Source organism: Centruroides sculpturatus, unplaced genomic scaffold, assembly GCF_000671375.1.
Source record: "Centruroides sculpturatus isolate CEXI.00-Female unplaced genomic scaffold, Cexi_2.0 scaffold2236, whole genome shotgun sequence".
Taxonomy (NCBI): domain Eukaryota; kingdom Metazoa; phylum Arthropoda; class Arachnida; order Scorpiones; family Buthidae; genus Centruroides; species Centruroides sculpturatus.
In genome coordinates this window covers 1-58,966 of record NW_019386391.1, presented here as the reverse complement: position 1 = coordinate 58,966, position 58,966 = coordinate 1, and the positions used below count along the sequence as shown (strand labels likewise).

At 31.3% G+C, this 58,966-nt stretch overlaps 3 protein-coding genes across 7 annotated transcripts; 1 reads left to right on the top strand and 2 right to left on the bottom strand.

The window, feature by feature from the left end:
• Nucleotides 1–2,891: 2,891 nt before the first annotated feature.
• On the bottom strand, nt 2,892–9,806 carry LOC111614804. Its single transcript, XM_023356170.1, has 7 exons — nt 9,669–9,806; nt 6,543–7,525; nt 4,605–4,796; nt 4,086–4,229; nt 3,491–3,679; nt 3,272–3,429; nt 2,892–3,208 (listed from the first exon to the last, which is right to left on the bottom strand). The coding sequence occupies exons 2-7, from the start codon at nt 7,516–7,518 to the stop codon at nt 3,056–3,058; spliced, it is 1,812 nt and encodes a 603-aa protein (XP_023211938.1). The 5' UTR covers nt 7,519–7,525; nt 9,669–9,806; the 3' UTR covers nt 2,892–3,055.
• A 7,197-nt stretch (nt 9,807–17,003) lies between these two features.
• On the top strand, nt 17,004–57,797 carry LOC111614802 (neprilysin-1-like). 5 transcript variants are annotated; one of them, XM_023356165.1, is made up of 22 exons: nt 17,004–17,042; nt 42,638–42,717; nt 45,802–45,920; nt 45,999–46,055; nt 47,741–47,902; nt 47,967–48,047; nt 48,133–48,335; nt 49,510–49,701; nt 49,767–49,856; nt 50,161–50,291; nt 51,052–51,274; nt 51,693–51,791; nt 51,896–51,973; nt 52,047–52,159; nt 53,994–54,052; nt 54,151–54,202; nt 54,280–54,347; nt 54,414–54,544; nt 55,748–55,813; nt 56,695–56,796; nt 56,873–56,949; nt 57,345–57,797. In XM_023356165.1, exons 1-22 carry the CDS (start codon nt 17,019–17,021, stop codon nt 57,442–57,444), a joined length of 2,307 nt encoding a protein of 768 aa, XP_023211933.1. In that variant the 5' UTR covers nt 17,004–17,018; the 3' UTR covers nt 57,445–57,797. The 5 variants fall into 5 exon arrangements, with proteins under 5 accessions (XP_023211933.1, XP_023211932.1, XP_023211935.1 ...); XM_023356164.1 differs by lacking the exon at nt 17,004–17,042 and adding an exon at nt 30,212–30,492; XM_023356167.1 differs by lacking the exon at nt 17,004–17,042 and adding an exon at nt 39,224–39,291.
• On the bottom strand, nt 21,110–36,580 carry LOC111614803 (tripartite motif-containing protein 2-like). The gene is made up of 8 exons (XM_023356169.1): nt 36,423–36,580; nt 29,753–29,835; nt 29,619–29,672; nt 28,309–28,497; nt 25,998–26,141; nt 23,884–24,072; nt 22,655–22,812; nt 21,110–22,591 (listed from the first exon to the last, which is right to left on the bottom strand). The coding sequence occupies exons 1-8, from the start codon at nt 36,461–36,463 to the stop codon at nt 22,436–22,438; spliced, it is 1,014 nt and encodes a 337-aa protein (XP_023211937.1). The 5' UTR covers nt 36,464–36,580; the 3' UTR covers nt 21,110–22,435.
• Nucleotides 57,798–58,966: the final 1,169 nt, after the last annotated feature.

The window sequence follows — 58,966 nt, the reverse complement described above, 5'->3', positions numbered from 1 at the left end:
TCCAACAGATGGCGCTACGAGTACGACGCCCTAAGTTTGCTTTTCTGTGAGGCATTATGCTTTTCTGTGAAAATGAACTAAAGCAGATCATTTTCTATCTAATTATATAAATAAAAATATAATGTTCGTTTGTTCCTACCGATTCCTTTGAAATTTTGAGACAACGCTGTATTCGAATACGCACGTGTTTTTATATAATATACGTGTCCAATTTCCCCCCCTGAAGGGAGATGGTTAGGATTAAGGCTTACCGTAAAGAACTCTGCTTCTATTTATACTATTTTAGATGCGGGTTTTTGCGTTTTGATTGCGTTTTAGTAGGGTACGTCAACAGAATGTACACTAAGAAGAAATTTTTCGAAAAATTCCCCCCCCCCACGGGGAAGTGTTATAAATTTATAATAGATACATTTTGAGCCACAACAACGCGTGGCGGGGTCTGCTAGTATAAAATAAATATTGAAAATTATAACGAGATAGTTACTGCTAATAGATATATTTAAATTAATAGATGTTATCAAAGCAAGGATTGGCATTTAGGGGACATGGGGAATCTATTAAATCTAACAGTGGTAATTATATTAAACTTGCTTATTTATTAAGTGCGTTAGATAATTTATTAATTAAAAATACATTTAAAGAAGTCTACGGTTTTTACTGGTTTATCGAANTAAGAAGAAATTTTTCGAAAAATTTCCCCCCCACAGGGGAAGTGTTATACATTTATAATAGATACATTTTGAGCCACAACAACGCGTGGCGGGGTCTGCTAGTATTGAATATATGCGTTACATTCAGAAGAAACAAGGAAAAATAACGAAAAGGGAAAATCTTTATTATTTAGTTCGATACGTAAATTTTTATAAGCTCTAAATGATAAAAAGTTTAAAATAACTATCGTATTAATTTTATCTTCAGAAAATATCGATTATATATCATGCTATATCGTCTCTGTAAACACTGTTTGGTTCCTGGTGATGGAAAAAGACGGAAATGAAAACATTTTAGTATTCTTCTACGTATATATATATATATTGTGTATAATACCATCTGCAATTTCTAATCGGAAAAATTGACATTGATTTTAATTTTTCCGAATTGAGTAGATCGGTAGTAAATGATATTTCATTCTTTGACATTTTGGAAATTTTGATTGTGACAGCTACCTGGACACGGAGCCACGCGAAAATGCGATTTATAAACTTAGACAATGCTGCGAATGATCCTTCGATAACCTTAAATCACTTTGTGGGGTTCGGGGACCGTAAAGATTTATTAGGTAGGGTCCTGCCACCAGGTGTGTTTTATCGGACACACCGCCGATTGAAACGAAATAAATGATTAAGGCGCGAGGGTAAGAGCCACTCTGAAGTCCAGGAATGAGCCTCTCAGGAGGAAGAATGCAGAGTCAGATATAACCAATTTAAGGAAATTTATTAACACAAAACTGAAGTTTAGAACAGAATTATAAAATCCGATTTTTTGAAATTTGCCTATCTCTAACTATATAACGAAGGGGTGCCTAACGGAGGGTATTCGAACTTATGCGACTCACAACATACCAGGTAAACAAGATGTCTTATCTCGTCTGTTCAGACAGTCGGTCAGTCTCTTGATCCTGTTTCACTCTCACTCTTAGTCTATTATTGATGCTTGCTCGTCTTCTCTTGAGCTACTCTCGCTCTGATACTCGTCTGGTCTGGTGCTCGTTTGTTCTTTCTCTTGCATTCTTTTCTATCTCTCTGTCTCGTCCCCCTTTTCTGTCTCTCCCTGTCTAACTCTCTAACTGAGCTTTCTCTGGTTCCGCTCACCTAGCAGGACCGTCTCTGATTCTACTCGTAGGGAGCTATTTGATTAAGTGGTTAAGATTTAAAAAGTAAAGAATATTTTATGTAGTTTTTATGTACGTTTCTTTACAAAGCTATATTTAATTATAATTTTCTTTAAAAGTATATTCATACAATTGAATATTTTTTACCAGGTATGTATAATAGTATATCCATCACACATTTTATTTTAACAAGTTTTTATAATTTTATTTTTAATTTTAGGCCTTTTATTATGGCTAGCGATTTAGAATGTAATTGTAATATTGAAAATTTATTTTAAAAAAGTTTTGGCTCGAGACTATATAATAAAAAAGAAAACATTATTAAAAGAGAAAGACCAATGCCTAAATTAAATATAAATACGTCAACAAAAAAATTTGTTCGACATTTTCACAATAAAATTTATGAAGATATAAAATGGTTTGTGGATGCATAGAAATGCAAAATTCGTTTTGTTGGCCTTGCCTATTAATTTCAAATGAAATTAGTGTGTGGAATAAGAACGGCTTTGACGATTTAAATAATTTTAGTAAAGCTCACAGAAGACACGAATAAACGAATACGAATGGACCCTAGACCATCACTGACTGATTGCCTCTGGAAGTCGGCTTCTTACAAAAACACAGCTTCCCTCTTATTAAATATCACGGCACGCCACTGGGGGGAAATGGTGGTCTTCACAACTTTTCGTATGCCAAATTCGAATTTTCATACATTTTCAACCGAAAAAATAGAGACGAAATATTTGATTAAGTTACAAGCCTTTTAAAAAATTTACATTCACGCTCATTTCTATAGTTTTTAACGGTGTAAATTCTTTCGAAAGACACTTTATATTACGGTTCCATGCCTGAAAAATATTTCAACTTTTTTAAAACTAGCCAGTAAAAAAAGCTTTGTGTAGATTTCAGGAAAAAAGCTGTTATCTTCATCATACTTTTAGCCATCATCCACTTGAACGAAATGTTTTGGAAATTATGTAGTTTTTAACATATATTATGTATGTTAAAAAGCCAAGGTAATTACACCAAATGAAAATCTAAAATAAAGTATTTAGATGTTTTAATTTATGAAATTAAATGCAATACATGTACATTACATTGTAAGAAACTTAAAGAATACAATATGAAAAAGAATTCAAAATCTGATAAACAGTATGAATTCAATTTAATATGTTCAATACTTAAAATTCACAATGATTAATCTGTGAAGAACAGATTTGAAAATTACTCTATTTTAAGAGCATAAATTGCTAAGTGATGATTCAAGTAATTAAGAACGTACAGACGTCCATCTTTAGTCAAAGTTATGTCAGACGGTCTTCGAATGGGATGAGAGAAAGTCACTTTACCCATATATTCACCTTCCCAATCAAAGACCTGTAATGTTAATTCGTTTAAAGTTTCTGTTGCGTTAATCGTGTTTATTTAATTATAACTTACCTGTATACGATCGTTTCTGCTATCGCCAATAAGCATGGTTCCTGTCGGATCCAAAGCGATGCCAGATGGTTCGTTCATGGTTCCCTCAATATTTCCAAAAGTGCCGAAGGTTTTGATCAATTTACCATCCACAGTAGTTTTATACATCATACTTAAACCTGAAAATTCAGTAATTTAGATAAAATCTCGATAAATATTCTCTGTATTATTTCTTCCTACCTAAATCAGATACGACGACTTCATTAGAGTAATACGCCAAAAATCGACATTTCGATTTTTCATGTCGCTTAATTAATGGTTCGTATAAATTACGGTTTTCTACACCGCCATCTTTGTTGAAAACAAAGAGATCAGATTTCCGTGTCTCGTTTAATGTTATCAACTTCTGGTCTTCTGTAATTGCAAGACCTGTAAATTAATGAATAACGAAACAAACTTAATAAAAACGTCTGTAATATTTAATAAATAAAATATTGAAACAAATCTTAGTTGACTATATAATTTCTAAAAGTTAACAATCGGCAACATTTTCGTGAAACATCTATATTTTTATAATTAATCGTAATATATTTAATATTTCGCTCGTTTCAAAAACGTTTCACTAAATGATCAAAATTCTGACAAAAAACAATCATATTCGAATACGTTTTGCCACTTTCTTGCATTTCGCCTTCATTAAAATTTATTTTTATTGCTAATATTTTTAATTAAATTTTGAAGACCTCATTTACAGGAATTTTGTTTCTTCTCTGTAACCTAAAGATACTGCGATAATGCATTATGTTTGGTAAGCATAAATAAGAAATTATTTTACCAAAAGGCCTATGGAGTACTGTTTCGCCAATACTTCTTATAAAAATGCCATCTTTATTATATAAATGAAGTCCTATACTATCCTTTATGACAAAACTATCATCTTCCATAACTACTACTGCTGAAGGCCTGAAGAAATGTTCTCCTGTAAGATAAAAAAACACGAATAAGAATTTAAAATGAATTGCATTCATAGGAACATTTACATTTTTGATTATGAATATATCAATAATTAGCTTATCATAGAACACGTTCTGATATAATATCGTAATTTATATCTGTTCTTCAAAGTTTGAAAAAAATAAATAAATTATAAACGCGAGAGTAATAATTTAGAAGTACTACAGGAAGAATTTCTACAATTACATAAATTCTACACTTCAATTTTTCAGCATCACGTTATCTAGTGTACAGATTATGGAATTAGATCTGAAACACTTTCTACATAATTTCGGAAACTACGATCCACGTAATGTGATGTTAGAAAAATAATCGCATTCAACAATAATTCATTCTTTACCTTTTTTCTTTTGCTGAATTTTCTGTTTGAGTTTTCCGTCTCCATTTACAATCCATATTATATGATGCCCAGTATCACATATAATGGTGTCGTTATTATGATTTACAGCTACTCCAATGGGAAAGTGAAGCTCGACGCCATCTCGTACTCCTACCGTAGATAGAAGATTGGCTTTAAGAATAAGATAATCATCTGGAAGAAGAAATTCATCATGAAACTCACAAAAATAAAATTTATAACAATATTTTCGCTTATTTATTAAAATACAAGTAATGTTTAATGAACAGCGATAATCACGAATTCAGTTATATGTAACTGAGGATTGTCATCAAATTTATAAAATAAAATATTTCGTCATATATTCAACGTTACCAGAACTGGTAGTGTGTGATATGAGCTGTCGTTTACATAGTATGTCGACTGATCTGAGACATATTCTCAAGATTAAGTTTTCTAACTGTAGAAATTTATTGGCCTGTTTGAACGATTAAAATAACACTATCATTTGAAAACAAAATTTCGTAACTATATACCATATTGTTCAAACATGTTTCAAAAAATTTATAGTTGAAAAATATCCTTGTGCTTGTTTACCTGTTATGTATCCTACTAAACGTTTATGATATGCGTCACGCTCGACTATTATTCAAGAATACTCTCGGCTATATCGGTCTCAATTCGGATTTTTTATTCGGATCTGTACAGTGCGTATTTTATCGAGCTATTTGTACTCTTCTCTTTTTCAGAAAATTTCTGAATTCAACAGTGATAAATTGTCATTTAAATCATTTTCATACTGTTTTTATCCAGAAATATCTTCGATGATTCTGTCAATCTCTCATAACCGTCTGAATTAAAGGAACAATTCCTTAATTCCGATGATTATAAGATTGATATCGCAATAGTTCACATTAACTATTACACAGTAAAACGTTATTCAATTTTATACAATAAAGAGAAACGTTAGGAACAACATTACGATATCAGCGGCGAATGTATGATTTACAGTAGGGTCTTGTTTTACGCAGGACTGTTACTTGCGGATTAATGTTTTCGCAGATGTCAAAGGGCAGAGCTGTCGAGAGGGAAAGACCTGAGAATTTTTCCGGCCAGGAAAAAACTTAGGAACTCGTAGTAATTCATTTCCATACAAAATTAACATTATTTTTTCAAACGGAAAATAAAATCCACGACTTTTTAAAATAAAAAAGTAAACATTCTACGTACCTTATATTATTTGTTAAAAAAGAAATGACTAAAGAAGCCCGCTAAGAGACAAAAGGGGCTCGTTCTACTCCTGAACCCATAAACTCTCGATAGCCCTGGCAAATGGTTAGGTCAACCCATTCCTAATACCAGCGAATCTCTCTTAAGTCAGCAAGTCGTGCTTATGACATTCCTAACACAGTATTACTGAAATGAAATTTACCATGGTGAATAATATCCCGTTTTGCATGAATTTTTCTCCGGTAGTATACTCGATACAGTATAATAAAATTTTCATCTGCATATTAAGAAATACCAGTTAGCATTTATTATAGCAAAAATATAAATAAAGCATTTTAAACACGTTTTAGCGTTTTCCCGTTAATCGTAAATAGTTGCATAAGAGTCGAGGCAATCTACTTTGACTACTTAAAGTACAAATTTACGTGGAGTTTCGTTTTACGTGGTATCTGCTGACATGCTATCCTGGCATCATGCAAGGGTCGCGAATGGAACCTCTTGTATACAGTATGGTCTTGTTTTAAGACCACATTCTACATGACGTCACAATGTCACATTCGAGATATTTCTAAACCTAAATCATAATAATAAGATTAAAATACGGATCTAAGCGCCAATTAGGGAAATAATTGATTGTGTGTATAATAGGAAGCACTTTCGTTCTTTCTTATACATACAACATATATTTCGATAATAACAATGTATTCTTACCGTTATCATTCAACTTCATATCCGAACATTCTGTTTTACGATTGTCTTCACGATAATCAACGGAGCAATCATCATTCTTATATTCAATAAATCTATCATTATTCATGTCAATATAAACTTTATCATTTCGACAGGATATAGTTAAGGATGTTGACGAATGAGATTGAGGACATTCTTTATTTTGGCATGTCTTGTAACTTGAATTTGGCCATGTTTCTTCTAGTAAATGTTCTTTTTTTCCAGGTAATAATGTTTCTTGCCTCACGTATCTATCATTTATTGTAACTGGTTCAGTCTCTACAATACAGGGACTATCTTTGATAGGGTGATCATAGAGTGTTACTTGAATAGTATATTTGGAATAGCTATTCAAATTAAAGTATAATATATAAGAACCATCTCTGTTGTCCACAATTTTCGGTAATATCTTGTCTCCGCTGACATCTTCGGCATATCCGGATAACGAGTTCAAAGTCATAAAATGCCATGGTTTCTTACTTTTGACCTTAGCTTCCAGATATGTTCCAATTTCAAACTTCTGCATCTCGAGCTTAAGGCTTAAATCGTCCGGTTTGGTTGGCGTAGTCCTGATGTAACCAATATGATATATGGAATTAGACACGTTTGGGACGAATTCCAAGGAAAGAAGACCTAGCATCTGAGAGTCGATAAGTTCCATTTCTTTAGTATTAAGTACAGGTTGGGAATTACCTTCTATTACACTCGAACGTAATTCTGTAACTTTCATTTCCATTTCTTCTAAATATTTGCGTTTTAAATTTAAAACTTTGAGAAGATCGTGAAATAGTTCTATTTTGATAGTTTCGATCATTTCTTCAATGCGATCCCTGACTAAGTGGTATTTATGTTCTAATAATGCTTTAATATTTCGAATTTTTTGTAATTTCTTTTGAATATCCCCTTGATAAGGCTTCATAAATAATTCTTCTACTCTAACATTAGTGCCAGCCATCATTTCAGAACTGAAAATTACGTTAAGAAATATTTTAGTTGAAATATTATTAAATATTAAAACTATCGTATATTAGGTGTTTATAATTTTGTTAAATTGATTTTTATATAGTAAATCAATAAATTATTGTTAAACTAAGCAAATTCTAGTCTCGCTAATACAAAAATACGCGCGCAAAGATATTCAACAATCAGGTAAATCTATATAATGTGATAAATGTCTTAAAATACAGTAGAGCGTCGTTTATCCGAATCAATTGGGGACTGGGGTTGTTCGGATAACTTATTTTTCGGATAACCGATTATATACGAAAAATACATTAACCTATCTCGTGTTGAAAATTTTCTCCGTTGCGTGTCGCTTTGCATCGAATTTTCTATGTTAAGCCTAATGTAAACTTTTTAAAATAATAATCGTGGCTATTGTATCGTTAAAAACTATTTTTTTTATTTTTTGCAAACAAAATAAATATATTGAAAAATATAAAAACAAAAAATTTATACTTTAGAAGTTATCTAGTATCAAAAACGTTCGATTCAGCACGACACAAGAGTCCCCAGAAAAACACCACATAAAAGTAACAGTGCTGCCAGCTAAAACATATACACAAACATAAAAAATATTGGAGTAGCCCAAGATATAGCCAAAGATTGCAGTGCCACAGTACTAGCGAAAATTTAAATTTCCCGACTGGAATTCTTTCGGATAACCGACTTTCGGATAAACGAGGCTCTACTGTAATGACTTTTCTAATTTAATGGAATACAATTTTTCCAAAGAAGAGAGATTATTTACATAAATGTCCCGCTTCGATCTTTATTCTTACACATCCTCTAACAATTGCTAAGTACAAGAATAAAACACGAGCAAATTCAGAAATAAGTTCGCACAAGAGTCCAAAATTGTTGAAATATTATTGCTTTAAATTCCATGACTTTCCCCCACCAAATTTCTATATATATCCTGACCCTTACAGAACGGCGCATTGATAAAGTAAACGAGCAATTATTTATTGTGACATCGTCACAATGCCAGCTGCAATTTTTAATAATATATTTTAAATTAAATAAATTAAACATATGTTGTCCACCTCAAATTACGGAAAAGTATGATGTACAGGGGAAAGCCACCACGGCTTGATATAATCATTCCGATCATCCAACTACTTTCGGGGAAAGATTTTTGAATTGAAATAATGTGACTTCCGGTCCAAATTATAAGTTCGAATATAGTTAATCGGGACCAACTACCCAAATTTTCCATCTCGTCTCGATTTTCATCTATCTAACACCGTTCTCAAGATTAAGACAGTGGAAATTTATAGGTATACAATTTTTTCAAATTGCAAGTCAACAATTTCTGAAAAATTGGAAGAATACTCCAATGGCATACATTAACCTAGTGTTTCTCAAACTTCACTTTCTGGGAAACCTCTAATAAAAGAAAATTTGGCAGACTCCCTAGAGTGGAATTTAATTTTAAAAAATATATTGATATATATATGATATATGATATATATATATATGAAATATGTATGNTATATGTATATATATATATATATATATATGAAATATTGATGTTTCTTAAAATAATATCTTTGTTTTAAATATTTTAATTTAGACTTTACTATGTATTTTAATAAAAGATAAATATTACAAACTTTTTTTTTCTTCTATAAACTGAATTACCCCTATCAACATATTTGAGATGAATCCATTAATCACACATTGTTGAGATATCTGATATGTGAATTATCTCAAATACTTGGATATGAAAATTTCTACTGTTCAGCACATGCTGTGCAAAATTTTCAATGTTTTCAGTTGATGCTTCAACGATATCATATAAGGAAAGCAGTTAAGTATATCAGAATGGATAAATTGATTGAAGGCAATGCAACACGTGAACAATGCTCCCAAGATGACTTTCTATAGGAAATTGACCCTATTTAGGTTTATATAGGTGAAAAAAATCCAGTAAACTGTAACAAACCTACCACCAACTACTAATGTTTAACTCACTTATCCGTTAATACAAAAATATATCATAACGAGTTAAGCCTAAAAGTAGGCTTATTAATTCGAGCTATAAATTTCGCTTTAATTATTCAAATATCTTAAATACATTTAATTTAAAATGTTAAAATATACGACCTGAAAGATACTCGTGAATATCTTCTATTTAAACTTCGCAAAATATCAAAATATTTTTAAAATGTCGCTGAAATACAATTACTACAAGCAAACGACCAGACGAAATAAAATTTTTTTTAAAATTCGATAACAGGTGGCGTTTTTTTTTTTCTAATGTAATTGTCAAATTAAAATATCAATTAATTAATTCGACTTAAATGAAGTGTCTTTGTATTTTAAAAATCATTTCGAAACTTTTTAATTATTAAAAATAAATGGTTTCACTATAAAATCGTCATGTTAGTCAATTGCATTACTTCGTAGTTCGTATCATTGATGTTTATGAATTGTTATATACACGAATAGCCCAAAAATAGACAAAAGTTTCTCACTACAGTATTCACATTTTGACCAATTATTTTTATGTAGAAACAAATTACCAAATAAAAATTTTTACGGACAGTTTACGATTTTATTTATTTAATTACATAATAATATATTTTATTAAATATTAATTTTTATCCTATGTCTCTTTTGCATTGATACTGTAATTTATATTAACACGTGGCCAAAACGAAGCGGGATGAGTTGACACTAGAGATGGCAACAAAACCGGTTTTCGGTAATCTGTGGTTTTAGCAGGATCTTTTTATCTAATGGTCTGTCAACTAATGACGTTTTCTATTCATACATTTCATCAATATCTATAAACATAAGGCCAAGACGTCAATGTTTTTATGGAGGCGCCATTTTGGTTGCTTAGTTTCATACTGTGGTGAAGTCGGTAAACAAAAAGTCCTACTCCGATTCCGGCAAATTTGAAATTTTGAATGCAATAAAATGCATTTTGAAAAATGATAAACTTTTTCGGGTACCATCATGAAATTGTCAAGATAAGAATTAGACAAAGTGTTGAAAAACGATGATATATGATGATGAAATAGGGCAACCTAAAAATACTACTGTTAAAAATCCTTAAACCTGTATTTGTTACTATGTTTTATTTATTTATGTTATTTTATTTTATTTTATTTATTTGTTCATTTATTTAATTAATTAAACATACATTGAAATTTTTTTTCGGAAATTAGAGATTTTAGTTAAGCAAAACGTATTTATATTCTACGCAACACTGTATTTGTTAGCCAATGAAATTTAATATTAAATTTTCAATATACAGGATCAATTATTTTTAAAAGGGTTTTCTCTTTAAAAGGTATTGACGAATTTTGTCTATATTATATTTGATTCTAATAAATATTCTTTTAAAGATGTTTGGACGTTTACATTCGCTTTTGTAACATATAAAATTACCAACTGCTTGTAAAATTCCAATCAAATTATTGTACATATTTGCAAGAATATCCTGTAGTATGCAAAAGAAAGAAGTTCGTTCTTCGTATGGTAACATATTTGACAGACAAGTTAAAGGATAATATATAACGCTCCAAATAATTTTGTATACAGTAAGTATCAGCTGCCGAAATAAATTAAAGATCGTATTCACAACGTAGCAAATGCAGTCACATGAAACTTGGACAACGCGACAAGATTTACAAGATTTTCTTCCAAAAGCCATCCCCATAATTATTGTTTGATTACGTTGATCCATTACAAAGTTTTTCGTTGAGTTCCTGTTTGGGTTTTCGGGAAAAACATGCAATTCACTATTTGCATATATTTGTTTGGTGAATGAATTTAAATATATTCGACTGTTGTTGGTGTATAGATTTATATGCAAATCGTTTGATGAGATATTTGGATGATGATTCAGGTATTGCAATGTTAACCCGGTTTTTATATATTCCTTATCATATATATTTCTATTTAGCATTGAGAAACTTATGCACGATTCTTTACGTGATATGTTCGATTCGTCCTTTACATGTCTGAAAACTTTTAATAAAATTTAATGAAAAATACTGTAAAAGGGAAGTCTTGATGATATTGATTTCATAAAAATGTACAGAAAATGCAATTACCTTCGAATTTCGTATCCTTTTCCAGTATTGTATTTTCTATCTGAAATAAACAGATGCACAGGAAGACTTCACGAAATCGTTTTACGAAAAACATATTCACAATTACTTTGTTTTCGCTAATTACTTGTTACTTGTATTGTTGCTTTGTGTAAAATAGACTGCTTTATTATGTAATAAAAAATTAATTTCGATATTATTAACTCAATTTTCAATGACGGTGTATGTTTGAATCGACCTACTGCTCTGGATAACTGGGATCGAATCAGAAATTTTTTCACGGAATTTTTCATGGATGGTCTGTCTCGGACATGTCAGACCTTGGACGGTCTACTTATCAACCGTATTAACTGGCACCTAGCCACCAACAATCAAATGAATAAAAATCAGTATGGCTTCCGACCTGGGGGATCCACGATAAAAGCAATAAAGAAAGTAACTGAATTTATAGAGGAAGCGTGGGAAAAAGATCAACATGCACTATTAGTAAGCATAGACTATAAAAAGGCCTTTTACAACCTATGGTGGCCATCGGTCAAATACAGGTTAAGAAAAACAAATTGTCCAGAGAATATTTATAATCTAACAGAAAGCTATCTGGCTGAAAAAAAAGTAGGATATGTTAATGGGGGAATAAATATTGTCAAAGGAGTAAACAGAGGGTGCCCACAAGGCTCACGGAGCGGTCCAGGTCTGTGGAACCTGGCCTTCGACGACCTCCTTTACTCACTGCAAGGGATGAATCCTTCCAGCTGCAAGCCTTTGCAGATGATACCCTCCTCATGGTGAGGCACCAAAACTGCGATGTCCTCCAGCAGAGGGGTAACCAAATACTGGAAAGAATCCACGAATGGAACATCCGAAATAAACTTCCTGTTAACTTTGACAAATGTGAGGCACTAGTCTGCACTAAAAGATCCCGAAGGAAACAGCTGCAGCGGCATCTTGGCATTTACTTGGAGGGACACGGGATCAAGATTACCCAGATTCTTAAGTACCTGGGGGTCATAATGGACCCAACCTTAAACTGGGGAAGCCATATCGAGACGATATGTCAAAAGTTAAGAAAAAAACAAACATGCTGTATCAGATATCCAGGAATACTTGGGGAGTAAGTGCCAAACACTCTTCACTGATATATAAGGGAGCCATTGAACCGGCCCTGCTCTATGCAGCCCAAATATGGGAAAACGGGCAAACATTGTGTATAATAAAAGAAAACTACTCTCCGTGCAAAGGGGCTCTGCGATAAGAATCTGTGGGGCGTATAGGACGGCCCCAACAGACGCCCTACTGGTCCTTGCAAATCACATGCCAATATACATTAAAATAAAAGGACTAAATTGGACATGGAACCTATCGAACATAAAGCTGGATAACATCAACGACGAAGACATCCAACAAGTAATCAATAAAGAAGGCTACCCAACTGAAAGTAAAGAAATACTAAAGGCAATCAAGAACCATGGCATTGACAACTATAATGCAGAACTGGAATGCTCATGCCACCCAGCAATAAATAATAACAATATATTCAACATCAACCATCCCCTCGATGATGACGAAAATACATGGAAGATTTACACGGATGGAGCAAAGAATGAAAAAGGCACGGGGGCCGCATTCGCAATTTATAATGGGATCACAGAGAATACCAAACACGAGGAGTACTTCAAATTGCACAACCACTGCTCAAATAATCAGTCCGAGCTGTGGGCAATGTATAGGGCACTAACATATATTACAATGAAACGGAAAAAATATAAAGGCAATATAAGCATTTACACGGATAGCCGCTACGTGCTAAACACGATAGGCAATAACACAAGGAAACCAACAGTCGGCCATAAGTGTAATTACCTAATCAACAGCATGAGTAAATACAGGAACATTAAAATAAACTGGATACCAGGACACAGTAACATCACAGGCAACGACAGGGCGGATGAGTTGGCCAAATTGGCCACCAGCTCGGAAATGCACATTGCCTTCAGCCGCATCCCAACCACCTACATACGCAACATATGCCTAGACATATGGCAAAAGGAATGGGATACCTCTACAACAGGAAGAACGACATACAAATTTCTCCCCTCGATTAGCAAGAGACAAACCTACGGCTACCTTCAACCTTCATACACCTTGACTCAGTGCTTTACCGGACACGGGAATTTTCCCAGCTACCTAAATAGGATTGGGAAAAGGGACAACGGCTTCTGCACCTGCGATGATGCCAGTCAGGGGGATGTCATCCATATCCTCACTGACTGTCCCTTATACAACAATATAAGGGATCATCTAATAGGTTACACCATACATCATGGACAGAACTGGCCACCAAGCCTAGACTTTTTCTGTAAATCAAAAGAAAACCTAAAACACTTAGAAGATTTTATTAGAAACTGCCCATTGTTCAACTTGAGCAGTCACCTTTCAACTTCTGGAAGCTAGACATTATTCGCTTTCTACGGCAGCCACCTGTGCATCCTGGACGCAATAATCATCACCATCATCGAAGGCAGGGCACCCGGCAGCAGCTACAACACAACCATCATCAACTACCGCCAAGGCTACCACCCTGGAAGCCAAGATACATCAAAACATGTCTGTAGAAATTCGCGTAAAATGAAATGTAAGAACGAAATAACGTATGTTCTAAGCACCCTGTAGGTGCATTTTTCTGTAGTTTTAGGGAGCACTCATAGCGTCCCATCATCGAAATCGTCCAAGCCTAAATGGCTAACTGTAAATAAAGTATACCTTTGTATTATATTAGAAAATAAATGAGGGCACGACGCAACCACGAGAACCCACATCCTTCCAATCTGTAAACCTATCAAATCCCAACTCCCCACTAACTCATCCTAATCTATTCCATTCCTATTCTATTCCTATTCTATCTTACTCCTACCCCTCCCACAACCCGCCAATTAATCAATCTTCTAATACACCTTTCCTCTCCCTACCTCAACCCCTCTTCTATACACAGGCTAAGTCTTCGGACAGCCAGTTATCTTTACTCTAATAGAAAACATGTCAGACCCTCCCTGCCATTCTCTTTGTGGGCCTGGCCGAATACATTATGGGCATGAGGGATAAAATTCTCTTATTTCTCACAGGACAAAGAAGAAAACTCCTTTTATTATAGGGACTTAAAAATTTCCATTTATTTCTAAGGCGATATTTTTCACTATTGACTGTTCAGGAGCATTAAGAAAGCGTTTAAGGTCATTTTAGTTATAGTTGTCGTAAATTCAGTTACAACTACAATGACGGTGGTGGTGAGGAATGAGACAGATGCCTCATAAAAATTCCTAAGGTTTTTGATGTCCTATAATTGTCTTTGGCATAATGAGTCTTTAGGCGTCAAAGGACCTTGCAGGGGCCGAATAGATAACATCATTGATAAGTTTGTCCCGAGTTTGAGTTTGACCAACTGATTGCATAAAGTTTTCTTCGCGTTTAACACCTAAATTCAGGCAAGTTTCCCATATAAAGTCCTTCCATTGACGACCCGATGACCGAGCGGTCAAGGTGGCATCCTACCGCTCTGGCGGACCCAGGATCGAACCGGACGGGTCGAAAAATCCCTAAGAATTTTTCGGGGATGGTTCGTCCGGATATGTCGGGCCTCGTCCCTCACACCCGGCCGCCCCATTGTGGGCCTGGCCGAACCCATAATGGGCTTGCTAAAACGAGGCCTTCTTAGTACCCTCAGAACCGAAAGAGTTTTAAAAAAAGTCCTTCCAGATGGCAAATGCCTTGGCAAATCATCCATGTGTTGTATTGCTTGCTCCATCAATACATAATTTTAATACAAATACAATACTAACGCCCACCAAATGCCGAGTGAATAAAACTCGCCCATTGAATACTCGTAGTTGGTCATGGGTTCGCGTCTCTCCAACGGATTGGCAACGTGGAGTTTTCCGGGTTTTCTTCGCATCAGTAACTCCTAAAGCCTGGTACTCACAAGCGAAAACGGATGACGGAAACGGTAAGGTAAAAATTGCCGTTCTGTCTTTTTTCGCGTCCTGTGTACTCATTTGCGGAAATTACCATACAATTGAAACGCGCGCCATCTGTCAGTCGTAAATATAAACTACAGTCTGTAGTAAAAAATGGCGTCGACCACGATTGCTTTGTTAAATCAATTAAGTTTTCTAAGTTTGCTAACGATCTTATCCAAAATAAAAAAGCAAAAGAAAAAAGAGCAAAAATATTTCGAAATCGTTGGAAGTTAGGAATATTGAATACTTTCGTACCCGAATTAAGATTACGCCATTCCGAATACTTCATGCAGTAAGTACAGTACAGTGCATCTATTTGACATTAATATTTAAATCGGATAGTAATATAGTATATAAATGAAATTTTAACATCAAAATAACTATAATCATAGATAACAACTAATGTAATAAGATATGGATAAATTAGTTTTTAGTAATGGTTATCAGTAAGATACCGATAAAAAATATGCTGCAGCTGGAGAACCACAAAAATGCCGTTTATCTTACAATTTTCTTTCCTGAAGCGTTAATCAGCTCCTAAATGCATATATAAACACTTGCATATACAAAATATGTACACTTTCTTAAATGCTACAAACACTTGCATTATCTTTATTTAATTTAAATAAATTATTTGCAATAACAATAAATACGATATATGAATTAATGAGCACTGGGTTTTGGCTTTACAGAGAACTTATCACACACTATTGACGTTGTCAGAGCACACAGAAATGGGTGAACACTGGTTTATTATAACGATGGTATTGAATTTCGGACAGCCTGACTGTCCCTCTTCAGCCGTGCTTGTTACAATTAGATGGGTCTACAGGAGTCTAAAATACAAATGGTTTATCATTACAAACATTGATTAATAATTTTAATACATACAACACTAACGGCCATCAGTGAAACCATTGGACGCTCGTAATTGGCCTCGCGGAGTTTTCCGAGTTTTATTTACATAAATAACACTAAAATAGAGGCCGGTTTCCCATAAATGTCATCCTGGGAGGGTTTCCCCTCGGCAGATCGCCCAAGTGTCGCATTGCTGTAACCAAATAATAGTTAATAATAATAATAATGAAGAAGTTAATAATAGTTCTTCATAAAGTAAGTTATGAACATATTTTCTATAAAAATTTTTCGTGAATTCTAAAGACGTATAGAAAACATAGACTAAGTCGAGGGAACTAACAAAGCGTTAACATATGCTATTTTGTAGATAACAGAATGATTAAAAAAACAAATATTATCATTTTTAATATATAAACATAAGTTTACTAGAACCAGTGTCCTACTTTTATCTGTAAATTATAGAATTAAATTTTTGTAATTAACATTTATTGATAATCAATAATTGGATACACTCAAATTAAACAATGTCAAGTATTGAGAGAGAAAAAGTAAGTAATTTTAAATGTGCATAATTCTTGTAGATTCAATTATTACTAGATTATTATTATTTAATGCTTTTAGTGATATTTGTACACATGTGTACATTATGGCAGTCATAACTATTTTAAAGCTTTTATCGTATAATACAAGTGATGATGTCTGCCTTTTACAATGATGCATTATACGACGAAAGCTTCAATTGCCTAATTTTGCACTGAAAAATTTTAGTAAATTTTGGCACATGGTTATTTTGAGCGTATTTTCCCCATTTATGCACAGAAAATGCGTATATCCAATTCAAAAACATTCTTTTAAGAATATTTGAATATTTGCACTCTTCTGTAACATATTAAATTATTAATTGTTTGGAAATTTCTAATTACTGTACATGTTTGCAAGAATATCGTGCAGTTAGTAAAAGAAGCATTCTTCATAAAGTAGCACATTTGTAGTTTCATAAGGTGTATATGTGTATCTGTAATGATAATGTGCATGTAATGTGATATCCAAATATATCAAATATATGTTAATATACATATGTTAATTCAAGTTACGCGATGTCATGAAAGCCTTTGATAGTTAAAAAAAAAACCTTGAAATTGAATTTATAGCGTTTATGGGCTGGTTTTACAAGGGCATCAGCAACACGATAACTTAATCGAATCATAAGATCATTATAATATACGGGATGATTCATTTATAATTGTTATCAGAAAATCCTATAAAAAATGTGTCCAGACCAAATTTGTTTAATATCAAGGTGGGACAAGATGTTATATTGGTTTTATATGTATTAGCGGCAGTAACTCAAAATCCTCAACTTAGGACCACAAAAACTGCACAAGACTCAGGAATGTCTAAACCAGAAATTTTCATGGCAATGACAAAATCATATGAACTTTTTTGTCATTAAATAAAATAAAGTAAACATAATTGTCAAAAATGTTTTATGGTGAAGCATTTACTAATCAATTAAAGACATCGACAAAATATTATACCTTCGAGAAACATGAAGCTTCAACTCCAAACTCTTAACTTCAAACACCTATAACTTCTGATTATTAAATTTAACAATAACATTTTTTTCAGGATAATTTATTACTTTTTTATATAGAATTAGAGTAATCAATAATTGGGGTTCCCATTTAAGAAAATATAGTTGACCGCATTTATCGACAGTAGCACCATTTATGACTAAACTAAATAGTGCGTTTAAACATCAAAGTTAGTCTAGAAAAACATTTCTCGAACTATGGGTCGCGAAATGATACTATTTTTCGCAGAAATACTTGTAATACTGAAATATTCTCTAAATGTTACGTTTCACACACAAGTGATTATCAATAATGCATAATTTTATTTCTTTGTATAATGTACGGTGTATGTGAAATTCAATTAAAAAAAATGCTAACGGAGAATAAAATGTCACTAGAAAATTTTTCATCAAATATATCTATACGTTATAGTAATAACTACTGTTTAAATAATTATCTGTACAATATTTAATTAACGCAAAATATATGTTGGCTTGCATTGTATACGAATAGAAAATTCATCTCTACCATTAACGACGCAATCTCAAATCCTTTGAGTTAAAAAAAAATACTAAATTAATGGAGTTATTCAGATTTTTGTTTTCTCCAAGTAATTTCTTCAGCAAATAAGAAAATACTCCTCAGTATAACACGGTAGTTAGAGTCCGAAAAAGTGCCGTGTTATGCGAATCAGTACTATACGAAACAAAGGAATAATACAAAACATATGGTTAGGTTACTATTCTTTTTCGTAATTACGAGAAACATAAATTTGTCACCACCACCACCCAATTCATCAGTAAGAAGAAAGCGCTCTTGCAGACGTACTAACTGTAATTAGGTACTGTAGAATCATCTATCTATAAGGGAAACAAGTTAGAGGTTTGGGGTGCCCAGAGGAACTCTAGAAGACAGATTTCATGGATATATCTATGAAGGCTCAAAAAAATAGACCCTCAGACAATTCTGAATGCTGAAAAAAATTTAGTGGCTTGGGTAATTTCATAACAAAATAGTTGGTAATTTCATGGCAATAGTTGGTTTTTATCTCAAGAGATCGGACCTCTTAAATACAACATAAAAACTTGTCATGTCTTTGAATAAGGCCACTCCATTTAAGGTGATATTGGGCAGAAATGGTACGTTGCTTTTTTAAAATGCTAGTCTGAACATTCAACGTTCTGCACAGAAGAAAGCTAATCAATCCGTCATAATGTCACATCTTTTTCACGACAGACCACTCTTATTAGTCCATATTTGGCTGTAAATTTTACCTGTATTCAGTTGTGAATTATCACGTTTATAACAATGCAATTTATTTGACTGTAAAGATTATGTAAATAAAACTTAGAAACTCAGAACATTATGTTATATTGAGATTTGTTTACGTCCACTTCACTCATATCTAAACTAAAAAAAAAAAACAAAAAAAAAATGCTAAACATAAACGAGCAATTATTTATTGTGACATCGTCACAATGCTAGGCTGCAATTTTTCTCCGAAAGGTTCTCAATTTTATTATAGTAGTCTCTAGCCCTTGTACATCATACTTTTCCTGTTAAGAATAGTGTCATGCTAGTCATTTGTCTTACTCCACTCAGAGGGAAATATTTGAATTGAAACGACGACATTCGGTGCTGGAAATTCATATACAAGGTATAGTTAATCGGGCCTCCCGTCTCTAAACTTTCCATATTTAGTCTCGACTTTCATCTATTTCTGTTCTCAAGATTAAGGAAGGGCAGACAGGCAGACAGAGAGAGAGATGCTAGTGGTAATTTATAGGTTTACAATTTTTGAAAATTGCAGCTCAATAAGAAACACGGCTGACTATAAGAAGGGCTGGGTACTGAATCTTTTTGGCTGATCACTGAGACTTGTTAAGCATCTGGCTTTACTCAAGATTTATTCAAAAATAATAACCACTAAAAATGTGTACATTAAAAACAATTACATATTAAATGTTTCTGTACATGATCACAATATCCTGATGCTATACGACTCGTGAACCAGAAAATTCATTATAAATGCTTGGTTAACTGACTAATAGCCATTACTGTATTAAAGCAATCAATAATTAATTAAATCAAAGCAATAAATCACAATCAAAATACTAATACTACACATTAATTTCATTGCTAAACACCGTTAAACGAGGACGTTTTCTTTTGTAACAAAGTATCATCGAGCTTTCTGGTTGATCTTAATCTAAAGTATTGGCAATATCTTGATTTTCTCTACTTTTTTCATAAAGTCTAATATTTTCATTGTCTAAGAGATCTTTAAAAATTTTAGTCTTTTATGTAATAACTTTTAATGTATAAAAAACAAAACACTGCCATCAACGACGACACTTGATTTATAGGTAAGCTAGAATATGAAGCTAGGACAAGGAAGAAAATTGTACCATCAGTTCTCATTAATTAAAGAAAACCGAGCTAAAGGATCGAAACATTGAAAATTTCAATGTTCTAAAATCCATGGCAAATGTGAGACAACAGTGTTTGCTTGAAACAAAAAATATCAAATGACGGTGTTTATACTTAAAAAATTGTAACGTTTGTACAGTACGAGGATGTCCCCAATTCTCGAACCGTTTTGTATAACACAGCATTCCTACTTGGATACCTTTATTTTAATTTCTTTTAATTTGTGTGTAGAGAACTGCCGGAAGTTCCATCAAATAGATATTTTACTTAAGTTATACAGTGTAATTCAATAGAATTTTATAATTTGTTAATTTCAAAATTAAAAAAAAAATTAATTCCAGCTGAAACAGTGTTTTTCTAGAATGAAAAGTGAATATCTAATAATATAAGCCATTGATCGCGCTGTTTGTATATCTATAATCTGTAATGAAATGCCTAGAACGCCCACTAGGGGACAAACCGGGCTACTAGGACTGGTATAATTGTGATTTTGTTCTTTCAAATGTCAGTTTATGAATTTATGAGAAAATGTACTTTGAATTTTAAAAACAAAATATAATTAGAAATATATTTAAACATACTTTTATTTCTTAGAAAATTAAAAGTTACACACTAATAAATGCTTTATCACCACACAAAGAAACAGAACATAACACAAACATTTCAAACTGTTTACAAAATATAATATCAATAGTATATGCATGAAATCAATTACCGGAATGGTCGTTTTATTTTAAAGTCCCTACTTAAAGCATATGGAATGCTGCATTTTAATTACCGATCTGATTCTGTTTCTGGTTGCTACGAATGTATAGCACTTGATATGTATTCGCTATCGTGTTACTTTACTAATAAAATGCTCCGTTGTATGACTGTTATTCTACATCTAGTGTGACTATATTATTATATATAAGAATAAGTCGTAGATATATATATATATATATACTTACAAATTTATATATACAAGACTTGTTTATATGTAAACTTCTATATACTGTACATATAGGACATTAATGGTTGTCTAATCCATGTCGTGTATAATCACAAGTAAAGCCTATACAATTATATATATACATAATCAGATTTATATAATTCATCTATTAAACAATCGCAGAATTTTAACGCTTGTATACTGTACTAATTAACGATAGCAGTTCAAGCGCAAAAATGTCAGATATCATTTCTTTATAGTTTCTTATAACAATCCACACACAAAATAGAAACGTGATGACAAAAGTATTCTATCAAAAGACATTTCATCTTATGATTGTTTTCAAAAATAATTTCTATTTTTTGTTTCGTTCTCAAGTCTACACAAGGACCTTTGAATTGATTAATAATCTTCAAGTTACTATTTATTCATATAATGTTTGCTTTGTTTTGAATTCAAAATTCAGCACCTTTCACTTACTTTTCTTTGTTCTAATCAAACCTTTTACTCTATTAAAGACTTCATACTTTGCAATATTCCAGTTTTCATAAGTTTTTATTAATTTTGCAATTATCTTTCAAATGATCAAACTGATGTAACTTCGTAATTTTTGATATACAGTATTAATCGACTTCTAAAAGATGTATAATGTAGATTATACAAAAACTTTGTTTCTGTATAATCTACATTAAATATCAATACATTACATATACATAAATTCATATGGCTACGCCATTATAAATAATTTATTTTTAACATTAACTTATGTTAGCGTGTCGTGGATATTTTATTAAATTAAAAATCAAAAGTAGACTTACTTTAATGTAAATTTCATTTTGTAAATAAAATTAACAATCAATGTACTATATTCTATGGAAGAATATTACATAAAAATTAAACTGAAAAAAAAAATCTGTATTTGACATCAAAAACAAAGAATTAAATTTCTCTTTATGTTCGATGCTTTGGCTTTTGTCATGGCAATGCGCTGAAACCATTTAAAAATTCATTCATTCATTTTAAGACGATAAATTGATAAGAAATGATCCAAATAATTGAGAACGTATAAACGGCCATCTTTGGTTAGAGTTACGTCTGATGGTCTTCGAATGAGATCAGACAATGCCACTTTACCGAGATAATCACCTTCCCAATCAAATATCTGTAATATTAAATCAGTGTTAAGTTCCGTTACATTGATTATGTTTACTTAATGTTAATTTACCTGTAAGCGATCGTTTCTGCTATCGCCTATAAGCATGGTACCTTTCGGATCCAAAGCGATACCAGATGGTTCGTTCAAGTCTCCGTCATTGTCTCCAAAAGTGCCGAATGTTTTAATCAATTTGCCATCCACAGTAGTTTTATATATCTTGCTCAGACCTGATAATCATTCGGTAATTTAGATAATTTCAGAAATATCACTCAAGAACCAATCACCCTCACTCTACACTCTCTGGTTTCTTACTCAGTTGAGAATGAATGCAACTCATTTTCACATTTAATATATAAAGTGAAAGTGGAATGAGTGCGCGTATCAGAAAATGTGTCATACTTTCGTTATTAAAATGTGATATAACTGCAGTCACCATCACGGAGTACTATTGCATCCAAACGTGATTATTTCATTAATTTTATGAGATTATCGAAAGTGTGAATTATAACATAAGAGAGAAAATCGTTTGTAACAGACGACGAAAACATTATCTGAAGAAGGAGTCTCCGAAAACAAAGATATAAACGAATACAAGAAAATTGATTGTATCAGCTTTTAAGAGGGAAAAAAATATAAGGACTACTAGTAATGAATCAAATTCAGTAGCACTGAATAATTTTTAAGTATATTGAGTATAATAAGTCCAAATTTGCATATAAAAACTGTCTGGTATATAAACGGGAAATTTTCCCCTCCCTGGAATAGAGTAAAAAAATTCCACAAATTATAATCTTAGAGGTGATTGAGATATGTAACATTATACGTTCCACCACGGAAAACTATCTTTTTTAAGAAACACCAAAAAAAGGAAATAAAATTTAATAACGTAATTATTTGTCAAGCTTTGCCCTTCTATAAAATTTTCTGTTGGGCCCATAATGCTATGCCACTCAATTGAATTCATTGCTTATAGTGATTCCATGCTTGTTCCTTTTAGAAATGCTAACACAGTCAGTTTTCTTGCATTTGATAAAGAAATACAATTTTTACAAAATATGGAAGTAAACACAATCTTTCATTTTGAGAGGGATTTTAGGTGTCCCTTAAATGTCACTCATTTTTCACTTATTTTCAACTCATTTCATTCACTTTGCGATGACTCATGCTGCTCGTTTATTTCTGAGTACCGTTTTGAGTGAGTAAAGCTGAATGAGTGTAAAGTAAATGAGAGTGGCTCGAGTGATATTTCTGAATTCCATCCAAAATCTCATAAATATTCTCTGTATATTTATTCCTACCTAAATCGGATACGACGACTTGATTAGAGTAATATGCCAAAAATCGACATTTCGATTTATCATGTCGCTTCAATAATGGTTCGTATAAATTACGGTTTTCTACGCCGCCATCTTTGTTGAAAACAAAGAGACTTGATTTCCATGTCTCGTTTAATGTTATCAATTTTTCGTCTTCTGTAATTGCAAGTCCTGTAAATTAATGAATAACGATGTAAAATTCATATGAAACCTCTACATTATATAAAAATTATAGAAAAAATATTTATAAAGTTATATTAATTATAATCAAAATTTAAGTAAAAAATTCAAATTTTATATTATTGCACTGTAAGAATTTCAATATTTTCTGATTTCAGAAAGATCGAAAGAAAGATCATTTCATATCTAATTGTGAAATTAATGATATTCTGATATATAATAATGTATGTAAATGAATATACTGATGCAAATTAGAAATAGGCGAAAGTATCCGCGAATTCTCTAATACTAGACACTATTCAATATTCGATTTCTCGTACGGCTACGATGGTAGATCAAGAAATAACCAACGGATGGCTAACTCAAAAATATTTGAATAATTAATTAATAAATAACCTACCCTTTATTAACATGTACCGATACACGACGATTATATTGCGGATGGTCCGATAAATGTATATTTGCTATCAATAACGACCGGATTTGCACGCACGAGCATGTTTCTCACCTTAAATTCTATGATGTTGAAATCTGTATAGAAACACGATTTGGGTCAAAGTGGATTAAATTAGAGTTGTCCGACAGCATATTTTATAATATATGCCTTTATAACTTTAACGGAATCTTTTCAAATAAGGCCATTTTAAAAACTAAAGTGCTTTATAAACTTCATATGATACGTGTGCTATTGGTCATTTGAAAAACTAGTCCATTTTTTCAAATTATCTTTAACTTTAACCCAAAATTTACTGCACAGATCTGTGCAGTAAATTTTTGCGAACGTACTGTACACTTTCTGTTAGGAATATCACTCTGCTATCAAATTATAGATGAGTACACAAAATTCAAATGTTTGAAATTTGAACGTTTCTTATTGTGTTTGCTTTGTCATCTTCGAATATCATATAAACAATTGTATATATAAAAATAAATTTAATAATTGATCGATTAGGATAGCAAAGGAACTTATAAAATTGTATTGAACATCTAATTTTATTCGTATTCGACTTGATTGCGCATTTTCTACCATAAAAAATTACAATATGTGTTTTGTGACGCCATTATTTTCAAACCCCTTCTGTCACCTATTGTAGTATATTTTTGTGTCTACTAATTGTAGCATATTTTTAGGTGGGAGGGGATAAAGTATGACTTAATAGACGTTAGTAAGACTTGCTGCGAGACAGAAATAAAGTACTGTACATATGCAGACTAAATTCTGAACATTTTTGAGTTCTGTTTACTTAAATAAAAATTTGCAATATGTGAGAATGAGACAATATTTGTTAATATACTGTAGTTAAGATATGAGTACCTAAAGAAGATACTTTAAAACTCGAAGACAAAATTAAAAGTTTGAGTTTCATTTCTTAAAATTTAGTAAATTGTTTTCTTTTTATTTTTTTACTTTATTAATATATTGAAATAAACAAAAGTTAGATAATAAATTAAAGAAATAAGCATGAATTCTTTTTACCTCTATTTCCTCACTGTTTTATAGGTGAAAATAAAGATATTTTGTTTTGACTTTTGACTAACAAGTAAGATCTCCTCTCTTTGCTAATCAGAAACTACACCAGTATAAGTCCTATTAATAAACAAGGTCCAAGTAGACAGTATATATACAGAAATATTAAATAAGTAACTTATATGAGGTAATTAAATTCACTAAGTAGTTAGGGTATTCAAATATTCGAGAAAAAAGTGATATTCGCCCATCTCTAAAAATAATCATTCCCCAAACACATTTTAAACATTATTTATCTCATTATTTAGCCTTCATTAATATTTATTATTAACTTTTTACTTAAATAGTGAACAATTCTCATATTCATAGAAATAGTGTTTCATCATCTATATCTAAAAAGTGTGATAATTTACGCAAAAAAGAATGCTTTTATAAAAAATTGTTTTACCGTAAGGTTTACAGAGGACCGTTTCGCCAATACTTCGAATAAAAATACCATCCTTGTTGTATAAATAAAGTCCTAAGTTATCCTTTATGACAAAATTGTTATTTTCCAATACAACTACTGCTGAAGGTCTGTAGAAGTTTGTTGCTGTAAGATTTAAAAAAGTTTATGTATTAAACAATAATTTTAACTGAATTATTATAAATTCAGAAGTAATTCACGAGTAAACAAAGCATTATTTAATTGTCACAAATTAATAACTTATAGATTTTAAATTTTCTAACTAAATTTTACAATTCAAATATTAAATTATAAATGCCTACAAAATCGAAATTCGGGTTTTAATTTTCTACTGATTACTTCACAATTTCTCTCTTAATTTTTAATTATATATGCTGTAGCCTGTTTTGTAGTATGTTGCTATTCGTTTATAGCATACATGAAAATTGAACTTTTATTAATTTCAAATGTTTACTGTGGTACTGTGACAAGAAGGCTATCAATAAAAGATCGTCATTAAGTCACGCAGTCATTTTACCACCGAAGATTTGTGCTGTTGGAGAATATGTAATACAGAATCTTATACATTTTAGGAATTAATTTTAAAAAANCACCCAATCAGTGAGCACACACCACAAAAAGGTGATTTCCGACATGAACGAAAATTTTACATACTCGGATCCATAATCTGATACGAGATAAACCGAAACAAGACATTACATTTGTTTACAATACAATTAGTGCTGTAGCACTACAAGGCAAACGAGACCGGGTGAGTTTTGAAACTAACACCCCACCTAGCACAGCAGGTTAGAACTAGCTACGGCATATGGTCATGTTGTGAAAAAATTAGTCGCATTACTTATGGAACGCACCTTGTGTGTCCATTAGAATCAGTTCCACTGGGCTTTGAGTAAGGAGAATTTAATTATAACCACTCGTAATATTGTCATAATTAAATAAAATTCTAAATAATATAAATACAGGCATCCCTCATCAACTATAAAGGTTATATCCCAAAAAACTGACATTATTGATAAAACCACAGTTGCAAAACAGACTCGATTCTTTAAGAAATAAAGAGTTAGGGAAGAAGGATAACCATGACACTAAATATATATTACACAATAAAAAATTTAATTTTACAACAAAAATAAAATAATGTAACAAAAATTTTTATAAACTAAAAAAATGAAAACAGATTATAAAAGTGTTTTGAATTGTTTGAGAAGTATCACAATTCTGTTTCAAAAAATTCTGAAAATTGAAGTTTGGTTTATTTTGCTTTTGAAATATTTTTGAATTTCTTTATAGAGCATCCACAATGCTTCCAATCCTCATTTAAAGTTCAAACTATGTTGAGTGATAGGATAAATGTTTATATAATGATCACTAAAATCATATACTGTTTGCATTACCTTGATTATTGCAGTGAGTGTAAATATTATCAGTTCAATTTTAACTTCTATTGCCTTATTAATAGAAAAAGTATTATTTTATACTGCTAATGATGAAACAGTAGAAAGCATTTCACATTATAAAGAAAAAACTTCTAAAAATCCAGGATGAAATATATATTTAAAAAATGTACAATATTGAAGACATATACAAAAAGATTCTTGTAGTCTTCTTTAATGTCCTTTTGCAATTATTGGAACACAATCAACTTTGGCAAAGTCAACCTTCCTTTATAGGCTCTTTCCTGCGTATATTTATGTGAATTGGTTAAAGAAAAAATTTATTTGTTAAAAAAATTGTAAAGAATTATTTTCATAATTGGACCCATTTGAAATAGTTGTTGTAAAATTCTTCTATAGATTCACATGCAGTCGAAGTTTAATAAGGTAAATGTGTGTTTTATGTTCTGTTTGTTAAAAAAATTGTAAAATGTAAAATCAATTTGTAATTTAAAGGCAATTAAAGAGGAGCATACACAAAGCTCCAAACGTACAGTACCTTGCATGTAAATGGATAACTCAAGTCTATTTGTTGTTCAACAAAAGACGATTTTAAAAAAGGCCTTTAATTTTCAACTTGAAGACGATACAGAATAAGGTAAAACACAGTTCTAATAAATTTGGAAAATGTTAGAATTTGGTGATACACGTTTGTGTCGAGCGATTGAACTGTAGAATTTTAATTCAATTAAAATCCCCCTGTTCAATCTCTGCACAAGAATTTTTTTCTAGTATATGTATAACTCAAACGTCTAACTTCTCTATAACTAAAGTTTGAAAAGCTATATAATCGTAAACGTAATCGTGACAGAAGTTATATTTATCCGTTATATTTAACACAATGATTTCTAACTCACCTTTCTTTTGATGAATTTTTTGTTTAGGTCTTCCAAATTCATCTACGATCCATACCATGTGATGTCCAGTGTCGCATATAATAGTGTCATTGTTGTAATTTATGCCCACTCCTATGGGAAAATAGAGACTGACGTTGTCGCTTACTCCTATTGTAGACAAAAGATCTCCTTTAACGATATCATTTTTATCTGAAAGGCAATATTTAGTATGAAAACAATATCTATAGGCAATAATTCCGAATATAACATGGAAAAATTTAAATAATTCTTTTCATTATTAGAAAAGTATTCAATGTTACAAGCGGATATGCAAAGATACTACATGTAACATATGTCATTGTCTAAATTACATCGATTCATGTAAGGAATGGAGTCTCTTTCTAAAGGAAAGGCCGACATATTCTTTTTCATTTTATCATACTCATTGATAAGATGTGAACAATTCGTTATAATTTATACATACGTGCGCGTACTATAGATTAAATTTGAGAAACAATGTATTGAGCATTCGTTAATCTGGATATTATTTTATTTAAACAAGCAATTTTTTAAAATTATCTTCACATCACTTTCACGGACCATACCTCTTATATAGCAATTGACACATCTACTGCTTGACACTAAATTTTTGTTCAAAAATATTTAAATATTTTTCTTGGTACTTAGACTACTATTAGGACACGCACAGTATAAAATTAACGAGCTGTATCTGGTGCGATTTTTTCCCAAAAGGATGATTTCCGGATTCATCAGTGATAATGTTAAATTTATGATTTTTCATATCGAATTATCCCTTAATTCAAACGCCATAATTCAGATTAATAAAGCTTTATTATATAAATTATATCATTATTACTTATAATTTTATAGAATGATGAACGTCAGAATGTGCTGCGTGTTACGACTCACGCCGCACATTAAGTTAGGTATGATATGAATAACGAATTTATACGATACATTATTACGAGGGAATGCTGTACGGTAAAGCGGCTTTAATACACCTAGACAAACAAACCAATATCATAGACAGTTTTATTTAAAACATTCTATGTCATTGGTTTGTTTATTCGGCTATATTAAAGCCGCTTTACCAGGCAGACCATCCATTGCAGTTAAAGGCTTCGTGGTTTATACAGTGAAACCGCAAAAATCAGTCAAAAACTGAAAAGATCGAAGTATTAATTTGTGAGCATAATCTTTCCAACGATATCGAATTTGTTGATAAAGCTTTCAGCAGAGAGGAAGTAATCTCTTTCCTGAGAACCCTTACACACACAGACACACACACACAAATTACATAATGTTCTTACCATTTTCATCCACTTCCATATCCGAACATTCTGTTTTACAGTTGTCGAGATTGTCTTCAAGGTAATCAATAAATCAATTTTTATTAAAGATAAGGATAATGATTATCATCACTCATATAAAATGTAAACATTACCATTTCGAACTGTTATTTTTTCTTCGAACATATCGACATCTTCGTTTTTCACTTTTATAGTTGGTAATAGTTGCATCCTGTGTCTATTATTTTTCAAAATTAGTTCAATATCAGAGGTCACACATTTTTACATTGCAATGATCATTAAATCTACTTATTTCTGAATTGATTACTTACTAAACTTATAAATAAGAATGCTCAAATTAGTAGATATCAAAATAAAGAATAAATTATTAGAAATATTTTCTTATAGCTTTCCCTATAAATTTAAGCATATAGTTAAAAGCCGTACAGATTTACGCGAATTTAACGATGTAGTTATTAAGGGGAAAAGTAATACGAATAATTCCGAAAATTTTCGTTATTTACGAAAATGCAGTTAAAAAATAGAATTTTCTGAAATTTTATTAACAATAACTTTTATTAACAAGGAAACAATATAAAATAATAACAATAATAAGTTATTTGGGCAACTGGACCTTACAAAATCATCATTTTAGAAATATTTGTCTCCCCCAAGGATCCCACTCGCCGCTAATCAAATCGATTTTGCAAATAAAACTATTCATTTGACAAAGAAAACCGTGCATACATTCGTTAAATCGCAAAAGGATCTCTCACGATTTTTCATCAGGCTCGAAATGATGTTTACTGGCGGCAATTCAAACTCCCGCCTATCGTTACTGTGTGTATTGATCACCCCTCTCGTTTTCCGTAAGCCGGGCGTTGACGCCTCAGCGGTAAGATGCAAATTATGTTATTTTACACGCTTAGTGCTTTGTTAGTAAATACAGTACTACACAAGATAAGGATAGTTAATCTATTAACAGCATTTGTTAGGTTGCAGACCTATTTTCTGTGATTGATTTACAATCACAGAAAATTTCCGTTCAACGTTTCTCGCTTCGGAAAAATTCATAACGCCTCCTGTACGATTACAACTTAAAACGATTGATTATTCGAACATTACCTTCAAAATTTCGTGAAATTAATCTGCATTCAAAACAGAGCAATTATTTATTAAAGTACTGTACAATTGTATGATGTAAAAACTGAAACGTTCGAATCCATGTCGTCGTTTCTAAAACCATTTCCAACCTCCCACAATCATTTAAACGAAAGACAACGGCCGTACACAAAGTGTTTAGCCGGCGGAAGATAGAAAGAAGAGAAAGGAAGGATTTCTCTGAGCGGTGTACGTAAAGTTACAATTCCCTCCATGTTTACGTGCAATTTTAGGCTGCAAAGCCGTGGGTCTAAAAGAAAATCTGAATTGTAGCATACATCCATAAGTAGTGCAGCTACATAAAAGCTCGACAGAGTAAAGTTTAAAGCTTAAAACTAAAGGCTTCAAAGTAATACTAAAGTAATACAGAAACTAAGCTATGACCATGTAAGAAGCAGAATAATGTAACTGAAACAACTAGGAGAAACAGCGAATTTACAGACTAACTTAAAATTAACTTATAGATATCTTAAATCTAACTTATTACTAACTTAAAACTAGTTAAACTAATCTAAAGTTAAGTCCCTCGCCTCACCCCATTAGGCGTTTTGAAGCACGCGCTTTATGTTACCAAAGCGCGTGCTTCAAAACGCCTAATGTGTACTATCTCTAAGGTCTCGGGTTTGAGTAAGAAGGGTGGAGAAGGGATCACCAATGATACTGATCAGGGAGCACCGCTGTAGGATGTGGGAGTCATGCTTCCCGCAATTAATCTCCATTCCTTTAACGGTCGTATTCTGCAGGGCGAGTAAACGTTAAATCTAGAGTTTGCGTGAAACTGGCATTCACAAAGTCGAGTAATCTTAACAGATTCAGTTAACTCTGACTCGAAATATTGGTGTTTAGAGTTGGTATATAGAGTTAAAATCGAAAGTTAACGCTTGCGCAATTGCGCTCATTTTAAAATGGCGACCTGCAGTAGCGAAGACGAGAAAATGATAAAAATTTAGAATAATTTGAAATATTTGCAATACTTTCGACGTCACTGTCGTGATTTCTGTATAGGAAAAATTAATGGTGAGATAAAAAATGATTTGGAATAATTGAATGAAGGTGAATTTATTTCTCGATCTGCATAAAAAAGGATATTTAAAAATGCTTATTAGGTCGATTTAGTGAAAAACTTCAACCACAACGTTCAAGAAAAAAATATCATGATACCTCTAGAGCAAATTCTTACAGCTTTGCTTATGCTTTCCTACTAATTCTAATAGTAACTTTTTCTTCGAAAGTGCCGAAATTACATCGTGCGTTAATATCCATGTGTTTCTGCCATTTTCTATACATACATTTTCTTGTAACCAATCATGACGCAGCTTACAAAGGATGATTTATTTAATCTCGAACGCAAGATTGTTTTAAAACATTAATTCTAGGGTTTCACTACCCTAGAATTATATTTTTATCTGAATACGGAAGATGAATAACTCATAATCTGACTTCAAGTAAGATTTAAACTGGAGTTCGTCAACTCTCTGTTTAACTCACACTACAGAATACCGCCGTAAGTGATGATAAATCGGTCCAAAATTCTAATGTGGTTTTAATCAATTATTATTATTAACATCAGTTTTTATTACGGTAGTAATTTTGAATTTTTTATTTTCTGAAACTAAATATTAAAGATTTGCTGCTTCATCCAAACAACAACAAGGTCACTGAACGTACGCTGCGCCATCACTCCATGCATCTATAATTTTACTTTCCCTTGTTACTTATTGTAGATAACAAGGGAGAGTATAGGAATCGTGCCAAGTTTTTTTTTTTTCAATTCTCCACGTTTTGAGACCTCCTGAATCCAAAAAAAAAAATCCGTAGATTGTGTGTATTGGCGTTTCATTACGCTTAATACCTTAGGATAGGGTAAAGACTAAGTATCGAAATTTAGCATGGTGGCTTGTATGTGAGGGGCATTGATGCTATTAAATTTTGGTGGTTAAAGGTCGAGGAGTAAAGAGATAAAGGGGTCGTGTGTGTCTCTAGTAGGGTCAGACCTATGACGATTTTACTTATTAAGATTTATATATACATATATATTTACAACTCATCCATAATCTCAAAATTAAGCTGTCTGCCATTTTATAATAATTAAAAATAAACTTTTTTATAACAAAATCTCATAACAGATGACGCCCCACACAATTTTATTAAGTTATATTGTAATTAAATTTATAAAAATTATTTTGTAAATAAGATCACATTATAGCCAGGAAAGTTATGCAACTCGTTGCTGAATTTTTCGTTATAGCTGAGCGAATATCACTTTTCTCGAATTCAAATATTCCCAAATTTCGAGTACTTAAAACTACTTTGTTATAATAAATAGAATAAATAGGAATTATAAATGTTATATAGAAAATAAAAAGATGATTCTACTAATCTTTACATCTAGATATATAAACATTTCAAAATCTAGATTATTATTGATTGGAATGCAATTTTAAAAAATTAGACTATAACATATAAATTTCCACTGTCATCAGTCTGTTTGTCTTGTAATCTCAGGAGCAGAGTTAGATAGATGAAAGAGATCAGCTTAGGGACAGGAGACCCCAATTATCTATATATGAACTACCGATGCAAACCGGAAGTCACGTTATTTCAATTTAAACAGTTTTTTCCCTGAAAGCAGTTAATAGATAACCGGCACGACTCTCTTGTTAAATGAAAAGTATGATGTACAGGGGCAAGCCACTAATTTGAGGTGGAGAGTATATATTTTAAATTAATTAAATTTGTTTTGAGTTTGTTTTTAATTCTAAGGAATATAATCAATCAATGACACTTCAATATTTCTAATATGAAATTATCTATTTTGCTCGATTTCGTTACAGTTTAATTTTGAAAAACAAATTTCGAAATTTTAATTAAATTTCATAATAAAAGAATGGCTGTGAAAGAATTTAATTTTTAGTTATGTATAAATAGTATAATAGTATAAATGGTAGTATAAAATGTTTGGTAATAATACCAGGTTATCGTGCAACTTTGTCGTATCGCGATTGAATTGAGGCAAAGCCGAAAAGAAAGAAGCATTTGTTATTTACAAAAGAGGCTATCCTCGTACCTACCGGCCACGGGAGAGGCTATCCTCATACCTACCGAGATGGAGAAAATCTCCATCGATTGCTTTGTTCATGTGTTTCGTTCGTTATTCGCGGCTATTTTCCGTTAGACGCATGCAAAGCTGTTTTTATTTTGACCCCTATGCTTAAATTTTGTTAGGTGCGCTCAGTTCCATCAGAGAGCTTGGACGTTGAGAAATATTTAATATGTCATTTGTCGTAATTTCAAATTACGTCAGATTTCGAAAATACACTTATTATAAAATCAGAAGAATGTAGAAATTTACAAATACAAATTCAGTTTATTGTAAATGAATTTGCAGTTCCTTTTTTTTTTGAAGCAGCTTAAATTAAAGAAGGAGCGGAAAGGGATTACGGAAAAGTGCCTTATTTAATTGTTAGCCACGTGAAGAATGAACGGAAAACTCAATTTGGCCAGACCGCGGTCAGGCGCGAACTCACGACAATCAGTGTTCAATGGTTTTATTTAGTCAGCCATCTTGGGCGAATTGAAGAAAAATACTTTTATTACTTTCTTGTCTGTTATTTATAATAGAGGAAAAGTATGGCAATCGATAAAAAATGGCCCTCCAAGATTTTTACATTTTTGGACTTCGAACACCTTGAAACGTCAATGCAAAAACATTGGGAGTGGGAACACAATTTTTTCGCCCTGTTCGAAGCTTAATAACTCCTTTGCTTTTTATTTTATTTTTCTTTTTTGAAAATTTCTGAAATTTTGCAGAGAGATTTGTTTATTAGGAGGATTGATATATTAAATTTTGGTGGTTAAATGTCGAGGGGTGGGGAGATTATGAGGATCGTGTATATCTGGAGTAGGTCGGACTTAATGACGATTTACTTGTTATTAGCGTACACTTTTTATACAACCCATCCCTACCTTCAAAATTAAGCTTTTTCCATTTTATAATAATTAAAAATATAAAAAGTGTTTTAATGAAATGGATAACAGATGATGCCACCAAAATTTTAAATATTGCCGGGAAAGTTCAGCAACTCGTTGATAGTTTATTTTTTGTCTAATTAATTTCTCATGTTGTATTTTTATTTCTTATATTCTACAGCTTAATTTGAATGTTGATACAGGAAATCCTCGTTAGTTCGAAATTCAGGGGATAAAATATTCGCGAATTCGATTTATTAAATTTCGAATTATCCGAGACTGAAATATTTCTGTATATGCTAGATGCCACTTAACTGATTAAATTTATTAAGCAAACGGAATATGGCTACTTATATATAACGATAATTTTGTCAATTAATAATATAAATAAACTGCATAATATAAATAAACACTTAGGCGATCTGTTTAGGGGAATGCCTTCCAGGAGGTCCTTTTTAAGGGTAACTGGGCCCTATTCAGGCGTTACAGACGTAAAGAAAACTTGGAAAACTCCACGTGATCAGCCAGTCCTGACGAGGCGCAAACCCACGACCGAACTTCCAGTGTTCAGGGAACGGAACCGCTTGGCCACTGTTGGGCTGTCCTGTGAGAGCCTCTAAATGTAGCCCAATCTTGCAATCCCGAAAACCAGCCATATTTTATGAAATAAAAGAAAAACGAGTATTCCATGGGTAAGGGTGCGACTATGCAGACGCGAATTAGTAGCGAGCAAGAGATTGCGAGCGATATAGTTCTCGCAAAGGAAAGCCATGCACAAGCGAGAAGCGAGAAATATCACTGGACAGAGCGAATTTCTGGTTCTCGCACATATCTGACAGGGTTCGATATTTATCGCGTCTCGTCTCTTCTCGGTAGATATTCTCGCTCGCTCGGAAAATTCGCTCGCTCGCGTCTGCATAGTCGCACCCTAAGGTGACATCCGAAAATGTGTTTCTGTAAAAGCAAAGCCCCATTGATCGGATTAGAGTTATTATTAGTCTATTGTTCTCTTATATTATGAAGACACTTACAGTAGATCTAAATCAGCGGTTCCCAAAGTGGGCGGCAAGTAAATCTAGTGGGCGGCAGGGTACTGAACGGTAACCATAGGGAAAGGTTGGGGTCACTGACAGCTTTTCCCTTTCCTCTTTTAAACGGGTAAAAAGAAACATTACGTTTAATGGTTTCCAGATGTTGAGAACAATGCGCGTTAAGGACACAAAGTGTAAGCCTGTGCGGTTCATATAAAGTCTAAGAATATTTCCAAGCCTTTCTCACACAAAAGAAAATTAGTTAGGGGCGTTGGGTATAACTTTATGGAACAAAGGGGGGCATTGGATCGAAAAAGTTTGGGAATCACTGATCTAAACGAAGAAATTAACATGTAAATCTCCATATCCCCGACCGGGACAAAGATACAATGACGAACTAACGTGATTTCGAACTATCCAATTTTCTGTTTATGTATTGCTTTACTGGATTTCAAAACATCATCACCTGTTCATTCTATACTACAAGCTTATTTAATTGTGTTTATTATTAAAATATTTTTGCAGTGGATTATATATTTATAAAAAATTCCGAAGGAGTTAAGCCTAACTTCCTACATTCGAATATGAAAGTTAGGCCTAATCTCCTTCTAGACTTCATTCATACGTATAAACGTATTTATTTAAAAATATTCAAATATACGACCTGAAATATTCGCTTGAAAACCTTCTATTTAAACTCTTCATTGAAATAAAATATATTTCTTTTCTTACTCTTTTCGGAGATTATAAAACAATATTTAAAAATCGCCGAATTCTAAACGTCAATTGCCAGACGAACAAATTGAATAGTTACGAAATTCGATAATAGGTGGCGAGTTTTTAAAATTTAATTATCAAAATAAAATATTAATTAATTAAAGTTAAATAAGTTGTTTTGTATTTTAAAATAATCTTAATACATTAGAAATAATTAATAAAATTCGTTATTGTAAATATTTTTAGCGAGAAATGATTATGGAAATAAATTACATTAAGTCATACCGCTAATGTACATGAATCGTTGCAACGTTAGGGATTTATCCTTTAACTTAGGGATTTTTAAATGTTCAACGGGTAAAAATAATCGACATGGTTCTAGGAGTAAATTTTTTTCTTAGCTTTTTTCAAATTTTAGAATGTTCGGGCACAGTAAAACTGAAAAATGTTTAAGTCTATGGCAGACGTAACTAATTAATTTTACGCAAGATTCATTTACTTGAGTCATCCGGTTATGGAAGTCCTCCGGACAATAAACAATGGATAGCAATAGATATTTATTAATCATAAATTTAGGACCGTTGACGATATGAGAATATTGGTAAATTACACTTGAGATACGAGCATATATATAATTCCAAACATTGGGAGTTTAATGCTGAAATTGCTTTCATTATGAAGTTTTGCATCTTAAATATAGGCGATTTTGTAAAAATTTTCAATGTAAAAGACTGAATTATGTACATATTTTCAGGGCCGGCGGTCGTCTCAGGCGGCACTTTCAAAAGGGCGACATTTTCGGATCACCTATCGAAATTCTTATTCATTACAATATACAAGTAAATAATTTACTTAATTGGCTTCTTTGATAAGTTATAAATGTAAATACGTCAATTGGCACTCTTGTTTTTATTTTGTACCACGTCAGGTTTCACTGGCACTAATATTTTTCAAGAAGTCAGACAAACAAATGCAATGTTTTTCTAGTTAGGTTACAATTTAAAAAAAATCTAGACCTATAAAATCCCACTGTCTTCTGTCTGTCTGTCTGTGTCTTTTCTTAATCTCGAGAACGGTATTAAATAAATGAAATTCAAGGAAAGATTAATTAAGAACGGAAGTCCCAATTAACTATATAAAGAACTTCTGTTGCAAACCGAAAGTTACATTATTTCAATTCAAGAATTTTCCCTTGAAAGGAGTTAGATGACCGGCACGACACCATTGATAACGGTAAAGTATGATGTACAGGGGCAAGACACTACAGTACAGTACAATTTGAGGTTGAGAGCATATATTTTTAAATTAAATAAATATGATTAAAAATTGCTGCCAGGCATTGTGACCATGTCACACTAAATAATTGCTCATTCTCAGTTGCATTCTGTTGATTATAGAGAATAGTTATTCGCTAGAATCTTATAACTTAAACGACAATATTAATGAGATATTCTGAAGAGGTTAATTTAATGCCTATTTGGTTGGCATTTTATTGAACCAGTTAGTTGGGTGTTGGGTTTGCAAAAGTTTATGAATGAATGACACACAAATTTGTTTTGTATACGTATATATTGTAAACTAACATTGATTTGAATATTTGGATAATGTTTACAGTTAGATTTCCTGATATTTACTGCATGAGATATTAAGCGCATCAGTTTTCTTCGTCCTCGAGGCTGAATTTTCTATCATATTTTTCTCTCCTCCCTTGAATTAGCACATGGCTTTGCAATAGCTCGGCAACTTGGCTTTCGCGTAACGACAACAATAAAATGGCAACGATGGAGAACGCCAGCAATCTGTCGAAGCTAAAGGAAATGGTCTGAGAAGCTGCAAAAAAACACTGGCAGGTCATAAATTAAAAAAAGGAATATTAATAGAGTAGTTTCGTTTTATTTTTCTTTAACTTTATTTCGTTGTAAGATTCATCAGACTTTTCCTTTTCGCTTTTAAATAAATGCAACTAGAGGAAAAGTCATTCCTCTGGCGCGCGCCTTGGGTCTCGTTTTCACAAGGGACCACAAAAACTACATAGCAAAAAGATAATATGCCTCTAAGACTTTTGTAAACGTTTAAAACGTTTATTATAAAGAAAAACTTGTTATTATTTAAGGATTTTATTTGTTAACAAAATTGCGCCTAGGGCCTCAAAAGAACATAATCCTTTACTGCCTATCAGAGTAAAAAACGTGCGCGTAGAAAGCACAATGTAGGATGTAAAGATAATGAAAATATCTAGAGGGAGGCCTCAAAATTGAATTGCGCCTGGGGCCTCTCAACTACTCAATCCGCCACTGTGGTAGCCTATCGCTCTGGGGATCCGAGATCGACCGGATGGATCGAAAAGCCCTGGGTATTTTTCGTGGATGTTCCACCCAGGTATATAGTGAAAAAAACAAATATTATTCCTACCGTGACAAACTAATTAAATATGTGTGGCCCAAAATTCAGTTAACAATTGTAAAAACTAAATTAATATCGTATTCAAATACTTTACTGCTTACATATTGTTCAGAATGAAATATTAACAGATAAATAACAATTTACGAATGTATCTGGGACAAACGAAACGAAGTTAACTGACTTTTGGCCACTCANAGATAAAAAAAAAAATAATAATAATAATAATAAAAGGAAATGAAATATACCTAAAAGTTAAAAAAATAATAATAAAAGTAATAAAATATTTTATTAATAAAATTAAATGTTAGAAATGAGGTCTAGAATTCCGAAGTGTTTGTGTAACAGGTGTAGATATATTTGTATTAAAACTAAACACCTGGTGTAGAGGTGTCATTTCCAGAATTGTTTAGTTGGTAAGTAGGTGTCTTCTACATGTTTTTTTGTATATTTATTTGCAATTAATTCGCTTTTTAATATATATTTTTCTAACATTAAAACCGATCATCTATATAGACTCTATCGAAAGACGAAATTTACTTTCCACACACTTTATTCTCTCATCACTGCATTATAGTTTTTAATATCGCTATATTAGTTATATATAAATTTTATTGATGTTTTCATATCTTTTATACATTTAAGATATTTTTTTATTTAAAAAAAATTTACGAAAATGTAGATTTAGTTCTATTCCTTTACACTTTATTGAATAGAAAATAATGCTTTGTTTCTTGTTCGCACTCTTTATTTTTATGTTGAGTTTATAATGAAATTGTCTTTTTTTTCCCTAATAAATTGACATATTTAATGTAAATTTATACGTTTATTTTTTTATATTTGAGAGGAAAATGAGAGAAGGTATTATAAAATACGCATGACTTAATATGGCTGAAAGGGGAGAGTGTAGCGAATATTTTAAACATCTCATATTTTATTATCGCTTCCATATCATAGAGAATTATTAAATTTGCTTTATTTTTAAGGGTTTTTACGTATATTTAAAATAAACTCAACGCTTTCGCAAATGCTTATATATACAATATGCTGCTTATTATTAATTTCTTCCTCTGGCTTCTTTTCTAAAAGATTTTATTTATTTTANGAGTAAGAATGATGATGTGGCATAATAAAATAACATAGAAAAATAGAAAAATTATGTAAAAAAATTTAAATTTTCGTATATAATATATAAAAATTTAAAGAAAATAAGCTGAGATTTAAGATCAAAGACTGATTTTTGGGTTATGTGAATCGTATCCTCTGTAAAATACCATATAACTTTTAACTCTTCTGAATATATATAATGTCATAAGTCATACCTTACAGGAATTTTCACTTTAAAAATAGATAATTAAAGTGTAGTAAAACCTCCATTTAACGGACTAATTCAGGCGAGGGGATGTTAAAGTTCGTTATATATAAAGTAGGTTTACCGAATTACTGTTTTTACTATGCACGTTTGTGTAATTAAAATTAAGTAGGTATGATTTCATAGTAAAGCTTTCTATATGTATCATTACTTGTGCATTCTGAGTTCTGACAATGTAATAAACAAGTATAAATCGAAACAAACATGTTTTGGATGATATACTTTATGACTGCTGACTATGAACGTCCATAGAGGGAGGGAAACGAGCACTTGCACTCTCCTGGATTTCGACCCAAGGACAAAAATTACTAGGAGAGAGCAAAAATTGTAATCCAAAAATTGAAATTTATAGAGTTGTAGTCTCTGATTCTAACATTAATAAAAATTTGTAAAGGCCTGTGAGAGCCTGAAAAGAGTAAGAGATCCCAAGAAGGCCTGAGAGATCGTGAGAAAGCTTGAGAGTCATGAAGAGACATGAAGCATCCTAGAAGGCCTGAGAGAGTCCGAGACGGGCGAGGAATCCTGAGAAGCCTTGAGAAGACATGACAGACCTCAAGAAGGATTGAGAAATCCTATGAAGGTCTGGGAGATTTGAGTAGACTTCAGAAAAATGAAATAAGGGCCCAAATCCTTCATTAAATTAGTCTAAATAAATAAATAAATGTATAAAATCAATAAAACAATTAAAAACAGAACTTTCACCGCCACCATAGCAATATGGCGGAAATTGAAAGGAAGGATGATAGACAGATCTGACATTTAAATGTCCTGATTTTATCGATAGCAGGAATTCAGAATATTGTAAATAAATGAGAAAAACGTAAATAAACTGTTTTATTAATTAAAGAAAGTGATTTTTAATTTAAAAATCTCAAAATGTCACACGTAATATAGTACAAGTTTATTCAAATGAAAAATGAGGTAAGCTAATAAGTGTAATTCAAAATTTGTAAGAAATATTTGTTAAATTCGCTCGTATTTGAGAATATTTAATACAAAATATTTAAAAACTGGCGTGTCAGGTTGCTTGAGGCCTAGGACTGCCAACTCTCCTCTATCAAATTGTATTGTCCTCCTGTCTTCCTTTTGAGTACAGGTTTTCGTTTTTGTTCTGTTCAATGACCTTTTTTATTGTACAAGAAAGGTCACTAGAGTCTTGATATTCGTAAGGCCCTTTTATATAATATACGTTAAATCCGTATCATACGATAATCAATACTTTACAGTCTAAGATCTTAACAAGTATTGGATTACAAATAAAGGGCCGAGATTGAACGTCAACAAACAACGTTTAAAGCCTTTTAAAAGAGCGAGGCCTTTGGTAAAGGCCTATGCTTTTGTGATAACGTAATTATAGACTAATTGATAATTTAACATCCTAAACTATATATTACGCTCACCTGCGAAGGTTTGGAGTTGCTCTCTAGCTTTTTGCTTCGTACTCTATGATGACTGATACTCAGGATTTTGATCTGTAATCATCCATTACTAGTGATAGAGTGTGCTTTGAAATTGAAACAAATGTAAATGTTAATTGTTCAAGATGGGATGAAAATACTGGAACACGTTTGGATTAAAATACTTTTGAGCTCCTTCATTAAGAATTTTCGGTAATCTGATGTTAATATGAAGTCGATTACCTGTATAGAACACGTAATATTGCACTTCCTAAGTTGTTAAACGTTAGAACACATCAAATATAAATCATGTCGCCAATTTGAGCTCTTTTAATTCTGAGTAACATTTTGAATAAGATTAATTTGTTTCCATGCAGTTTTATCGTTATTAGCATAAAATTAAGTCGTAAAACTGAAATACCTCTATGGGAAACAATCGTAAACTTTGACCTATCGGCTCGGAAGTTTCGCGAGCACCTCATTGATAACGAGAAATGCTTAAGTTTAAAATTTGAGCTTTATAGACTCAATAGTTTTTTTCTCTACGACCGTCTGCAATGCGGAATGAAGAAAAAATGAGAAGAAAATTCACTTTTCAATTGCTTATATTTCGGCAGCCGCTTTATAGAAAATCTTGAAATTTTGCACACCACCTAAGAAAACGATTACCTTTATAAGGAGATATTCGGAATTACTTTAGACGTTTCGGGGGCGAAGTAACGAACCCCCGAAAATCAGCAACTCTGATTCCTGTATTAGGAATTAGAATGAGTTTTAAGAATTGTTTATGTTTATGATATAAAAATGAATACCAGTCCTAAAAACGGGGGTTGTAAGAAGAGTGATCTGAAAAATGATTATTTTATCAATTTTATAGACTTTACAAGCAATTTTTTTTAATACAATTATAATGATAATTAAATTTTTTTATTGTCATACTTTGACTTTTATAGATTATGCAATTATACAGTTACTTTACTTAAATATCTTTAGTTTATCACACCCGATCGGATGTCGTACAGCAGCATAAACATGAATAATCGTAGCCAAAGTTATCTTGTATCGGAAAACGAGTAAGTATATTCGTTATTTTTAAGTTATATTAAGTAGTGTGAACACCACTTTTACGACCTATTGTAATTGATTTCGCCATTAATATATATTATACTAATGCAATCAATACATTTATTTGTTTTAAGTATAATCATTTAAAATGTAAGCCTTCAAATGAGAAATTAAAATAAGTAAAATATGCATGTATTTGTACATTATTTTTTCGCAACGTTTGCTCTTAATTTACTGTGTACAAAAACTAGAACAAGCCAAGTATTACGATTTTAATTGTTTCCACAAATAAAACTGTTTTTCCATTGCTTGTAGCGCCAAAAGTACCGCAGTGGCACGTTTTAGTATCTTTTCTTTTTCTTTTCTTTTTCTTGGAAATGTCTTTCTTGTGTTCTGAAGTGTTATTATACTAAATTTGATTACATTTGGCCTGCTAAATATTTCTTTAAAGAGTGATTAATATAGGCATTTAATAACGATCACCGGTAAATATCAGGTAAGAAAATGTTAAATCATCAGTAGACATATTGGTATGTTAATAAGGCCTATAAACCTACAATTAATGTTTGTGTCAAATTTTCTTGTTGTATAATTATTATACATCATTTTATTTCGGTTCTAAGATTAATAATTGAATTTTTCTATTAATAATTTAATTCTTGAGTAGAAAAACTAAGACTTATTTTCATATTTTATTAATGATACATACCATTCATTCATATACTTATATAACTAAATACAAGCCCTAAAGAAACTCATAAATTATCACTGGTTGAAGTTAAAAGTTAAAGATTTCTGCAACTGTAACGTTAGTAACGAGCTTAGTAATCGAGTAACGGTATGTAAAATATTGGATATCTGCCAGTAAAACGATGACGATGTTTATGAAAAGTTAAAAAATAAGCTAAAATTACAAAGGAATAGTCAAATATTTTGTTAGAAGAGGAGGAGGAGGAAGAACGAAAAGTATTTAAGATGCTTCCTTTTAATTGTTGGTAGGTATCTTGAACTTATCGCGTATATGATTTTTGAACGCATTTAAATTTAAATTTTAATTTAGAACTATTTATTTTGTGTGATTTTTTTTCAGTTTTATAAACAAAATTCAGGTTTTTATTGGTATTATTTGTATATGGCAACTGGACACACGGACGATCTGAGGATGGGGATGTCTTTAATGAAAATCTGGGTCTTTAATTTGGATCTTTCTTGAGATCTTTAATTAAAAACTGGATCTAAATAGGGGTCAGTCTTTAATAAGAAACTGGCCCCTATTTAGGTATTAATAACGTGAAAAAAGCCGGAAAATTTCACATGGTCAGTTCATTGGCGAAGCGGGAAACGGGACTAATTTCCAGTGTTCAATGGGTTTTATCCACTCGGCCATTACTGGGTGAAAAATTTAGGATTTAATGAATATAACTTCTTGAGAAATTGGTCTAGAATTATCTGGCTTATAGTTCTGAGTTGTTTAGTCTGAATATAACAGTTTTCGTTCATAATATAATTAAATTTTCACTTAAAACTTAGAAATAATAATTTTATTTAAACATTTAGAAGCGTTTCTTTCCTATGATTCTTCCAGTTTCTTGGTAAAATTCAAGCTTTTTAAGTAATAAAATCTCTTGCAATCTTGTTCCAGTTATCTAGATTGTCCGAGTTAAATTTTTTTCTTTCATAAATTATTTATTACAAGCAAATTAAAAAATTATGTTTCTAATTGCATTCAATACATTTCTTTGCTTAGAATTGCAATAGCTCTAGAGTTATGTATTACATTACATATATAAAACAGACTATTGTTGATGTAAATATTAGTAATTATTCTAAATTTTGTATAGTTTTACGTCGCAATTTTAATTTTATTAATAAATCACTCACAAAACGAAGTTATAATATTCTACATATTATTCTTGAAGGTGTTTAACCATTAAATATGTAATCGAAAAAAATGTTTTTCCTGTTTTCTAGCAATTTTTACATTACATATTTCTTCCAATATTGTAAATAATTCACTTCTAACAAATTTGTATTTATAATTATCGTTACAATCATTATCAATAATAAAAGACATTTTTCATATATTATATGTTTTTCACAATTGAATAAACACAATAACATTTTATCTATTTATAATCCGAAAGATGATATTGTACATTTTATTTTAAGTCATCATTTCTAATGACAATATTTTCGTAGAATGTAGCGTGCATCGAATGTGAATTTGTTTAAAGATTGTTTCTACTTTAAAATTACTGGAATGTACAGTTTAATTTTATAATGTACTCTAGATTTATTGAGTGGTACCTGATTGAACTATGATTTTGCTGATTTCAACAGTGTTGCAGTTCAATTGCGCACCATTTAAATTTTATAATGTCATAAAAACAAGTCAACAATGTCATTAGGTTTATAGATTAATGTTAAACATAAACAACTTAGACTTTTAGAACCTCCAACACGCATTAGTATTTGTTTGGCGGTATCTGGTCTTATCGCAGTAATCGGAATCTATTATTAATTATGATCCAATAAAGAAAATTTCTAAGCCGACCTGCCTCAAAGTTGATTGGTCTGGGGTGGTGGATTACAGTGGTGGAAACAGTGGCCGAGTGGATTAAACCATTGAAAACCGTTAACTAATCGTTGGTTTGCGCTTGACCATCGGGCTGGCTACGTTTAGTTTTCCGTGTTTTCTTCATGTTTTTAAATAGGAGCCAGTTTTCTATACAAAGTCCTCCCTGGAGGCACTCCCTCTTAACAGATCAGCCATTTTGTGTTGCGTTATTTTATCTTATCAATCCAATCCTGTAACAGTGTACAATAAATAATGTTTATAAAATTTAACATTTTCAATGAATCGATAGCACAAAACCGTTCCTTTCACGTGTTAAAAGAGAGACAAAGGTCACACTTTTGGGTCACTTTGTATATAAGTATAAACTTACTTTCTCATACTCATGATAAACACATTATTGAAAGTGTCTTTTATTAAATAAAATAATCATAGATTAATTTTAATAGTGTATTAAAGAAATTTACCTTTAACCTCTAACAATATAAATGAATTCTTGTTAAAAATTAATTTTCAGCGAATCGTGTTGGAGTAGAAAAACAAAATTAGAAAAGTCCTTGATTATCATTTGTTTATTCGCTGTTGTTCTGTCTCTTTGTCTAATTATAGCAATAGTCGTCGTACGTAACAATTCATGTAAGTGCTTATTAGAAATTATAATTAAATATTATAAAATGTGTTTAAAAAAAATTAATTGTTTTTACACCATTTCAGCTAATCTTGATAAGAAAAAATACGAAGTATGTGATAGTAAAGTTTGTCGGGATATCGGTGCGTAATTTATTAATATTTTCTTTTTATTTTAAATTGTTTACTATTCATATTGTTATGTACAGTACACCCTAATACTGTAAAATCAAAATTTCTGTGTGGTGATAGAAAATATTGGTGGTAATTACTTAATTGCTGAAGTGTCACCATGTTTTGTAAGTTACTGAAGTGTCTTATATGAACTATACGACACACTTTAGTTTATGTTAAACAAAGGCCAGTTTAGCCTATAGGGGAGATCGGGGTAAGATCGGCATGTTAAGCTTTACTTAAATTTTGTGTAATAAATACTGCTGTAAACTGAAAAAAAAGCTTTGCATATTGTCTATTGGAATGTTACCTTACTATAGAACTGGTTAAAATCAGTTTGGAAATAAAAATAATTAAAATAATTACAACTTTACAAGAAGAGAGAAATTGACGAAGTTGCCCCGGGTATAGGGGCAAGATCGGCAACTTCTCTCTTTTTGTAAAGTTGTAATTATTTTAATTATTTTTATTAAAGTTGCCCCTGGTATAGGGGCAACAGTAATGGGGCAAGATAGGCACGTATATAAAATTATGTTATTAACAATGTATAAGTTGGAATTCACTATTAAAACAAAGAAATACAAATCCAACACCCATTTAATATTATTACAACGAAATGCAAGTTCAAAGACATATATACATGAATAACAAATGCAAACATGTTTTCATTTATCATCTGTTTGATTTTTATCCTTTGCTTCTAATGTGGCTTTATGTTGCCGATCTTACCCCGCTAGTCATGATTTCGAAACATTAAGTACAACCCTGAGAACAGAATGCCAAGCCACGATCTGGCCACGTGAATAAGTTGAAGTTACATCCTTCTAACAGGAAAAGTAACTTTCGTTATCATGGAATTATAACAAAACCTGCCAATTCAATATAAATGGAAAAAAAATATTATATGGAATTGAACGAAAATGAAAATTTGCTTGATAATTCAACTACGCTTGTTGGAGAACAATAAAAACACTACACTCAACAAGCCACCAATAAAACTCAACTGCCTAACCTATAACCAAAGTCTCCTTTTAATTTGTTTTTTAAAAAAAGCGCTTGACAAACTTGCCCCGCATGCCGAAGTTGCCCCGATCTCCCCTAATAATAGAATGGCCCTTCTTTATCTGCATTAGACCAATTTGGATGAATGGTTGAGACTGCAAAGGTCACTAAGAAGAATTCAAGTTCAAATTTGAATCGTATCTTTAGAAATTGTGAAAAGTTGGGCTCTTTTCCTCATCTCCCGATTAACTTATTGAAGATTTAAGCAAATCATTATGGTTATCTTAATATGAAACTGGAAAGAAAGAGATAGAATATACTTCTTAATCTACGTCAATATGGATGAACAATGGAGAAAAAATACGTAAAAAGTAATGCTCTTTCCACTTATAACAATTCTCTTTGCATGTACTCAGGACTTATATGCTAAGGGAATTGTTATAAGTATAAAGAGAGAGCATTGCGTGAAGGAATCTATTATGAAACGCAAATTTCCTCCATTTCATCATTCGAGTGACAGTTAATTGATGAAAAATTAAACAGGACAAAACCGGATTCGTACTATTATGCTTAGAACATTAATTTTCTTTTTCTATAATTTTCATGTGCATAAATTATTGAAATTATAGTAAGTGATTGAATTTATATTTTAGAAGAAGAACTTATGTCTTCTATTAACCGTTCCATCGATCCTTGCGATGACTTCTACTCTTACGTTTGTTCGGGATGGATCAAATCCAATCCACTTCCAGCTACCGAATCGTCGTGGAACTCCTTTGATGTGGTAGAACATCGTGTAAATGATCAATTAAAGAGTAAGAATTGATTTTTGCTGAAAATTGATAAATTTTTATGTTTTAATTACTCAAAATTTTTCAGAAATATTACAAGAAATGACTACTTCCGAAAATGCAATGGACATTAAAGTGAGGGATCTCTATACAGGATGCATAAATCAAGGTTTGTTTTTTCGTTATGATAATACTATATACGATGTTATTAAAATTTGTCAATTTTTTTTTTCATATTCAATTAAATGATTTAGGAAAGAGAGATGAAATCGGAGTGAAACCATTAAAAGTTTTAGCAAACCAATTAGGAAGTTGGCCTCTTCTCGGAGGTCCATTTGACCATAATTATGACTGGACGAAAAGCTTAGCATGGTCTATTCGAGAACTTGGATACAGCGTTCTTATTTCAATTGAGGTGTCTGCTGATTCAAAAAACACCGCAAGAAACATTATACATGTAAGTTATAAGTGAATTTGAATTTAACAACGTTTTGAGGCTGCAATTTGAAAAAACTTTTAGCTCTATAAATTCTCATTGTCTGTCCTTTCTTAATATCGAGAACGACGTTAGATAGACGAAAATCGAGACCAGATATGGAAATTTTATTGACGGGAGGCCCGATTAATTATTTACAAACTTTCGGTTTGAACTCGGAAGTTACATGATTGCAATTCAAAAATTTTCTCCAAAACTGTTATATAGATGACCGGCATGACTCTGTTGTTGTCAGGAAAAGTATGATGTACAGAAGCAAGACACTTACAGTACTAATTTGAGGTGGAGAGCATATATTTTAAATGAAATAAATTAAAAATTGCAGCACGGCATGGTGACGATGTCACAATAATTTTTGTTTGTTAGATATATTTTTACGATAATGCTTTTATTTCAAATGTTTTATGTTATTTAAACACGAATAATGTACGAGGTGATTTAAAAATCTCTATACATAGGCAAAGAATTTTTAAATCACTTTTGTGACTTAGAAATAACTGCAAAATAAATATGTGAATATCATTTAACCGAATGCCATATGGATACACGATCAACACGTCTGATGTTATGTATCGCACGCACTGTAAACATCCTGTGCATTTAAAACACACATACGTATGTTTTTCATGTGCTCTTCACGTAACCGTGTGTTTTGTATATGTAACATTCAAATACAGTAGATCACCCCTATAACACGGTAGATAATTCTGTGTTATATGAATTTCATGTTGTACGAGTCACTTAGATTTTACAAATACGTGTGCCGGGCTGTGAACGGCTCACGTATTTTTAAAATCTTAGTGACTCGAACAACATGGAATTCATATAACACGGAATTATCTATCGTGTTATAGGGGGGTTCTACTGTACTCTATCAATCTTCGTGTTTTGTACAGATCCGAAACACAGATAAACTGAAGTATACTTATGTTTTGCATGGAAACTTTCAACTCATCTATACAATTAATTATTTCTTGTACAAATGGGAAAGTTAAACAAATACATTAACGTATGCTTTCCTATAAAAAATGCTTCATATAAGAGCAATTTGATTATAGTATTACATAATACTGTAATTACTGTTAAAGTAATTATTATTATGTAGTCTACTTTAGATAAAATTATATTTTAATAGCTTGACTATGCCTCTTTGGGTCTTGGAAGAAAAGAATTATTGAATGCTTCCGACGAGCAATCCTTACGAGAAATTTCTGCGTATAAAAAATTAATTGAAGAAACAGCAAATTTATTGAGTACCACCAAAGAAAATTCAACTCTTCACCGAGAAATTGATGAAATCGTCGATTTCGAAATGAAATTAGCTACAGTAAGTCATTGCAGTAAATAAATAATAAAATGTTTAGTATTCTTTTTATTTTAAAATAATTTTAGTTTACTAGACCCGAAGAAGATCGAAGAATTCCTGAAAGTCTTTATCATAAAATGAAGATATCCGAGTTTGAAAATTACACAGAAGGAAAAGTATGTAGTGTAATGTAAAATGTATCTATGTTTCTAAGTTCTTGCTGTTTTCTTATCAATTTTTAAAAAAAATTGTTCTATTAAAAAATGCTATAATTTATAATACAAGATTCAATTTTTATCATAAATTTTACATAATTTATGTCGCACTTAGAACCCATAAAAATTACTTGATTCTTTGTAAAAATAATCTAAACACGTTCATATAATTTGAATTTTTTATTGTATTTTTTGTTTATTTTAAATAATTAAAAGAGAATAATATAGAATATAATTATATAAATTAATTTACGGAATGTTATAGATGAACTTATTGACGATTTTGAGTGAAGTGTTCCAAGATATAGCAAACATAACTGAAGACACGGAAATTATTGTTGTGGAACCAGAATCTCTGAAAAATATATCGAAATTCCTTCAAACTGTAGAAAAAAGGTATCAGAAAACTATTAATTATTAAGAAAATATTTATAATAATAAAGAAAAATGTTAAGTGAACACAATTAAAGAAAACTTTCAGCATATTTCTATTCTATTTTTTACACAACTGTGTAGATAAACAGGAGGCCCAAAATCAGTTCACTTGATTAACAAAATATTTTATATTTCGGATAATTGGCTTTTGAGCCAACCTGTATATTAAAATATATATATATCGTGTTCAAAGATATTCTAGGAACCAACTCAAGATTCAATGAAACAGACTCTTAATTCTGATTTTATACTGATCTTCTGGATAATTCTATGCTTCTTACTTTTTGGAAACAACTTGAAGCATAATAATAATACTATTCCTCTCATAAAATAAGGTCTATAAAGGAATCATTTAATGAGATAAATGTGGAGAAACTTGATTGTCTTCCATAGGGCCTTGATCTGCTCCCATTGATCATTTTTGAAATGAATTGGAGTACCCATTGATACTCAGATTAATTCATTCAGTTTCAATGGATGATTTTATTAATGCTCACAGGGAGGAATGTAAACAGTTTCATCTGAAACATACCATCATCTAGTCACATGGAAAGTCTTCTAAGAAGAATGCATAACAGCAAAGCATGCACTCATTCTATTAAGACATTCGATTTCGGACAAGATGTCCGAATAATATAATATATATTAACTATTTATAAATAGTTATTGTAGTTCCTAAAAAATCTTTTATTATTCTAACATTTTACATATATTTTTCTAGAATAATAGCTAATTACATAGGATGGCGAACCATAAATAAATACAGTTCTTTTACCACGAAAATCTTTCGAGAAAAGAAATTTGAATTCTTGAAAGTCAAGAAAGGTTTAGAAAAAATGGATTCTATAGAAAATGTTTGTATAAAGGCTGTCGATTTTGAATTGAGTTATGCTCTGGGTAATATCTTTATAAACCGTACGTTTAATGAAGACACTAAAATTGAGGTGAGTCATTATTAATTTAACTATTACTTTTTTAAGTATCAACTTTAGTAAACGTTACAAGTTATTTGAGATTAAAAGTATCTAGAATTAAAGAAAAAGTATTGTTAAAAAGTATGCATCAGTCCATAATGCAACATGTCAGCACTTTTATTGAGCATCTACTGTGACAGAGGTATATAATTATACTATTGTACAATGTTATATCCCTTGCGTACAGCTGCTACGCCTAAAAGGGCCAGTTTTGTTCTTTGTCCTACCAGGAATCTATTTTCAAAGTTTATCTCCATAGTTTTAAACTACTTTGTACACGTAAATAATAACAAGAATCAACAAAATTGTTCATTCTATAAAGTGCTTTAATGCACCCAATATAATGAAAATTTAATATAGAAATTATTATTTTCGCTATTTCAATTAGATCGAAAGAATGATTGAAGATATACAAGAAGCCTTTAGTTCTTTCCTCACTCTTTCTGACTGGATGGATGTTGAAACAAAGCGAAAAGCTAAAAAAAAGGTTAAAAAATTAACATAAAATTTAATAGATTTTCATATATATAACATTCGAACTACATTTAAATATATTATAATTTGCTATTTTTCTATGTATCTTGTCTTTAGTTGCACGAAATGATACCTTTGATAGCTTATCCACCTTGGATAATGAATGAAACAGAATTAAATGAATACTACGAAAAGGTAACATGACAATAAAAAACAATTTGGAACATAATAATATTTTTTACAATAATTACATAAATGTTAAAAATAGTTAGGAGAAATCAAAGAAGAAGAATTTTTTCAAAGCATTTTAAACATCGATAAATTTGTCATGTATAAAGAACTAATTAAGATTAATGAGCCACGTCATAGAGAAAAGGATAGGTAAGTTTTTATGTTATTAATTATTATGAATTTGCGAATTTGGTAATAAAAAAATAATGATTGAGTTTAATTCGCTGCACAATTTACAAACCCATTTAACCGTTGTATGTCTTTTAGGGAAAAATCCTCTGGTCTTTACAGTAATTTCAGGATATTTTAAATTGGAATTTGCATTAGAAATTTTATGGTATATGAAAATTAAAAAAAAATAAATGATTTAATTACTTTTATCAACTTAAATAGTTTCTTGTAAAAAATAAAATTTAAAATTTCTGTAAATAATTTTAAAATTTGTGATAATTGATGAATACATAATGACGTAAATAAGTATATTTAGAAAATTTACAAAATAATAATTGCTAGAAATAAATCTTTGAGGTTATAAAAGTGCCAAAGGTCATATGGTGCATCCCTCTGTAAAATAAAATGTTTGAATTACCTTTTCTATTTCAACATTGAATTATTTAAAAGAGAATTCTTGCATATGTAATGTTTCAATCTTTAAAATAATTAAGAAATGCTTCATTATAATTAATTTTTACTCTACTCTTTCCATCCTGTGGGCACTAAGAAGACATTTTAAGTAAGCCCATCGTGGGTTCAGCTAAGAATGCATCATATGACCTCTGGCACTTTTATATTAAATATACTTATTTACGTCATTATGTATTACGAATTTTAAGTTCAGTTTGAAAATTATTCACAGAAATTTTAAATTTATTTACAAAAAACACTAATTGTCAGGGACATCAAAGTTGACTTACAAGATGGACAACTACATCGAAAGATACTCTGGATCGCAGTAATCTCAATATTATTTGAATTTATCCGATATTGGTGGGTGTTTGTAGCCAATAATGAAGAGAAAAGAAGTCGTTATTTGAGAGGCCGAAGTTTGTGTAATTAGCTGCACAAACCATACAAAAAAGAAAATGGGAAAGCGTATCGTGGCACCTGATTGCAAATATGTAAACGTCACTCGTTTATTAAGCAAACGTTGAATCTCAGATCAACAAGTATTATAAAAGTCAGTGAAGATTAAGAGGTTTTTCAAATTTGTGACACATTCTGGGCCATACAAAAATATTCTAATTAGAAGCACCAGGAACTGGATCAATGATTTGACATTACCACAAACCTTCAAAGATCCGATATCTATACAAGACAAGAAACTTGTAGACTGCCAGAAGATTTCAGCTTTCCTACAGAAGGCAAAGAATAAGAAGTTTTCTGAAAGTCTGTCAAGTGTTGCAGGTTAGAAACAATACGTGAACTTTGAAGAGGAAGGCAATAAGAGTGGCTACGAGGACTCGGATACATGCAAACTTTTTCATGCAAAAGAATGGTGGGAATACAGTTTCTCGGAAAATAGCATATGTCAGTTACCAAAAATTTAATGTTTTCAGGTCTTATCAAAGGTGATATTCTGGCAATACGCCAAAATCTAATAGTTCATTATTTTGGCAAATGGAAGCAAAAGGGGTCCACGTGCAATGCAATTTAATAGAAATGGATTTATTTTAATTTTTTTTCAATATGTTTTTAATATTTTCAATGTTTTCGCAAAAATGTCTTAATTGTTTTTCTTTGTGTTGACGTTATGAAAGAATATTCGATGATTATAAAGCATTACATATTCATATTGAAGATGTATAAGAGTATATACAACAAAGCCTTGATTATCCAAGAAATTCAGGGTAACAATTAATAAGTGAAAATTTGAATAACGAGTTTTCAGAAACTTTTTAGAATGAAAAATGCCAACATTTTAACTAAATATTTAACTCTTTTGATTATTTTAAAGGGAGTAAAACCTATTATAATTTATTTTCAGTTGGTTTGAATCACCTACAACAGTAAATGCATATTATAGCCCTGATAGCAATACCATTGGTGAGTGATACTTAAAACCTTCACGTAAAAATTAATTTAAAATCTTGAATTTAGTAAAATTAATGGTAAATTAATTTTTATACTTCGATAATTTTTAGCATTTCCTGCTGGAATTTTACAGTTTCCATTTTTCAAATTTGGCATTCCAACGTAATTATAACATACGCATTTTACAAATTTTTGAGTTATTTATTTATCGAAAATTGATACTTTTTTTCCTGTTTTAGTGCCATTAATTATGGAGCAATAGGCACAGTTATCGGTCACGAAATTACTCACGGATTTGACGATGAGGGTAAGATCTGTTAATTGAAATCAGTTTTTATTTCACTAATAATTAATGTCACGAATGTATTTTCAGGTAGTAAATACGACCAATTCGGAAATTTACGTCACTGGTGGCCTTCGAAAATCGAACAGACATTCAGCAACAAAACAGAATGCTTTGTGAATCAGTATAGCAGTTACGAAGATCCTCATACTAATATGAAGGTTAAAATTTTATTGTATAAAATTATTATTGTTATTGTATATTATGAGTCAGGTAATTGTATAAACTGATATCGTGTTTAAGTAGTTGGAAGATGAAGATGAAGAGACGGCAGTATATTTATACTGCCGTCTCTTCATCTTCTCTTTTCTCTCTCTTTCTCTCTCTTAACATGAAAAAGTATAGTGAAATATATAACTATAAATACAAAATACTTTATAATATTTTGATACAAAAATCTTTAACCAATGGCTCATCACTGGATAACACCACTGAACGTTGGTAGCGTGTTCACGCCTCACCAAAGGGCTGGCCACGTGAAGTTTTTCAGTTTTCTTCACGTGTCTAACATCTAAATATGGACCAGTTTCCTTTATTTATATATTAGACAATAATTCCCAAAGTTCTCCAGGAGAACTTTTCCTTCCGAGACTATCGAGAGGTAAATCTATCGATAGAAAGTAAAGAAGAGGACTTGATTGACTAAGGTCCATGTGCTNAAATCGTCTTGAAATTTGCTCCTGGATCTGCAAAAAGTAAAAAGGGGCCCTCCAAAAATTCTTCGGGACCCCTGGAATTTTTCATTACGGCCTTGATCCAGGCTATTTCTCTTTTTCATGATGAATTTCTTTTTTTTTCGAAAAGAGACGTTCGGCAGGTACTGAGGTATCAGGAATGCATCTTATTCTTCATAATTTGCATTAAAAGTAGCATAAAATTTTTTAATTAAAAAAAATTAAAATTTATTGATTAAATGTCGTTGGTGTCATTTATATATAGTCTAGACGTTCATTATTTATTACAGTCTGTTCAATTTTTCACCCATATTAATTGACTCTACTAAGTTTAAAATGGGCAAAATAGAGGCTTATTATTATCCCATAGTATGCAAAAGGCAATCAAAAGTATAACAAACATGTTATTGACGGATCAGTCTCTGCCATCAATGATTAAAATATGCAAATTTTGTGGTAATTATTTTCCTAAAGCGTATCCACTCCACATGAGATTTTAATGTAGATTTTATATTATGTAAACTTATATAAGAAGGATCACGGCTTGTCTAGGGGTGGCACAGCTTGAAACCCCTATTGATTTGGAACATTATAATCATGCAATTTGATACATTTTATAAGTATTAATGATTTCTGAAAAAATTTATTCCATATTTTTTCATTTATAATGGAATCTTATTTCGATTTCAGTTGAACGGAAAAAATACTTTGGGAGAGAACATTGCAGACAACGGAGGACTTCGAGCATCTTATAAGGTAAAGCTACTTTTTAAGATAAATTTCATTGAATTTATATCAAGTGTAAGAGCACATAATTATATTTCATTAGTTTGCGTAGAATTTCATACAGTTTTAATCTTTATATAAATTTTTTTAAGTTGAAATTCCTGCAAGATTACAATAGGAATTTATTTATTTATTTTCATTTACAATAGGAAAAGTTTTGTGACAATAGATTTCCTATCCCTATTAAGTAAAAAGTATAAAATTATAAAGAAATGAATTAACAATTGTATAATATGCCTTTTTACCTTGTATCTTCAGAATTATTATATCTACATTTTTTGAAATGAGGTAAAAATGACCTTTGAGAGAGTGGTAATCTAAACGAGCAATTATTTATTGTGACATCATTACAATGCCGGGCTACAATTTTTAATTTATATAATTTAAAGTAAATGCTCTCCACTTCAAATTAGTAGTGGCTTGCCCCTATAATCATACTTTTAACAATAGAGATTGAAATAACGTGACTTCCGATTTACATCGGAAGTTATTATATAGTTAATAGGATCCTCCTGTCCCTACGCTTTCTATATCTGGTCTCGTATTTCATCTATCTAACACCGTTCTTGAGATTAAGGAAAGACAGACGGACAAATGACAGTGGGAATTTATAGGTCTACAGTTTTTTCAAATTGCAGCCCAAAAAAAGGGTGTTTAGATGTTTATTTATGGTATAACAAGTAATTGAGTAAAAAAAGGACCACGTGGTTTTGTCTCCTCTGAATCTTTCTTGAGCGTCACATATGTTCGGATGGGGAGAGACTTTTATCATTGTGCTGTATAAACTAATTAACCTCTTACTGTTAATTTTACTTATTTATAATTGCCGAAATTAAATTTTTTTTCTTTAGGCATATCAGTTATATTTGACTAAATATGGAATGGACAACAACAAAATGTTACCTACATTAGGATTAACTCCGAATCAATTATTTTTCGTAGGATTCTCTTATGTAAGTAGCATAATATTAATTAATTTATTACTATTATTGTTATTTTAATAAAAAAAATTATAATATATAACTTCAGCTATGGTGTATGAATCAACGAACAGAATATCTTCGTAATTTAATTGAATATAATCCGCATAGTCCTGCCCAATTCAGGTGAGTAGTTCGCATAAACTTATTATAATATCCGTTGTTGGTCTAGATTCGACCAATCCTGTCGCGATACGAGTCGGCGATGACGTTTTACCGTATTATACGAGTCTCTTTTAGCGTGTTTATACGAATACGATCGCAATTTTTTCGCCGTGTTATACGAATCCGTATTATATGAACCCATGTTATAGGGGGTCTACTGTACTAGAACAACAATAACCGAACTGTTAATGGAACTCGAACAGATTTTATCTATTGGAAATTTATTTCTCGTCCTCGACATTACAATGAAATTTCAAACGACTTTTTTCCTGTGTTTTTTCATATTTTATCAATGAAATGACAATTATACTAATGTTAATATCATACTTAAACGTAGTTAATTTATTCTTTTTCAGAGTTTGGGGAACACTCGCTAATAACGAAGACTTTTATAAAGCATTCAAATGCAATTCGAAATCAAAAATGTTTTCGGAGAAGAGGTGTCTGCTTTGGTGATTCAACTATGCAATTTCATAGATTTAATGCGGTGGAAATAAATTAATTTATTATTATCTAGTTATTTTATGTATAAAATAAGTATTATTAAAAACATGACACATTATATCTATTACTCACGATTAAATACATTTTAATTCACTTTCAAAGTTCTATTTCTGTATTTTCATGTTAATAATTTTGTATATTGCAAACATTTAAGTTCTACTTTAATAATTCTAATGAAAGTAAATGATTTTTATATACTTTTGAAATTATTTTGATCTGTTTATAGTTTATATAGATTTTGTAATGTTGAAATAAAATTACACCGTTCTTGAAAATGTTGGGAATAAAATCACATTGAACAAAAATTGTCAATCTGTTTACTTGTTTATTAGAAAACTAGCAGGTGGGCCCGGCATTGCTCGGGCAAAAGTAACGATAACTAAGATAAAGATTATTACGTTACAGTCAACCTTACCCGTTTTCACAGAATGCAAGAATTGCGTCCCCTTAGACAATTTTTAGATGGGTCTAAAAATATGTTCGATTTCCCGCAAAAACGAAAAAAACTGCATCTGCGTATTGCACGTCGCTTTCTCTTAACAATTCCATTGTTACGTAACAATTCCATTGTTGACACTTCCATTGTTACTTAACACTTCCATTGTTACTTAACACTTCCATTGTTACTTAACACTTCCATTGTTGATGGAAGTGTTAAGCCTTAATCCTGTCCCTCTCCCCCGTGGGGAGGAATTTCGAAAAATCCCTTCTTAGTGTGCGTTTTCGTAACGTACCCTAACTGTGTACCAAATTTCAACTTTCAACTCCTAACCGTTTGGGCTGTGCGCTTATTATTATTATCATTATTATTATCAACCCGTCTCGATTATATATATAGATAAGAATTGAATAAAATATTAATAGCTTCATTAAAATTTTCATTGAAATTTTTAAGCATGAAGGAAACTACTAAATTTTAGTGAAAAGCACTGTGCCTTTACTTACTACTGTGCCTTGCGAAGGTTGTTCGTACTTCGAAAAGTTCTTGCGTATTCAAGGCAGGACTTAGGTCTCACATAAATAAGTCAAATTTTACACTTAAGTATCTACTTAAGTGTAATTATGAATAATGTGAATGTCTCTAAAAGGGGTCCCCAAGTAGCAGACTGAAAAAAACAATTGAACACTGGTTTCGGATATATGTCTGATCAATGGGCTTACCATTTGAAGTTTTTCTTTACGTATCTAACATCTAAATAAGGGCCAGTTTCTGATACAAAATCTTCCCTAAAGTTATCCCTCTGAGTAGTTCGCTTAGTGTTGCGTTGCAACTCTTGTATTACAATTTAATCCAACCCCTCCAAGAAAATCCACTAATAAATATAGAAATCCGAATTATAGATTTTGTTTAGTACCCGAAATTTTCTTAATCTGGCGCATAATTTTAAGTACTATTGTGATCTCCAGATGGCACCAATGCAAATAATGCCAATTCTGTTTTTAATTTTTTTAATTGAAAAATTCAAGTAATTCA

Bases quoted from the DNA above. Each gene is read 5' to 3' on its own strand.
- LOC111614804 (XM_023356170.1), bottom strand. From the start codon at position 7,518: ATGATGGCTGGCACTAATGTTAGAGTAGAAGAATTATTTATGAAGCCT. The intron at 4,797-6,542 runs GTAAGAATACAT...TTCTTCTTCCAG, and splicing joins TATGAAGTTGAATGATAACG to ATGATTATCTTATTCTTAAA. The intron at 3,430-3,490 runs GTAGGAAGAAAT...CTGAATTTTCAG, and splicing joins AGTCGTCGTATCTGATTTAG to GTTTAAGTATGATGTATAAA.
- LOC111614802 (XM_023356164.1), top strand. From the start codon at position 30,394: ATGATGTTTACTGGCGGCAATTCAAACTCCCGCCTATCGTTACTGTGT. The intron at 54,203-54,279 runs GTAATTATAACA...TTCCTGTTTTAG, and splicing joins TTCAAATTTGGCATTCCAAC to TGCCATTAATTATGGAGCAA. The intron at 54,545-55,747 runs GTTAAAATTTTA...TTTCGATTTCAG, and splicing joins ATCCTCATACTAATATGAAG to TTGAACGGAAAAAATACTTT.
- LOC111614803 (XM_023356169.1), bottom strand. From the start codon at position 36,463: ATGAAGAGTTTAAATAGAAGGTTTTCAAGCGAATATTTCAG. The intron at 24,073-25,997 runs GTAAAACAATTT...ATTAATTTACAG, and splicing joins GGTCCTCTGTAAACCTTACG to GACTTGCAATTACAGAAGAC. The intron at 22,813-23,883 runs GTAGGAATAAAT...AATGATTATCAG, and splicing joins AGTCGTCGTATCCGATTTAG to GTCTGAGCAAGATATATAAA.